The following is a 54,084-nucleotide window of genomic DNA, read 5'->3' as shown; positions in this document are numbered from 1 at the left end:
TCTGTGCCCCACTCTTTTCTCTCCCTCTTGTATTATTTTGAAGCAAATCCCAGATGTCAGGTAAGCTAAGGTGTGAACATTTGAGGCTGAGTTTCTGCCATGGTCCCTGTCAGTGCCTGGTCCATATCACTTCTGTCTCTTCACTTCCATGTGCCTGAGCTGACTCTAGCTCTCACATCTATCTGCATCTCTTTGCTTAAGTGCTTTCCTCAAAAGTGTGGAAAGGGCTCAGCCAGTGTGGCTCAGTGGTTGAGCGTTGACCTAGGAACTAGGAAGTCACGATTCCATTCTGATAGTCAGGGCACATGCCCGGGTTGTGGGCTCAATCCCCTGTGGGGGGCATGCAGGAGGCAGCCAATCAATGATTCTCTTATCACTGATGTTTCTCTCTCTCTCCCTCTCCCTTCCTCTGTGAAATCAGTAAGAATATATATATATTTTTAAAAGTTGGGAAAGTTTCTCTGCCCTGCTCATAGGCTGGAACTGCCAGTGTAGCGGGTGCCCTCCGGGGAAGAGCCCTCACAGAAGGACTTACAGGTGTGAATATATAAACACTGTACCTCAGCTCCCTCATGCCTCGTGGGAGATAGCTATGGGGCATGTGCTTCTCACCTTTCCTCTCAGTTTCTCTGTGGGACTAGTTCCCTTTGTCCACAGTGGTAGCTGCCTTGGCAATGCCCCATTATTGTCTGCATCCCCTTCCTGTCACATGCGTCACATCAGTGTGCTGGGGCTATCATTACAAAGTACCGCAGACCAGGTGACTTAACCCACAGAAATGGATTCTGTCACAGTTTGGGAGGGTAGTAGCCCGAGATCAGAGTGTCAAAGGTCCAGGTGTTGGCACGGTTGGTTTCTCCTGAGGCTTCTCTCCTTGGGTGCGTAGACAGCGTCTTCTCACTGTGTCTCATAGGGTCATCCCTCCGCATGTGTCTGTCCTAATCGCTTCTTATTGGCGTAGGGCCCACTTATATGATTTCATTTTTACTATATCTCCTTAAAGGCCCTTTCTCCACATACACTCACAATCTAAGATCCTGGGTGTTAGGACTTGAACATATGAATTTGGTGGACACAATTCATCCCATGCATTTCCCTACTGGTGTTTACTGCACCTCCCACTCAAGTCCTTATCTCAGGGTCTGCTCCTGTGGGAACTCAAACAAAACAAAGAGCTCTTTTTTGTTTGTTTTTGTTAATCCTCACCCAAGCATATTTTGTCCATTGATTTTTAGAGACAATAGAAGGGAGGAAAGGAGGGGAAGAGAGAGAGAGAGAGAGAGAGAGAGAGAGAAACATCAATGTGAGAGAGACACAATGACTGGTTACCTCCTGTATGAGTCCCAACCAAGGCTGGGATCAAACCTGCAATCCAGGTATCTGCCCTTGACCAGTAATTGAACCTGAGACCCCTAGGTGCATGGGCCAATACTCTAACCACTGAGCACACCAGCCAGGATTCAAATGAAGAATTCTTGACCAAAATAACCACATTAACCCTAACACACGCTTGATACCCACATTCAGAGCTTTAGCCATTCTGCCTTGCATTATTGACTCTGTAGGTGTATATCGACTTGTAGTGATAGCACAACCCATGTGTTATTGATCTTATCTCTCCCTGTCCAGGCAGTGCCTTGGATGTAGGAGATACCAAATACTGCTTCACTGGTTAAGTTAATGGTATTAGTTTTAATCTGCCTTGGAAACTACATGATAATAGAATAGAAAAAAAAATCTAAATTGCAAATGAAAGTAATTGCTCTTTAAATAGGTAACATCCCTGCTAAGTCTATTATGGGCAATCTGCACAAATATGCAATACCCAGCACTGAGTGAGGCACACATGCTTGTGGACTGCATTAAGGCTTCAATTATTTAAATTAGAGGCAAATAAGGTACAGCATCACCAATTGAAGTTAGGAGCTGTAAACTCTGGGTTAAAAAGACATTTGGGGTAAACACTATTATATAAAATATATTCAGTCTGCTAGTGTCACCTGCTGGTGAAGATTGGCTAGTGTTCTTCAAACAATTCTGTTTCTTAGTGTTCTTGAATTTGACAATTGCATGAGTCTTAGTAAACAATGAAAATTTGACACACTCAACAATATATGTTATATAATTAAAGTTTCTTGTGAAAAGCAACTATCAGAACTTCAATTTTCACATTTATATATAAATGAGCCTCAATTCAAAACTAAAATCTGCCCTGGCTATGTGGCTCAGTTGGTTGGAGTGTTGCCCCACACACCAAAAGGTTGCAGATTTGATTCCCGGTCAGGGTACATCCCTACATTGTGGATTTGATCCCCAGTCAGGGCACGTATGGAAGGCAAGCGATCACATGTTTGTCTGTCTGTCTGTATCTCTTTCACAGATATCTTTGGGTGAGAATTAAAAAGAAACACACCTATAATCACTTTAACCCCCCTATTGATATCAATAGATAGATCTTCCAAACACAAAATCAATAAAGGAAAGAGTGGCCTTAAATCACTCACTAGATCGGATGGATTTAATTGATATCTTCAGAGCATTTCACCCCAAAGCAGAAGAATATACATTCTTTCCAAGAGCACATGGCACATTTCTAGGACAGACCACATATTAGGACACAAAACAAGTCTCAATAAATTTAAGAAGACTGTTATCATATCTAGCATCTTCTCCAATCATAATGATATGAAACTAGAAATCAATTACAAAAAAAAAATACTGAAAAACACATAAAGACCTGGAGGCTAAATAACATGTTACTAAACAATGAATGGGTTAACAATGAGACCAAGGAAGAAATCAAAAGATACCTTAAAATGAATGAAAATGAGAATACAACAACCCCAAATCTATGGGACACAGCAAAAGCAGTCCTAAGAGGGAAATTCCTAGCATTATAGGCCTACCTCAAGAAAAATCTCAAATAAACCTTTTACTGGAACGTCAAGAAAAAAAGAGAGATAACTTAAATAAATAAAATCAGAAATGAAAGAAAAGTAACAACAGGCATCAAAGAAATACAAAGGAGCCTGGCCAGCATGGCTCAGTGATGACCTTGCTAAGATCATCGATTACCTCTCATCTCTTTTCTGGGCATGGATTCCCTGGTTTACCTTTCATTTAGATAAGTGCACACCTAAGTGTACAGATTGGTTCACTAAACTACTGTGACCAGCACTCAGATCAAGAAAAAAATACACATTGCTGGCCCCTGGAGAATCTTTCTCATCGCCCTTCAGTCAGTAACACCGCCCCATCCAGGGCATTTGAAAGATCTGAATTACAGAACCCCAAAGGCCCCAGCAGTACTCATTGGCAAGTACAGAGCAGGCCAATATGAAAACAATAGTTGAAACTGGGAGAGGCCCTGCAGAATCCAACTCACGGGATGCAATTCTGGCTTCTAACATCATAGATTGGTTTTGCCTGTTTTTGAACTTTTTGTAAGTAAAAGGATCCATAACCATATCATATATATCCTTTGGTGTCTGGCTTCTTCAGCCCAATGTGTTTTGTGAGATTCAATCATGTGATTGTGTAAAGTTGTTACTCATTCATTCTCATCGTTGTATTCAGTTGGATGAATAATTTATCTATTCTATTGCTGATTGACATTTAGGTTGTTGGCAGTTTGGGGCTAATACAAATAATACTATTAGCAACATTTTGGTACATGGCTTATAGATGAATTTTTAAAAACTCTCAGAGCTTATTTGCTTTCATAGTGTGTCTTAAGGGTATTATGTCATTGTCTTCTGGTACAAAGCATTATTATCAAAAATTTTTTATCACAATCTGATTTTTTTCTTATAAAAACTATTTTTTTGACCTGAATGCACAAAGGATTTTTCTTTCAAAAAGTCTCATAGTTGCCGAAACTGGTTTGGCTCAGTGGATAGAGCGTTGGCTTGAGGACTGAAAGGTCCCAGGTTCGATACCGGTCAAGGGCATGTACCTGGGTTGCGGGCACATCCCCAGTGGGAGATGTGCAGGAGGCAGCTGATCGATGTTTCTCTCTCATCGATGTTTCTAACTCTCTATCTCTCTCCCTTCCTCTCTGTAAAAAATCAATAAAATATATTTTTTAAAAAGTCTCATAGTTTCCACTTGAATATGTTTTATTTTGTTGGTCATTTACGGTCAATTTCCACTCCCTCTCCATATACCTTTCATTATGTAGATCATTTTTTATTTCAAGAAAGTTTTCTTGAATTATACTTTTTAGTATTTGTTCTGTTGCATTGCTTAATTCAAGGTCTTCTATTTTATGAATGTTGGCTTTGTTTTATCTATCTTCTACATCTGAAATGTCTTCATGAATTCTTTTTTTTTAAATATATTTTATTGATTTTTTACAGAGAGGAAGGGAGAGAGAGAGTTAGAAACATCGATGAGAGAGAAACATCCATCAGCTGCCTCCTGCACATCTCCTACAGGGGATGTGCCCGCAACCCAGGTACATGCCCTTGACCGGAATCGAACCTGGGACCCTTCAGTCTGCAGGCCAACACTCCATCCACTGAGCCAAACCAGTTTCGGCATGAATTCTTATATCACCATTTATTTTCAATATTAATATTTATCTTTTACCTTCTATTTTTAATTTTTCTTCTATCCACCTTTGTGTTCTTCTAGTTTAGTCTTTACTTCTGAAATATTTTTTTACTCCTAATTTTTTTCTGAATTTGATCACCTCTCCCCCTGCATTGGAAAACTTGTATCCTATCATTTTGCTAATTTCTTTTAACTCACTCTGAGATAGTAGGTTGCAATTTCAGCTCTTTTGTGGGCACCTTTCTGGCATGCTTTCATTCTCTGAAGGAATGCATTGTGCTCCATATTCTCTTTTATCTTGTAATAACTGTACACACACACACACACACATATATATCACTTCACTATTGCTTATCTTATGTGAAATTAATTTTCCTGAACTTTTAGGAAGTACCGAACTGAATATAATTTCTAGCTTCACGCTCTACAGCTCCCTCTTGTTTTCATGAACTACTAAATGGCCCTGAACTTGCTCAGATCTCCTGGCTCTGTTCACCTCACCCACTTTTATCTGGACCTTCTCTTTCTTTTTCCCATATTATCCCTGTTCCTGCTGAATTTGAATTCTGCTTTCAACTGTTTGTCTTCTTTGTGGAGCATTGTTTGGGATGAAAGCAACCGTTTGTTAGATTCAATATATAAGACCCAGAGTCCTGCAGGACCTTGCAAACCTTTGCCCTCACTTGCAAATCAGATTCGAGGGAGCTCCCTGTCTGCTCTGGCTCTGTTCTTGGATTGGCAGTGAGTACCTGCTGGGGATTTGGGATTTTCCTGTCTCAGGTCCGTCTGATATCCCATGGTTCCCCTTGCTTTCTCCCGTCCAGATGGTGATAGCACCTACGTGTATTTGGAGTTTTATGGGGACACTTTGTCCTGATTGTGTTGTGCATATTGACTGTGTGTTTTGGGTTATACTTCCTTATGGGGAAATCCAGGTAGACTAATAACTGTACCATCTCCACTTCCACCATCTTTCCAGAATGGTGACTGGGTATTGTGTGTAGCTCCTCAGTGACTTTCCAGCACAGACAGGGTTGAGTCCCAGTTGCTCTGATGACCCTTTCATGATCCTTAATTCCTCAGGATTCTGCCTCCACTGCTCCTTTCCTCCCACTGTTCTGGTCTACCTGGGCAGTCTCAACCCTCTTCAAATTCTATCCGCATGAAGATGATCACAGAATCCCAAATGCTTTTCCTGACATCAGACTCATATCCACTATATGGACATCCCGGGGGAGCTTGTATCTAACTTGTTGACATTCTCTCCTCCTTTGGGTGTTCCACAGTTCACTTGTTCCAGCCAGAAACCTTGGTAGCAGGCTCAACCCCCCTCCTTCCTAAGCCCCAATATCTAATCAATCACCAGGCTAATCCATCCTCATGGCTACTTCTGAGGATACTGTGACTTATTAACAGGTCATAAATTTTTTTTTACAGTATTCTTAACTAGTCCTTCCATTGCACACCTTAACACAGTTTTCATATGACAACAAAAATGGCGTTTCTGGACACATCCTCTTCCTTGCTTAACAACCATGACTGCCTGTCTGATGTTCTTAGACCAAAGCACTATCTTCCTGACGTGGCTTAGGAGGACCTGTATATAGTGGGGCCTTGACTCACGCGTGTCCCGACTAACGAGTTTTTCCGAGATACCAGCCGTCTCTAGGCGGACTCTTTGCTTTGAGTTGACAGAGTAATTTGAGTTAACGAGCTCCTTAACGAGCTCCGTCACAGAACGAATTAAACTCGTAAGTCAAGGCCCCACTGTATTCTGATTGTTTAAATATTGTCTTTCCCATGTCCATCTCACACCAAAATCTAATCATCTAGAAAGTCTTTCAATTCCCCCACGGTCTTGGCACATCTTCAAACCTATCCCTGGCTTCCCACAGCTAACTCACCTTTAACTTCTGTAGGTTCCTAATGTCACTTCATGTTCTCTCTTTTCACATCAACTACCCTCTAAACCTGACACCATTATTCCCACCCACATAGAAAGGATCGCACTGCTTGCTGGGAAAGGAGGATGCATGTGCAATCTCAAGTACAGACTAGAACCTCAATAATTATGAGCTAAAAGTAGTTGGGGTGACCGATAAGGCAGCTGGGAGCTCTTAACTATCAATTGATCCTAGGTTACCTTAATGACTATGTTAATCCAGAGTTGTATTCTCCCTCTTGACGTATCTACATTCAATAATAATTTTTTAAAAATATACTTTTATTGATTTCAGAGAGAAAGGGAGGATAGACAGAAACCTCTATGATGAGAATCATTGATTGGCTGCCTCCTGCACACCCTCTACTGGGGATCAAGCCCACAAACAGAGCATGTGCCCTTGATTGGAACCCAACCTTGACCTACTGGTTCATAGGTCGATGTTCAACCACTGAGCCACACCAGCCTGACCAATAAGAATTGTTTAAAAGTAGTTCTCTTTGACGGCAAGACAGCCAAAATGCTGGGCAAAGTACCCAAGCCCAGCATCTTCATATGTTCTGAAAATTAAGTATTCTGTACACAGCACAATGCCTTGGGTTCAACCGACCCTGACCTCAACATACTTTTTATGAATTTACAGACCATGTTTCCCCCTAAGCTGAGAGGGTCAGGGTTGGGGCACGTGCAGAGGACTCTGGAAACTGAGACATCCAGAGCAGACCTTGAACTTGGGACTCCACCCCATACACCCCACTGGGAATCTTACCACAGCAAGACCAAGCCTCGGATCTGAGTGTTCCGCCTCCGGCCCCGCCCCCGTGGGGCTTCTCGCCCCGCCCCCCCTGCTTCCCACGCTCCTGCCCTCCCAGCCCCGCCTCCCGGCCCCGCCCCAACCTGGCCCTGCCCCCACGCTGCCTCTTCCCCGCCTGCGCCGCTTCCCAGGCTCCGGCTCCTCCTCCGGTCCCGCTCCCCGGTCGGAGCAACGTCGCCTCCGGGCGGAGCGGCCGCCCCGCGGGCGTCCCGGACCCAGGTGGCTTCCGCGTCAAGATGGCTGCCGCGCGCCGCCCGCCGGCCGGGCCTCTCCTGCTGCTGCGCGCCGCGCTCTGCCTGCTGTGCTGGGCCCCCGCGGCCGTGAGCGCCGTCCCTGAGCCCGGGCGCTGGACAGCGACTGTCAGCGAAGTAAGTGGCGCCTCTTAGCCTGGCATCCCCAGCAGCCGGTCGGGGAGTGGGGGCGACGGGTCCGCCCGCGCGGGGTCAGCTGCCCTGGGGCCCCGACAGGCCTGGTTCGCGGACCGCGCCCGGCCGCGGCGCTCAGCGGCGACCCCACGGTCTCCGGGCTGCACCGCGGAGAACCCCGGCTCAGTTCCGGCAGAAGGGGAACGTGCGCCACTTCCGCTTTCTCTGTAAATGGGAGGGGGCCGCGCAGGGGCCGCCCACCTTCCTTCCTCCTCGGCCCCCGACTCGCGCAGCCCTGGCAGCCTTAGGTGGGGAGATGGAGTCTTTGTGCTGCTAGTCTGCGGGCCACAGTCCGGCCGTCTGAGCGCTTGCGACCCGCAGATCGAGGGCGTGATGTGGTGGGATGGGCACGGGGAGGTGCCGGGTAGCATTTTGGGAAATAGGGCCCGGGGAAGGGAGGAGAGGCGTTACCTCCAGGTGAGATGACTCGTCCAGTGCAGATGGACTTGAGTACTTTCACACCCATGGGATGGGGTCCAGGTTCTAAAGGCAAAGCTGCTGTTTTGATGTTCTCAACCAGAAAAAGAAGGTAGTACCAGAGGCTGTGCTGCCTGTAACATAAAAGCTGCACCGAGGCACGGAAGGCGCTATTTTTCTGGACCTTGACGACCCAGGGCAACCGTTTCTTCCTGGACCCTTGTGGTTGGTGTCCCCGTATGTGCGGCACATCTCTTGTATTGACTTTCTCGGATCAGTAAGAAGCAAAACTCAGAGGGCCACCCTCGGGGCTTCTGTAGCGAAAGGGCAGCGTCACAAACTAAGTAAACCAGTGGTTCTCAACCTTCCTAAGGCCGCGACCTTTTAATACAGTTCCTCGTGTTGTGGTGACCCCCAACCATAAAATTATTTTCGTTGCTACTTCATAACTGTAATTTTGCTCCTGTTATGAATCATAATGTAAAATACCTGATATGCAGGATGTATTTTCATTGTTACAAATTGAACATAATTAAAGCATAGTGATTAATCACAAAAACAATATGTAATTATATATTTTTTCCAATCGTCTTCGGCGAACCCTGTGAAAGGGTCGTTCGACCTCCAAAGGGGTTGCGACCCACAGGTCGAGAACCGCTGCAAGTAAACGATATTGGAAGTGAATCAGCTGCATAAAGGTTGTTACATGACCTGACCATATCTCTAAAGATCTTTGCCATGTGTACTGTGGATGTGGAGACTCCAAAGGCTTTTTCCCTTTGTTGTCCTCGGTGACACAGGCCAGGAGAAGTCCAGAAAGCCCTTCTTTGCAAAGAATGGGCTGATTTTCTCCCCCATTTCAAGTTGTCAGGATTTGTCCTTCAGATCAGGAGAGTGGGCTTTCTTTCATTTGTACTACAAACCCATCAAGAGACGGTAGCTTTGATTGTGAAGGTCAGCAAATAGTTTGAGCACCTACTGTGTGCCACGCACTGCACTGGCCATTGCTGTTGCAAAGGTGAATTTCAGACAACAGCCCCTTCTCTCAAGAAGCGTAGGCAGTAAGGACAGCAATTACCTACGTGGCAGCATTCTTGGGATATTACTGGGGCTCTGAGGAGGCCCCCAACCCCACTTTCTGGAGTCCGTGGCTGGCTGGGTCTTAAAAGATGAGTGGTTGTTACCTTGGTGAAGAAGGAGGGAGTAGAGCAGCAGCAGAGAAGGAAATCTATAGTGTTTCTGCTGAGTGGTTCTGTCAGGAGTGTTACAGGGGACTCAGGCCACCATAAGCCTTCTGTGTCTGAGCTTGGCCTTGGGCCTGATGCCAGGTCTAAACTCAGGACCTGTGGGGTCTGGGGCAAGTCACATCAGTGAGTGAAGTGAGCTGGGTTCCGGACTGGAGGGGGTGGTGGAGGGTGCAGTGGACTACCGGTTACGTGTCCTTTGTGAAGAGGGTAGTTGCCATTCGGCTCTGCTGGTGGATAGTCTAGGCACAGAATTGCCAGGTCTGCTTTCTTAAAAGTCAGAACCCATAATTTTATTATGTCATTTGGTTTAAAAACTTGTGGGCTAAACAAACCTCATTTAGAATTTGGATTATGCCCCCAGGCCACTAGTAGCAACTTTTGGGTGTGAATAAGAGAGAGAGCCATTGAAGGATTTTAGACATAAATGCTAATCACTGTGGCTGGTATCTAAGGATGAATCCTAGGCTCAGATCTGGAGGCAGAGGTACCATTAAGTTATTGCAGAAATGTGGGCAGAAAACGTTGAAGGCCTGAATTAGAGCAGTAGTAGGAGGAATGGAGAGCAAGAGCTAAGTTTGGGGAGTGTTTATGAGATAAAGTAGGCATGTTTTGGGGGGTAGGTGGTGGAGGGGAGGGGAGGTGACTGGAAGGAGCCATGGCTTGGGTGACTGGATGGCATCACCTACAACCAAGGTGGACAGTGCAGGAAGAATTGGTGAGGAGCAGAGAGGAATGTGTCTGATTTAGGGAATGTTGGTGTGGAATGTGCATGGGACATCCCAGTAGACAGTTGGGTATGTGGATCTAGCACTCAGAGGAGGGATCTGGGCTGTGGGTTTTATTGATCCGGCCTGGGGTTTCTATTATTTATAGTTATTTTTGTTGACACTATGTTGGGGAGGGGAGAAGGGTTTTCAGATTGAGCTGCCTGCCCTGCTTTCCTTTCATTCCTAACTACTTGTTCTTTAACACAGTCCCTTCACACAGCATTTTTATTCTTCGTTCATGGTAAACATATAATAACTAATTAATACATTATTTTGTTTTAATTGTGGGAAAGGTTGTGAAGAAGAATGGGTTCCAGAGACCCCATAAGGGAGGGTCTGGCCTGGTTTGGGATATGGTGGAAAACTTCCCGAGGAAGGGACTTTTGAACTTGGCTTTAAAGGGTAAGAAGGAATCGATGAGGTGAAGACAAAGTGACAGGGATAAAGGCTTCTAAGTAAGTTTTCGGGTGGCAGGAGTATCATGAGGGCAAGAAGGAGTACCATGCTGTGGCAGAGCTGAAAAAAAAGGTTCTAGAGAAGTAGGTGGCCTTGAGGATGGAGGGTCCTGTGAGCTGCAGTGAGAACTGGTCTGCTGTATGCACACAGTGGTGAACCATCACAATGTAGAGAGAGGGCTGGTTGTTTTATCAGAAGCACATTCACAGAGTACAACTGCAGATGTGCAGGCAGGTCCTGTTCAGGGCAGCATATGGTGCAGTGCAGCAGCCCTCACCTCCTAGGTATTGCTGGCCCCTCGCTGGGATGCTGGTGGCAGGGACAGTCTGGAGCCTCATATCAACTACAGGGAGGAGATACATGGGAAAGGGTTTAAGCAAATGAGTGATGTAATTAGAGTTATGGTTTTAAAAGATAATTGCCGAAACCGGTTTGGCTCAGTGGATAGAGCGTCGGCCTGCAGACTGAGGGGTCCCGGGTTCGATTCCGGTCAAGGGCATGTACCTGGGTTGCGGGCACATCCTCAGTAGGGAATGTGCAGGAGGCGGCTGATCGATGTTCCTCTCTCATCGATGTTTCTAACTCTCTATCTCTCTCCCTTCCTCTCTGTAAAAAATCAATAAAATATATTTTTTTTAAAAAATAAAATAAATAAATAAAAGATAATCACTCTGGTCAGAGGGAGGACAGCAAGGATTAGAGCTGTATGTTTTACAGGGTAAAGCTATACTCTTAAATAGTAGAGTATAATTTAACATGGTTTTTCTATATTTTTCATTTTAGAAATCAGGACCTTTGATATTTAGGAAAATTATGTTTAATTCCACTGACATCAAGTTTTCTGGTAAGTCTTATAAACTAATGTAATACTACCATAACAACATATCATAAACGAGTAACATGTTATAAACTAATACATTAATTGAATGTAAACTAATGTAACATGGTATTATATTTTATAAAACAGGAAAATGATTTTCAGTGGTTCTAACATATTAAGGGTTTCTTTTGTTTCTGTCAAGTTTTGCTTATTTTCAAGAATGGCTTTTTCTGTTTCAGAAAATGTAATATGATCATTCTTTAAAAACTATAATTAAAGTCTAATAAATTAGGCTTTAGCAAAAGGTATTTGACTTCTGTAAAATTTGACTCTAGCTCTTAAAACTAGATAAATTTCTTTTATGAATATATGAAATGTCATGATTGTGATAAAACTTTTATGTCCCTCAATTTTCTAAGTATACATATGATCATAGTATAAATAAAAATTACAAGACACTAACATTTTAACTAATATTTTAAGGCTTGTGAAAGTGAAAATATCTGTTAGGGACTATGTTGTCCAGGTAAATACTGCTGTGCAAGGATGACCAAGTCATAGATCTTGAGGTTTTCAGTATCTTCAATGGGTTTACATTGGATCATATTTACTGTGGTCCAACTCCTGTTGGTGTTTCCAGTAACTTGACTGGGTAAGTTTTTTGCCAGGGTTAAAGTTTTGAGATAGGGAGTATTTTTTTGTTGGGTAACACAGATTGGCTTTCTGAGGATCCAAAGCCAGGACCCTTTTCTCTGTCACCCCATGCTCTGATCATTTGTTGGGTGAGGGCCATATGTGGGTCTTTCCTGAGGGAACTGGGCCAGCCATCAGCTATAAAGCAGAGGTGGTTCAAAGCAGCCTGGTGATATCAGATCATCAGTGGTGATAAGAGCTTGTAAGAGGAAATTGAAGTGCAAGGTGGGTGAGGAAAAAATTTTGGCATCTGATTGCTTTAATGAATTCATGTCTCATTGTCTAGACAAATAAGAAATTATGTGGGGGGAAAAGTTACATGGGTCAATGAAACACAGAATTTTATTTATAAAAAAGACAATATGTAATGTCAGAGATTAGCCTAAGAGTAGACAGACAGCAGTCAAGACATCTAAAGAAGGAATGAGCAGCAGAAGAAGTTAGGAGCAAAAGCATAAGAAAATGAGGGTTTAGTCAGGCAAAACACCTGACAGTGTCCAATGGTATCAATGGAGAGAGGTCTTGGTGAACTCTGACTACAGCTGTGACATGTGGCTGGCAGGTGTGGATGTAGCATCCACTTGAGCCTCCTGTTCTGGTGCCATGCTCATCAGGACGCTTTCTCATCACCATTGGGCATCCAGGAAGGCATGCTGAAGGGAGATAATTAGTTGGTTATTACCCATCCATTTTCAGTTACTATTCGTTTTAAGTGAGTTACTGAACATTCTAGTTCAGCGGTTGCCAACCTTTCAGACCTCACAGACCACCAGTGGTCTGTGGACCACTGATTGGCGACCGCTGTTCTAGTTCATACATCTACATTGATGGTGTGGTGAAGGCGTGAGATGAGACTGAGTCCGTGTTCTCACAGAGCCAGATTTTAGTGCCTGCAAACTAAGAATTGGTACCTTTAATATGTGGCCATGCAGTTTGGTGGATCAGATGTCTGACTTCCCTTAGGTGACCACTTGTGCTGCTTTATTCAAGATGTAGTCATGAAGTCACTGTTGAAAATCTCTCAATGTTATTCACCAAAATAACAAAATGAAAGAAATACACCAGTGGTTCCAAAACTTATTTGGCCAGTGCCCCCTTTCCAGAAAAAAATATTACTCAGTCCCTGGAAATTAATTTTTTAAAAAATTTTAATAGCAGTTACTCATCGCCCCCAAATGCACCTGTGGCCATCACTGCTCCCCTGGATCGCTACAGCGCCCATGGAGGGGGGAGGGGGGACGGTAGCGCCCACTTTGGGAATCACTGAAATACACCATATAATTATCTCAATATATTCAGAAAGAGCATTAGAAAAAACTCAGTACCCATTCATGATAAAAACTCTCAGAAAACTAGAAAAACTTCCTCAATCTGATAAAAGACATTTATGAAAAATCTATACCTAACATATTGTCAGTTCTTCCCAGATTGATCTATAAATTCAATTAATTCTAATCAGAATCAAAGTTGACTTTTATGTAGAAATCGACTGTTTCTAAAATTTATATGTAAATACAAAGGGCCTAGAATAGCTAAAACAATTTTGAAAAAGAGCGAAGTTGAAGGGATTTTACTATTCGATTTCAAAACTTACATAAAGCTACAGTGATCATAACAGTGTGGTACTGGCATAAGGATAGAACAAGGAATCAGACTAGAGGCCCAAAAATAAACCCACATGCATAAAGTCCATGCATTTTCAACAAAAGTGTAAAGATAATTCATTAGAAAAAGGATAGTCTTTTCAACAAAGGATGCTGGAACAGCTGGGTATCCACACTGAAACACGGACCTTCGATTGTGGACTTAGAAGCTCTATCCCCATCTCTGTCCTCCCCTCCTGGTCCCATTTACAAATGTTAGACTTTGATACTGTCCCACAGGTCACTGAGGCCCTGCTACATTTTTTTCTTTCTATACTTCATTTTGGATATTTCTGTTGTTTTGTCTTCAATTTCAGTGATCTTTTTCTTCTGCAGTACCTAATCTGCCGTTAATCTCATACAATGAACTTTTTATTTTGGATATTGAATTTTTCAATCTCTAGAAGTTTGGTTCTTTTTAAAAATACCTTATTTCTCTTATCAGTATTTTCATGTTTTTCTTTATATATTTGAGCATGTGGAACATATTTATAATAGCTGTTTTTACATTTTTATCTGCTAATTCTGTCATTTTTGTCATTTACATCATCTTTGTCATATGGACTGATTCATACCATGGATATGAGTCGAATTGTCCTGCTTTTTATATCTAGTGGTTTTGTTTGGATGCTGGATGTTGTAAATTTTGCATTCTTGAGTGCTGTGATGTATTTCTTGAACAACTTTGTTCTGGCAGAGAGTTAAGTTTCTTTTGGGTCAGTTCTATCCTTTCCAATTTTATTTTTAATTCTTTCAGGATGGGTCTGGAGTAGCCTTTACTCCAGGGCTGACTTAGCACCACTTCTCAGGTGTGACCCTTCTATGTCTCTCCCTGGTGCTTGGCGTATTGAAGGAGGCCTATGAACTCTGGCTCATGGAAACTCAAATAATGCAAGCCCTAGGTAAACTCAGAACTGTGGGACTTCTCCCTGTGCATGGGCAACTACTATGCGGCTAGAGCCTCAAGGGGATATTTGTACAGAGTTCTTTTCTCCTTCTCTGAGTAGCTCCCAACTCTTGGGTGCTCTGCCCCAGAAATTCTACCAGTCTGAGCCTCTGGAAGTCAGTTTCTGTATCAGTTTGGGTTTCCCTTGGTTGCCTTCACGAGGCTCACAATGGTACCTGCCTCCTGGTATTCATGACCTGTGTAATCCCTGCATTATATCAATGTTGATCTGACCAGTAGAATATGGCAGAAGTAATGGCATGTCATTTATGATGCTAGGTCATAAAAGACACTGTGGCTTCTTTGCCCTCTCTCTGGTGATATGCTGCCATGTTGTGACAAAAAAGAGCTTTGTCTTATTCTAGACTTAATTCTCTTCCGTCTGTGTAATATTGTTATCTTCCTTCTGGAAATGCCTATATATATAAAAGGATAATATGCTAAGTGTCCAATTGTCTGACCGGTTGCTATGACATGCACTGACTACCAGGGGGCAGACGCTCAACTCAGGAGCTGCCGTGATGTGCACAGAGAAACGACACCGTGGACCTAGTGCCCACAAAGCAACACTCGGCTTCCCCCAAGTTGAACACAGGCCCCGCCACCACCCCAGAGCGACAGCCCACCAAATCGCAGCCGATGCTGCCGATACCCCATGGTGCAAAATGCAGTCCACAGCACAGCCCAGAAACGGTGGTGTGGGCACCAGGTAATGACATCATGTGGCAACACCCAGCTTCCTCTTCCTAGTGACAAGTCATTTAACAACAAATGGAACTACGGACCTGGCACCCACAAAGCAATACTCAGCGTCTCCCAAGTGGGACACAGGCCCTGTCACCACCCCAGAGCAACACTCTACCAAATCACAGCCAACACTGCCGAGACCCCATGGCACAAAATGTGACCCAGTGGCTGTGGGTACCGGGGATGATGTCACGTTTTTGTTGACATTCTGAAGCCGAAATCGTCAATAGTATATGCCTGAAGACCAACTATTGCCACTATGTATCTCTGAAGCCAAAAGAAGCCTGCGTCATCAGCAGAATGTATCTGAAGAACAACTATTGGCACAACGTGTCTCTGAAGCTGAAAGAAAGCTACCTTTGGAAATAGTATATCTGTAGCTAATATTTACCGTTTGAGTCCCAAGCAGCGCGATTGCGCTGCTGAGATTTTATGTCGAGAAAACATACGATTCGTTTGAGTCCCAGGGGGTATTGAAAAAACACTGTCGAAGAATCCCAAACAGTGCAACCATGCTTTCTCTAAATGAGTACGAAAAGACCCAAACAGCGTGATAGCGCTTGTTTTATTTTATGTCGAGAAATACCAAGCCGCGCGATTGCGCTGCTTGGGACTCAAACGGTTAAAACTAGAGGCCTGGTGCATGAAATTCGTGTACTCGAAGGGGGTTCCTAAGCCCGGCCTGCGCCTCTTGCAGTCTGGAAGCCCTTGGGGGATGTCCAACTGATGACTTAGGCCTGCTCCCCCAGACATCCTTAGCGCTGCCGTGGAGGCGAAAGAGGCTCCTGCCACCGCCACTGCGCTTGCCAGCCATGAGCCCGGCTTCTGGTGCACTGACCACCAGGGGGCAGCTTCTGTGTTGAGCGTCTGCCCCCTGGTGGTCAGTGCACGTCATAGCGACCGGTCATTGTGCCATTCGGTCGATTTGCATATTAGCCTTTTATTATATAGGATATATCTAAACGTGCGATTCTTTGTCCTAAAAATGAGCATGTTCATAAATTAACTGAAGAAATTTAGGATATACTCAGTGGAGATTTTCACACCTATTTGAGTGGTGATTCCATCAATTCAACAAATGCTAAAAAGGAAATTTTCCCATCAAATTTCTTAATAGTATTACTCCTTTGGGAATGCTGTGTCATAAATTAAAGTTGAAATAAGGTGCAATCATCATGCTACTGAGAAATCTTAATAGTAAATGGGATCTTCGTAATGGTACCAGACTTATGATCACAGGATTGTGACATAATTGAGGCTGAAATATTCACAGGATCTGCAGAAGGAGAGGTTGTTCTGATTCCAAGAATTGATTTCTCCCCATATGACACTGGCCTCCCATTTAAATTAATTTGAAGACAGTTTCCCGTGATGCCAGCATTTGCAATGACTATTAACCCCTAGGGTGCTGGGTAGCGCAATTGCGCTCTTCCTGTCTTTCCCCAAAAGTGCTGGGAGCACTATCAAAGCTTCGAAATGGCGTCCAGTCCTAAGTCTGCTTTTATTAGTGATGATGATATTGCTAAATATGTCAGTGTAATAAAGGTTTCCTTGAGTTTTTGAATATGTAACTTCATTTACTTGCGATTCATAATTTTTTTCCTAAACTGCTGTAAAATCAGCAAAAATGCCTTGGCAATTTTAGCATAGTTCCTAGGATATTGGTTGGCACTCAAAGGGTTATTAAATCACAAGGACAAACTCTAGACAGAGTTAGGAATATTCCTACTTGAACCCTTTTTTTGGACATGGTCAGTTATATGTTGCTTTGTCTCAAGTTCGAAGAGCGCGTGACATTAAAGTTGTAAATACTTCATCACAAGGGAAATTAGTCAAGCACTTTGAAATTGTTTTTACTCTTAATGTGGTATACAGGGAGATATTAGAATAAGTTTAATCAATTTAGCAGTCATTGTATCAATGTTTTTATATTTTTGTTGTTTTTGTATCATCTTTTTGTTGTTTTTATATCATGCTTTTGTTGTATTTATGTCATGTCTGTTATAGCATGTTGTTATTTATTTCATAATCAATTTATATATTATTTTCATGTACATTTTATTAATTTTCACCTCTGACACTTCTATTATAGAGAAAGGGCGAATAGCGATATTAAAATATTTCTTTTAATTAATTTCCTTTCAATGTGCATGAATTTTTACACCAGGCCACTAGCTTAAAAATAAAGGAAAACTCCCTAGCAGAACATAAGAGCCCTTACGAATTTTCTCCAGTTTCCCCAATCTGCACTCTAAGCATAACACACTGTTTTTAGATAGGCCTGCTTATGCCATTCACTCACTTTTCCTGAGCATTTGCCTGTACTCTCTCATCCTCCTCCTCACCTGGCTAACTCTGGCTACCCCTTCACATTACAGGCCTTCTCCTCCAGCAAGCCTGCCAGCACCCCATTCTTCATACTCTCCTGGGGCCTGTTTAATTGTTAATCTGCTGTTTCCCCAATCCTCTATGTAAAGGAGAGGAACTGTTCTAGATTTCCCATTATGTCCCTTCTTGGCACACAAGGGGTGCTTGATCAGTATTTTTTGAATGACTCAGTGAAGAGAACACCTAAAGTGAAGTAAGCAATGTCAACATGTCTGGCCACTCGGTTGATTTTAACACCGGACTTAACATATAGATGAAATGAACAGTAGTATAGCAACTTTTGACTAACCGTGATAATTTAATTTAATGAATTTACTGTTTCATTTTGCAGTGACTTTTGGAGAAATTAAGTAATGTTTTACTCATTGTTTCATTGAAGTAGCCCATTTTAAATTATATTCTTAAAAGCTCAAGTTTACATTGGTGTATGTATATTATTATTGAAAAATGAGACTTTCTTTTTTTTCAACAGTTAAATCATTCAAATGTCATGAGCCTATGAAGTTTACCATAGAGTGGTATTTGAAGCATTATACCTGTCAAAATGAATATGCTAAGCTGGATGTAAGTAAAACACAATTTTAAAAAAATTATATTTATTGAGGTAATATTATTGACATTATATACCTTTTAGGTATGCAACATTATAATTCGATATCTGTGTACTCTATTGCATGTTACCACCAAAGTCTGGTCTCCTTGCATTACTATATATTTGACCCCCTTTACCCAATTTGCTCCTCCCACCCTCTTTCCCCTGTGGTAACCACCATACTGTTGTTTGTCTATGAGTTTCTTTTTGATTATTTTGTTAGTTTATTTGTTACTTTTGGGGGTTTATCCCATATATGAGTGAAAACATACGGTTTTTTGTCTGACTTACTTCACTTAGCATAATACTGTCAAGATCCATCCATGTTGTCACACATGGCTATATTTCACTCTTTTTTATGGCTGAGTGGTGTTTCGTTATATATACATACCACATCTTCTTTCATCAAATCATTCATTGAAGGACACTAGATTGTTTCCATATCTTGGTTATTGTGAATAATGGTGCGATGAACACAAGGATATCTTTATGAATTAGTGTTTTCATATTTTTGTCAAATTATCCAGAAGAGGAATTGCTGGGTCATATTGTAGCTTTATCCTTAATTTTTTGAGGAACCTCCATACTGTTTTCCATAGTGGCTGTACCAGTTTAAAATCCCACCAGCAGTGCTTGGGCATTTCCTTTTCTCCATATCCTTGCCAACACTTGTGGCTTGTCTTTTTTATAATAGCCATTTTAATAGGTGTTATGTGATATCTCATTAACACACATTTTTGATGTATGTAAAGCTATGAAGGAAAATTATGAGTATAAAGATTTATTAGCTCATCAGGTGAAGAGGCTAGAAATATAGAGTATAGTCTTCGAAGTGCCACAGATTAAATTTGGGCCTTAGGTAATACATGCTTTAATTCTATCAAAGCATATGCTTTCTGAGTATACAGATCTTTTCATTTACTTGTATCTTATGAAAACGTTAGTAAATTTTAAATCAAACATGTAGGGTCACATGTAAACAAAAATAAATTTAGGAAAGTAATGTAAAAGTTTCACTTCATTAAAAAATTAGTAATGGGGCACCTAGAACTTATGTGAGTTACAGGTAGATTTAATTTGAGTGGATCTCAGAAAGAAGTGAGGAAGGGAAGGAACCATCAGGAAAAGGTGGGGGAAAGTCGGGGGTGGAAGGAGGTGGTGGAGCTGTGAGAGAGGAAGAGAGGCCAGGCGGGATTTGTCCTGCCCTGGCCCTGCAGCCTGAGCCCCTGAGTCCTCATCCAGGTATTTCTTTCAATGATGCCCTCCATGGTTTCTTTACAGATCTATGTGCTGTTGGCTCCTAGTTTTTTTGTTTTGTTTTGTGGGTTTTTCTGTTAATCTTCACTGAGGATATTTTTTCCATTGATTTTTAGAGAGAGTGTCCCAGTAACATCCTTTTTAGCAGGCTTTTTTGTTTGTTTGTTTGTTTGTTTGTTTGTGGTACAGGAGCCAATCTAGGATTGCACTGCATTTCTGTAGCTGTGGTGTGGTTTTTTTGTTTTGTTTTTTAAAAATATTTGCATTTATTTCAGAGAGGAAGGGGGGGAGAGAGAGATAGAAACATCAATGATGAGAGAATCATTGATCAGCTGCCTCCTGCATGCTCCACCCTGAGGATGGAGCCTGCAACCTAGCATGTGCCCATGAGGGGAATCAAACCCAGGACCCTTGAGTCGTGAGGCCAATGCTCTATCCTCTTGGCCACACCAGCCAGGGCTAGCTGTGTGTGGGTTTTTTTTTTTTTTTGGTCTTTCAATGATGTGACATCGATATATTTGAAGTGTACAAGCCATTTATTTTTACCAAATGTCCCTCAATTTGACTATTACTAATGTTTCTTCATGATTAAATTCGGGTTATTTTTTGGGCAGGCATACCAGAAAATCCTGGTCTGTCCCATTTTTTATTATGGAGTTTCCGCCAGGTTTCTCCACTGTTATATTTTTACTTTTCCTTTTGTTATTAACAGTAATTTGTGAAAAATACTTTTATTTTTATAATATGTTTATTTATATAAATACTAGAAGTTTATATAAATACGAGATTTATTTATATAAATATGAGATTCGTGCACTGGGGGCGGGGGGGGGGGGGGGGGCGGTCCCTCAGCCGGGCCTGCGCCCTCTCGCAGTCCAGGAACCTTTGGGTGATGTCCGCCTGCCAGCTTAGACCCGATTCCCCAAGGGATCAGGCCTAAGCCGGCAGTCAGACATCCCTTTCACAGTCTGGGGCTTTCATAGTCCAGGACCCCTCGCTCCTTACCGCCTGCCTGCAGCGGAGGTGGGAGAGGCTCCCGCTACCACCACTGCACTCGTCAGATGTGAGCCTGGCTTTTGGCTGAGCGGTGCTCCCCCTGTGGGAGCACACTGACCAGTAGAGGGCAACTTCTGCATTGAGCGTCTGCCCTCTGGTGGTCAGTGCGCATCACCTTTGCTCTGTATTGCTAAGTGTCTGGTTTGTCTTAACTCCTGATTAAATGCTACTTTCTCTCTCTGAGATCTTTAACACTTGGGATAAGATGGAAGTAGCCCCAGGACAAAGTAATGTTGTGTATTTTAAAACACCTTAATCATTTTCATCCTGTAAGATTATGGTTGTATTCTGTATTAGTATCTCTGAGCAAGCACATTGGAATGGCTAAGATATTATGATTCATCAATTTTACTTAAAATTATATTCTGTATTTTGTTCTGCATATTTTCAAGTGTTCTAAACTGAATATATTTTAGTATTATTTAAATATTTACACTAATAAAAGAGAAAGATACAAATTGACAGTATCTTTACGGCGCCAGCCAGCCAATCAGGGTGAGTATGCAAATTAACCCAACAAAGATGGCGGGTTAATTTGCATACACAGGCGCCAAGCAGCGGGGGTGGGGGGGATGCTTGCATCATTGCCATGACAACAACACAGGCATTCCACACCACCCCAGCCGCTCCGGGCCTCTGGGCAGCGTGGAAAGGCAGAAAGGCAGTTCAGGGCCTGAGCAAAGGCAAAAAGGCGGCTCAGACCGGAGCTAAGGCGGTGCCAGCAGCCAGGGGAAGGAAGGCCCATTCTTGCATGAATCTTCGTGCATCGGGCCTCTAGTTAAATTTTATTTGTCTTCTTGGTTAAGAAGTGTGGAAATAAATTATAACAAAATTTTACCTTGGGTAGGAGCAGTCACAAAAGCCTGAAAGTATTGACGAAGACTTTTGTGGTAATTATTTCAAGAACATTGAATGTTGGACAACAAAAAATGAAAACATAGATTGCAACAGTGACTTACAGGTGTTTCCCTCATTATATGTGAGTATCTTGTCTTGCCCTGTTAACACAGAATTTATTTTACTCCCAGTGCATACAAGTATCAGCCTAAATTCTGTTTGACCAAAATTTTTATTAAGGTGCTTAATTTGTTAAATTTTAGGCTTGGCTCTTTGTGAATGTGGTAGCACTTAGTAAGATGTTGGCCCCATTTTCTGTTTCTTTGTTCCCCCTTACAACAATGTCATTTCATGATCTGCTGTCAGTTCATCTCTTTTCTCTCCACTCCATTGTCCCACCAAAACCCCACCAGTCAAGGTTACCAGTGACCACGTTGTTCAATCCAGTGGTCTGCTCCTCTTACCACAGTCTGTCAGCATTTAACACAAGTGAATACTCTCTCCTTCTCTATGCACTTGCTCCCTCCCAGTGTGGAAGATCAGATTCGAAAATGTCACCCTCAATCATCTCTGGGAGACATTGAGGCTATGGGTCATTTTAACTTTTTTTTTTTTTTTTTTTTAAATATATTTTATTGATTTTTTACAGAGAGGAAGGGAGAGGGCTAGAGAGTTAGAAACATCGATGAGAGAGAAACATCGATCAGCTGCCTCCTGCACATCTCCCACTGGGGATGTGCCCGCAACCAAGGTACATGCCCTTGACCGGAATCGAACCTGGACCTTTCAGTCCGCAGGCCGACGCTCTATCCACTGAGCCAAACCGGTTAGGGCTTAACTTATTTTTTGCTCTGTGAATTCTGAAATGAAAACATGTCTAGTAAAAATTTTAGAGGGATTACTTAAAAATTTTATGAAGTGTAATAAACATATAATAAAGTGTGCTTCTCAGAAGTATATGGCTTGACAAATATATTAGCACCTGGAGCTTCCTTTTAAGTTCCTAGTTCTGTCCCCCTACCATGGCCACTATCCTGAGTAAGAGAGTAATTTTTCCAAAGCTGGATTTTGTCACTCATGTTTGGGCTACAGTGAAATTTGTTTTTTGATGTTCTGCTTTCAAATTTTTACTTTTTTTATAACACTTTTTTTTTATTAACTGTTAAAATTATTTATCCCCATAGAAATGCAGTAATATAAAATGGAATTATTTATTCTCTTTTCCAGAATAAAGAACTAATTTCAAATATCGGAAATGTTTCAAACCAGGAGGAACAAATGGTAGGTTATTTTATTTGTCTTTAAATCAAATTATATACATAAGCTATATAGTAAGACTGGAAGAATCTGCTGATGGATGGAGCACTTGGAGAGTGATATAAAATAGGGTTATTAGAATTGGGGAAGGAAAAAGAACCTTTATTTAAAACAGTATATTTCCTTACGTAGGTCTATATGAATTTTATACAGACTTGCTTCTGTGTTTGTTAAAAATCTCTTTAAAGTTATAATTTAAGCTTAACTTCTATGTAGCCTTTCTTTTTCTTTAAAAAATAAAATTTGCTTTCAAATGCCCAAGACAGCATAGTAATGGGCCGGTATGTATCGTCATTAACCGTTTGAGTCCCAAGCAGCGCAATCGCGCTGCTTGGTATTTCTCAACATAAAATAAAACAAGCACTATCACGCTGTTTGGGTCTTTTCGTACTCACTTAGAGAAAGCGCGGTTGCGCTGTTTGGGATTCTTCGACAGTGTTTTTTCAATAGCCCCTGGGACTCAAACGAATCGTATGTTTTCTCGACATAAAATCTCAGCAGCGCGATCGTGCTGCTTGGGACTCAAACGGTTAAGGATGCAAAGAAATAGGTAGAAACCATGAGTGTAGCATGGAGGGGAGAGAAAATGTGGTCTTTTGAGAAATTGCTAAAAGTCAGAAGACCAGGAAGCCGAGAGGGTTAGAAGGAGTTGTGTATAGGAACTGAGCAGATTTAGGAGAGCTTACTGTTTGCTTAATGGTTGCTCACATTGCTCACATTTCTCGTTTTCTTGCACCATCTTAAAAAGTAGCCGGATAGCAGAAAGGTATTCACGCTGCAGGGCACACATTTGGCACTAACTGCCTCGGGAGAGGAGGAAGTGAAAGGGAAGGACAGGAAATAGTCAGCAAGGAGGAAGGTGAGAAGTTTGGCCCGGTCATGTGGGGCCTTGAAGGGGTCATAGACACTACAGTAGCAGTCATAGTCTCCAGTGGGACTGCTAGTAACAAACAGTACCTTGAAGAATTTAAATAATTTAGCCTGTATACGGAATCTGAGTCATTTCTCACGATGTTATCTGACTTCTTCCTCCCACAGTTAATTAAAAAACACATTGAAAAACTGAATGGTGACATTTGGATAAAGTAAGGGAAAAGAAACTATTTGGATGGTGATAGTAAATAACCATAGAGTGGTAATATTAAGGGAAACCTGTAGAAATATAAAAAGTAGAAAACATTAAGGAGTGGAAAGGACTCCTTTTTTCCTCTTCCATCCCTTTGGGTCTGGAAGGATGGTGGTAGAAAACGGGGATTGCTCTGGCCAGTGTGGTTCAGTGGGTTGGAGCACCCTCCCATACACTGGAAGGTGGCGGGTTTGATCCCTGGTTGGGGCCCATGCTTGGAGGCAACCAATTGATGTCTGTCTGTGTCTCTCTCTCTCTCTCTCTCTCTCTCTCTCTCTCTCTCTTCCTTTCTCTAAAATCAATTTTTAAAAAGCGGGGAGGGGGGATCCTTCCACTGCCCACTATTCCTTTTCTCTGTGTTATCCATTTATGTTTTTTAAAAATGATCCATTTCGTTTATTAAAAGTTGTTTTAAAATGTGATAAACAGTTGTTTGGCTCTGTCTTATGGTATATAGCAATTTTAAAAAATAACATAAAGGATATTTTTTTCCTGTTTCAGGATGTTGTTGCAAGAACACGTAGAGATGGATTTCACATCCTTATTGTTTCTATTAAAACTGGAAAACCCAATGCAAAATGGAATTTGAATGGTACAGTTAAACTGCATGCATGTTTATTATCTAATTACTGTATTCTGTATTTTTGTCATTGATCCAAATCTACATTCTCTGTTAAAACACATTGAAAAATGAATTTCTGTTAATCTCAAAAGTGAATAATCTGTTTATTTGGGGGACTTAAAACTTTGTACTTATCTTAAAGTTTAAAAAAAAATTAAAACAAATGGGCAGGCAACATCTTCATTGTATTTGAAGTAAAGTATATTCTGTTTGTTGAAAATGGCCATCGTCAAGGTTTGAAAATTATTTTTCTTTGAAAAGTTTTTTTAAAACATTAGTTTATAACTTAGGAGTAGAAGTAGCATATCTGGCAACTGTGGCTGCTGGGGTCTATGAGCTCCCCTTCCCCTCACACGCAAGCCCTTCTGTGGCTCATTAAGCCGCAGTTCTCTGTGCCCAGAGAAAGAGCATCCTCACAGCAAGCAGTTTTCAAGGGAATGAAGGCCTTCACACACCCTGCAATTGCTTTTGCTGTCGTTTTCCAGAGCGGCTGCTGGGCTGACAGGAGCCAACAGCCTGTGAGGGTCCTGAAGGTCATTCTTCTTCACCCACTGGGGACACAGAGGGGAAGCCAGGCACTGTCTCTGAGAGGCGCCCAGTGCAGGGGAGGGGCAGAAAGCAGTGGGGTGAACAGGCATCACTGCAGAGAGGCACAGACTGGTGTCTCGTGGGGGAAGCTAATGACCCCTGAGGAGGGTGGTGGAGGGGCTGATGTGGAGGAATGTGAAGTAGGGCCTCCTCCTGGAGGTGGAGGTGATATGTGGGCCAGGCCAGGCCACATAGAGGGAGCAGGGACCTTGCTGCCATTCTGCTACCTCGCCGGTCCCCCTTCCTCCCAGGTGCTAGAGGCAGGGTTGAGGCCCTGCTCGTTAGAAACTGGAGCAGTTGCTAAGTCCAGTGAGTTCTGCACTGTTCTAGACACTCTGTTTATTCTTAGACACCAACCCAGACTAGGTGCTTGAGGTCAGTCGTTCATCCCAGTGAGTGAAGGGAGACAAAGTCCTCAGGAGGTTGATGACTCAGCAGGGGCCAGACTGTAGCCAGTGCAACTCTGCTGTCTGCATGAAGCGAGATTTGGCCCAGGTTTTACAACCGAGTGTGTACTAGTGAAGGTATTTTGATAAGGTCACATTATGTAACTAACAATCCAATATCTGTGTGTGCTAGGGAAAGATTCAGCATTTGTTAGCTTGCTTTGTATTTTTGGAGTCTTCTGGGGAATGAGCTTACATTTAAAACTTAAGAGAAAACTGTTAATTTAACTGTTTACTTTCTTTATCCCCACCCTCACTTTCACCAGTTTCTCTTTCTATGATGGGGCCGAAAGGATATCTCTCTGCATCAGATTGGCCTCTCATGATTGTGAGTATGTTTTACCATTTTTAAAAAAAAAAGAATTTTGTATCCTAATTTGAAAATTAAAAATTCTAAGAGCTCAGTGATGGTAACCCCTTAGTAGCTAGTGCCCTGACATGCCCTCTTTGTCCAGAGTGACTGGAAAATAAAGGATTGAGAGTTGAATGAGAAATACTGATTTTCAAATGATAATCTTAGGTGATTACAATTGCTTCTCTCCCTACAGTTTTACATGGTGATGTGCATTGTCTACATTTTATGTGGCTTGCTCTGGCTGATGTGGTCTGCTTGTTATTGGAAAGATATATTAAGAATTCAGTTCTGGATTGCAGCTGTCATATTCCTGGGAATGCTTGAAAAAGCAGTGTTTTATGCTGAATACCAAAACATCAACAGCACTGGGCTATCAAGTAAGTTGTGACTTTACCCAAAAACACAGTCGATCTACGGGGCCTTGGGCTCAGATACCGTGGTAGGTGAAGAGAGGGAGGCCGTGGGGAGACCAGGAGTGTGATTCTGATCTGGGCCAGCATGTGTGTCGTCTTCATTCTTGATTTTTCCTCTTGTTGCCTTTCTCTCCCTTTCCTCCTGGGGAGAAGAAAATCTCGTTCCCTTATGGCCAGTCACCTTGACCGGATTAAAAACACAATGTCTGGATGGGGAGCTTTGGGTGCTGCCAGTTTTGTATCATATTTCTCTGTTTCCCTCCCACCCTCTACTTTTTTCCTCCTAAAAAAAAAAGAAAAAGAAAAAGAATATATGCCCTTGGCGAGTAAAATTAGTGGTGCCTACAGCCTTCTTGCATTGTCCTGCCTCCTCTCAGGCAGAGGTCTCCATGTGAAGTTTGTGTGTGCAGCAGCAGGGGCGTGTGCTTGGGCATCCGCAGTGTATGCCCAGACTTCTAGAAGGTAGATAGATGTCAAGAAGCCAGAGAAGTCAAGGAACAGTTCATTCCGTCACTGAGCCTGGGAAGGGAGAGGCCCTGAAGGGCTGACTGAGCTCAGGGACGTGCTGCTGAGGCGTCAGGGGATGAGCTTGGCTCAGATTGTCCAAGGGCGTGCTTCTGTCTGCTGTTCATTTAAAATACTCTAGGGGAGAAAAACAGTTGGAATACAGATAAAACAAATTTGGCATAATGCTGATAATTACTCAAGCTGAGTGATTGTACATGGATTTCATTTACTGTCTCTGTGCTAGGGAATATTTGTCATTTCCCCAAGTAAAAAGTTTAAAAGGACTCGTACAAGAGAATAAAGAAAGGACAGTATCCAGGGAGGCACGTGGGAGGTGCCATTACTCCACAAGGAGTTCAGTGACATTTTTGTGCCTCTTACCTACTGGTAAATAAGGAAGGAAGGAAGGATGGGGCTGCTGCTGATGGCTGGGATTGAAGTGTTCCTGAATGTTGGAAGAGGCAGGTGGTCATCTCTTATCTGTGGAGTGGACTGCGGCAAGGGCAGCCAGAGCCTGCGCCCCATCTGCTGTCCTCAAGCCCTCTGTCTGGGACGACACCAGCAGGGCTTGGGAGACAGACCCCAGACTGCTGTCAGTGTTGAGTCCTGTGGAGAGGAGAGTGCCAGGAGGCTGGGCAGGGGCTGATGTGTGGTTTCCCAGATGGGAATTCTGTTACCGACGCTGTCTTGCTCACGTTGATCTTGGAAGAAGAGACTTTAAAGGGGTGGGAGCAGTGATGGTTAAGACCCAAGGTGGGTTTTAACAGTAAGAATGGGTCATATCAGGTGGACTTCCTTCTGTTGTGCTTCTAGATTGGTTGTGGGAAAACGTATTAAACTGCGTGTATCTGTACCTCTTCAAGGTACTTGACAGGCCTCTTGTGATTTCTTGTGGACAAGGTGGAGAAAGGAGATGAAAGAAGAATAATGAGGTGGTTCACACCTGGTTTCTGAATACTTTCTAATTCTCTCCATCTGCACTGCCAGCACTCTTTCCTGGACTTCGGGAATAGCCCCAAGCATTTCCTCACCTGCAGTCCAATTCCTGTCTAAGCCATTAAGTACAGCACTCCTGTACCTATGAAGAATAAAGCTATCCATTTTATTTCAAGGGTCACCAAACTACTCTGCCGTATAGTAACTATTATAGGCTTTATGGGCCATACAGTCTCTGTTGCAGCTGCTCAACCCTTGTTACATGAAAGCAGCCACAAACAGCATGGCTGTGTTCCAATAAAACTTTATAAAAACAGGCCTAGGAGCAGATCTGGCCCAGGGCTGTAGTGTACTGGTTCCTTTTTTACTCCCTCATTTACTGTCGATTATGAGCTGCCCTTAGCTTCAGGTTGAGACTCAGAGCGTGGCCTACAGCCCTGTGACTGCTTCTTCCTGTCCCGGCCTGTTTCCTCAGCACCCTCCTTACTTATGCTCTGCTGCAGACAGGCTGAATTTCACTTCCCAGAGCACATTTAGCTTTTTTTCTTGTCTCCTCTCTGCCCTTGGATGTGCCATTCTTTTGCTTCTCCTGTCTCTCTCCCAGATAGTTTACTTTGCTGCACCTTCAGATCCTGATTTAGATGTCACTTCCTCTGAGAAACTTACCTGGACTCACATGCACCTCCCCGCGAGTGGATTAGCTTGGGTTTCTTCACAATCCAGGAGAGAGTGTGTTACCGCTGTCACTTACCAGGCTGGGTTTCATCTGTTGACTTGTCCTAACCAGAGTACAGGCTCCTCGAGGCAGGGACCATGGTATCTCTGTTATTGTTGAAGCCACACATGAATAAATGAGGAAGACATCCTGAGAAAAGACTAGGGGACAAGGGGGAAGATTGACCATGGAGGGAAGTGCAGGGACACAGGTTTCATGCTGGTACAAGAAAGCCGTGCCCAGCAGAGCTGGTGGGTAGGAGTGACTCCTCCAGCAGATTGTAAACCCCCTTCACTGAGGTTCCAGCATCAGCTGAGTTAAGTACCTTGGAGATCAAATGTGGCTAATCCACCTGAGGTCAGAGGTTGCTGTATGTGCTACATGTTTAGAATGGGTGGCTGGCCTCCAGATGTACACACAGTGAGCTGATTTCTTCTCCTCAGCCCAAAGTTTGCTGATATTTGCGGAGTTGATATCTGCGATCAAGAGGACACTGGCCCGCCTCCTGGTGATCATCATGAGCTTGGGATACGGCATCGTGAAGTAAGTCCTGCTGTGCTGCAAAGTCATGGCGTCTGTAGTCCTGCGGCCAGCCACCCTCACTGTGACCTGTGAGGCTGGACACCTCTCAGTATCATTACACAAACCCCCTGGGAAGTCTCTGCAAGAACGCGTTCCTCAGGGATGGCCACGCACTAACTATTGGATACGGTCTTAAAATCAAGGCCCCGAGTTGGAATTCCAGTAGCTTTTTTTATAGCTCAGTGAATAATCAACTTTGAGGATATGGAAAAATTCAAATAGTCCTTGAAGTTCAATCCATTTTCTGTTTTCTAAACAGCATAGTTACGCTTTTATGACTATTTGGTCATCTTAAGAGAAGGATCCCCACCAAGTCAGCAAGATTTCTGACTGAAATCCTGTCCTCTCAGCCCCAGCTTCTTCCCAACCCTCTTAAGCAAGTCTTGCCTCTCATCCCTGTGAGTCTAGGGGCCTGAATGTGAAAGAGCTTCTCCTCTTTATCCTCTTCAGACCATTCTTCCCTCTTCCCTAAAACCCCTGACCCCCGGAGTTCGGGCCTTCAGCCTGGACTGCCTGCTCCGTCTTGCTTTGGCCCTTGTCACTGTCCAGGTTTCTCCTTTCATCCCTTACCTCCCTGAGCCCTTGTTCCCTCTCTCTACCAGAATTCCCTGTGTGTTAAGTAACCTGATCTCCTCACCTCATCACCTCTGCTGTCTTGCCCTTCACCTCACCTCTGCTGGGATTCAAGATTTTATGATTCTGTGCACCTGTATCATCATCATCATCATCATCATCATCATCATCATCATCACAGTTTTAAACAATGCATCGTTCAGCTCTCACTGCCTCTCTCCAGTTCACTTTCTCTGATATGTCAGCTCCAGTTACTCTTTGATCCTGGTGCGGCCTCTGGCCTTTGGGCCTCACCTTCCACTAGCCCTCCCCTGTCACGTGTCACCTACCCTTCAGCTGTACATTCCTGACCCTGCAGGGCACTGACATCTTGCAAACCCCTTGGGCCCTTTGCCTGGTCTCCCTGCCTCTGCCATGGTCTCCGGTCAGTCTGTTCAGACAGCTGCAGCTAAGGCAGTCCTTTTAAAATGTAACTCAGGTCTCATTATTTTCTGCTAATTTTTCTCAGTAAAACCCAAATTCCTCCTGTGGCTTTTCTGACGGCTGCCCTCCTCTCCTGCCTCCTCCCTTTTGAACATTGCTCAGTCCTCTCGCTGTCTTGCTGTCGCTGTTCCTTAAACATGACACACTTCCTTGCAGTGGAGGGCCTCTTCCCCAGACCCAGGCATGGTGTGCCCCTCTCTTCCCTCAGTATCTATTCCTCTGTCATCTCCCCAGGAAGACAGCCCTGCCAGGATTCCTAACACGGCACCCACCCTCCGTTAGAGCCCCACCCTCTATATAAGACCACTCGATGCATACGTTAGCATTGTGGTCTCCCCTGACAGGAGAGGAGGAAGAGTTTTGCCTGTTCTGTGTCCTGTGTTCCCTGGGGCCCCAGTGCCAAACCCTGACACAGGTCATGCAGTAAATACTAGCACCAAATGTGCACATGCATGTGTGAGAGCTCAGGATTGGTATACTTAGCGAGATTTTAGCCAGGAGAGCTTCTTTTCATTGGGCTTTTATTGAGATTCCTTCTCAGATGCTTTGCTTTGAGGCTGGGGGCGTGATACAGCATACAGGTACCGGTTGCATCTCAGGTACCTCCTTGTTCTCGTTATGAACATCAGGTGCCTCGGTGTAAGGTGAGTTGCTTCCAGGGAACAGGACGCTGCACTGTGTGTATGGGCATAGCCCTTGGTGAGCGCGTCCCTTCACTGTCAGCCTGTTGTGTCAGCTCTCACAGAGTGAGGCCTAACGCTCTGGCTGTTGGAGGCTTCCAGTTAGCTGGCTATCACGAGTCAGAACTCAGAGGACCTAAGTTAGATAGCTAGTCTTATATATGAGCTGTGGATGCTAGGTTAATTTTTACTTAGATATTGTTTCAAAAGGACAAATTTAAATATTTTTTCAAAACCATTTTTTTCTTCTAACTCTGAGAAGAGGGTGTTTTGAGCTAATAAATTCTGACTTGCAAATGTCATGAAATTTCAGTTCTATTTTCACATTAATTGCAGAAATCACAATCTTTGCATTTTCCTAATTCATTTATATATTGAAAGACTCAGACTGTTACTTTAGTTCTTTTGCATTGAAAGAATAAAAATTAAAGTCTTAGCATTCTGATTTCAGGTATTGAGAGAATTTGGTCTCCGAATACCCTGCTCTTTCTCTGCCCAAGCCATAAATCAGCAGATTATCTCTACCAAAGATATCCCTGAACAGTTTTTAATTAACGTCAGTAAAAGAATTATGATTTCTGCCAGTGACACTCAGGAATTGCCCTTTAGCTTCCCGGGTTTCTTCCATCTGCTCTTCTGCTATGAAATCATACCTGGGCTGGGTGATAATGTGCAGTACACACTGCCTTCTCGGCAGCAGAACCCTCTGTTGCTTCCAGTGCCAGAGAAGGAGGCTTGTTTTCTGAGCCCGTTGCTGCCTTGTTCCCAGGGAATGTGGTGTTTCCTAAAGCAAAGCACCTCGGGTGGGAATAAGACTGACCTGATTGGGCGGTCACTTCTCTGTATTGAAATGGGGCCAGTGACTGTGCTTAGATGCATCCACCTTACCAATGGTTTGTTTGTTTTTCTGCCTTTTCTCCTCCTTGTTCCAGGCCTCGCTTAGGGACAGTCATGCACCGGGTAATTGGACTGGGGCTTCTCTACTTCATCTTTGCAGCAGTCGAAGGCGTGATGAGAGTCGTTGGGGTAAGATTACATAATTCACTACCACCCCTTTTGTTTTTGCTATGATTTCCTATCTCCCCAGATGAATTTTTTTTTTTAAATACACTTTTCATTGATATCAGAGAGGAAGGGAGAGGGAGAGAGAGATAGAAACATTAATGATGAGAGAGAATCCTGCACACCCTCCACTGGGGATCAAGCCTGCAACCTGGGCATGTGTCCTTAACCAGAATCAAACCCGGGACCCTTACGTCCACAGACCAACTGAGCCAAACCATCCAAGGCTGAGTTTTCAAAGATAGGAAATTTATGAAAAAGGCACAATTTAAGCTTTATTTTCTATGGAATATTTTCCTTGTTAATACTTCCTGAAAGTGAAAGGCAAGGCAGAGCACTTCCTAGAATGATGTGGGACTGGCTGCATCTCAAAGATGTTCATAGTTACTCCTTTGAAGATCATTTGTCTCTGTCGTTCAGTCTGTACACATTCATTTCTTACGCCTGGGCTTAACCATGTATCAAGTCAGGAGAAAGTCGGTTGTAGCCCTTACGCACGGAGACTATATATCTCACTGTTAAGTCCCATTTGGTTGTAAGTTTTCTCTGACTCTGTAGATGCGCTATTTTGGGGATTCCGCAGAGCCCACTCTTTGAAGAGACAGGAGCAGATAGTGTTCAAGGGAACGGCTGGTGCTGCGGCAGCAATGCTTTCCTCTCGAGAGAAGTCAGAATAGTTATGTCTGTGATGAACCTTAGATTTTCGCTCTCAGTTTTTCTTACTATAACTGATGACTGAGTGATTAGGAAAGTTATTTTGTACTTGATTTAAAGAGCCTTGTAATTTTTGCCTGCAGTGTGTTGGCTTAGATGTATAAATCAGGTTACTGCACAGAGCGGTTTATCCTTATATTGTCTGTGAGTTCAAGTCACATGTTTGCTCTGATCCTTAAAACAGGACACTTGTCCTATAATGTTAAGTCTCATTCTTCTTCCTGTTGTCTTGATAGTCTGCATTCTGTGTTAGATACCTCTGCTGTTTTTCATCTTTAATTCTTGAAAGGGTATTTATTTTTACCTTTATATAACAAGAACTCTGCATTTATATATCACTTATGGGAAACTAATCTTTATAGGGGGAAAACAAAACAAAAGATATTCCAATGTAGATATAGTATATCCTATTTAATAAAGAGGTAATATGCAAATTAACCCTCAAGCTGTAATGCGGGGCGGGGCTGGCTGCTCCGTGCACCTGCTGCCGCAGTTCCCGTGGCCCTGAGGGGGGAGCAGGAGGCCTGGCCACTGCTCTGTGCACCTGCCGCCCAAGTCCCCTCAGCCCCGCTGGGGAGGGGGGGAGCGGGTCCCCACTGCTGCTCCCCACAGCTCCCCTGGGGAGTCAGATATCCCCCAAGGGGTCCCAGATTGGAGAGGGTGCAGGCTGGGCTGAGGGATGGACACCTCCTCTCCCCCCGCCCCCCAGTGCATGAATTTCGTGCACTGGGCCTATAGTATGTTATATTTCCTTAAAACTTCACATAGTTAACATTGTAGATATGTGATTTGCATACACTTCTCTGTCAGCTCTCGATTAGAGTAAGTGGCTAATCAATGGTTTGTTTTCCCCTTCCACTCAGTTCCTTTTCCTTATTTTACTTTCTCCGAATTCTTTGCATGCCGTAGGAAAGGGGAGGGTCCATTTCCCTAGTAGCTGTGGCTGTAGGTTTGGTATGGAGAGGGGAGGTTAGCAGTTGCCCTGGGGGGCTGGGGTCATGTACCTGCTATTTGCCATTCCATAGTTTAGTTGGACCTTGTCCTCAAACGAGTTGGTGACAAAACATCATCTTCATGTGCTTAAAGACAATTCTGTTGGGAAGTAAAAATCTTTTATGTCGCCTTTATAAAGCGATGCTGTACGTTGTTTTTTTCATCAGATAATTCCTGTAATATAATGAAACTTCTACTTTCAGTTTTTTTCTTCCCATTTTTATCTTCCAGGGTTCTAACCATTTAGCTGTTCTTTCTGGTGACATTATTTTAGCAGTTATCGACTCCATTTTTGTATGGTTCATATCCTTTAATTTACTATGTCCTAAAATAGTTTATTATAGCATTAAAATCATATTACTTTAATTTGTATTATTAATAAGAGAAAGAAATATAGTTTTACATTATTGTTACCTCAACATAGGAATTAAGTTGAAGGTGAAAAAGTAACAACTCCCCAAAAAGGAATATCTTGTTTTTTTCTATTTAGTTAAGCAAACTTATGTACTTACTGTGTGCCCCATACTGAGAAGGCCTGGAAGAAAAGGGTATTGTTTCTGTGCTTCAGAATCCACGGTCTGGTAGAAGAGACAAAAATCACTACGAGGACTATAGCAATAGTCTTGGCCATTTAGGGGAGTGTCATGCAAACAGAAGAATGAGAGAAGGTAATTTTAGCTTGAAATCAGGAAAGACTTTATAGAGATGGTGATGTTTACATTGAAACTGGGAGGACAAATAGGTTTAGAAGGAAGAGAATTAAGAATCAGGGAAGAGGCATTCTGGGAAGAATTGGAGGGAACACATAGTTGGAATGCATGGACAGTGGCAGAGTGTCCCAGAGTAGCTGCCTGTGGGGAACAGGTGTGGGAGCCATGGAAGGTGGGGCAGAGGGAAGGGTAGAATGACCTGCTCAAGCAATGAGAGTTCCTTGTGCAGGTAGAAAGTAGAGGGAATCGAAGCTGCACAGGGGAAAAACATGAAATGTGTGTTAGAAAGAACTCAAGATGACTTGGAAAATAAGACTAGAGACAGGAAGTCTAGTAAGAAGTCTTTTGCAGTGGTCCAAGGAAGAGATGGTGAGGGTTAGAAATAGGGCAGAGGAAATAAAGAAAAACTCCACATGATAGAGTTGCAGAAGAAGAGGAGAAGGCTCCAGAGAAGTCCCACGGGTCTCGTTCGAGTGGCTGGGGCAGCATTGCCATTCTCAAGGTGGTGCCTTGGAGAAGGGACCATATGGATGCGGTTTGAGCTGCCGGGGAATAAGTATGAGAAAGAGAGTTGGAAATCCCAGCCTGGGTTTGCAAGAGGAGTCAGAACTGGTGGGGAAGGTTGGAGATCACCTTTGTTCGAGAGAAGGTTGCAACGTGCAAGTGGCCCAAGGAGAACACACAGAACAGCGAGAGGAGAGGAACCGGGGACCTGGTGGGCGGGTTGTGCGCAGGAGGAGCACCAGGTAAAGGGAGGTGGGAGAACCAGGAGTTGTTAGGGAGTGGAGATTGGGAGAACTTCGGTGAGGGGGGAGGTCTACAGCGGCCAGAGCTGCAGAGAGGGATTCCCAAGGCACAGTGGCTTCCATTGTGCAGAGGTTGCAGTGGGACAGCAGGAGAGCAGGTTTGGTGAAGGTGGCGGGCAGAAGACGTAGCACAGCACAAGTGTGAGGACAGTGTCAGTTGATCCTTGAGGACCCCCTCCCTGATTCAGGACTCATTGGAGTCTGGGTTTCCCCAATGTGTTTTCTGTCTGGTGGGGCTTTGCACATGGACTCACTGAAATGGAGGAATTCTAGAGGAGCTATGGCCTGGTCAGAGCAGAAGGCAGGGTTCTGCAGGAGCAGAACACTATTTTCATTTCTTTCTTCTGCATTTATGTTCTCTCTGAAACTCTTCTATGATAGGTTTTATTTTTACCAAGTTTTTTTGTCCCCATTGTCTTTGATACTTGTTTTTTAGCTTTTAATATGAAAGGTTCTTTGTCTTCCTTGTATTTCTTTTCATTTTCTCATCCTTGTCTCTCAGGGGAAGGTGGAGGGCTTGCCTCTGCCCAGGTCCCTTCTCCAGGGGAGCAGCTGGGCCTGCGCATGTGCACTGAGGCTTTCCCAGCCCCTCATGGGGGTTCTTCTAGGCCAGGTCTGCCTGTTCTTTGTGAATTCTCAGTTTGCTTACAAGTTATAAGAAAACAAAACTTTAACTTTATTAGCCTTATTCTCTGAAGCAGTGGTCCTCAGTCTTGCTTGGGTCCTGGGATCAGATGCCTTTGAAAGTGTAATGAGGCCTGGAGCCTCTCTGCACAGTTATAGGTGTGCTCCCCACCCACACAGGCGGGTGGCCTGCAGTGGGGCATTTACAGTCCTTCCAAGTGATAGTCATGGATCCCCTGGTGTCTAAGGGATGTCCAGTTAAGAAATAATACTTGAGATTTAAAGAATTGTTTCTGACCGAACTTGATTGAAAATCGTATTCTACTTCTGTCTAGAGCTACTAGTTTAGAATCCAAGTTTATTGAATAAAATTCTAGTTAAATAAGTCTGACCTTCTAAGAGAGTGGTGTAAACATCTTACTAGCAATTTTCATATTAAAACACATTTGAAGACATTTGGTTGTTTAAAAGGTAAAGTACATTCCTCAGTCCTGCTTGTGACTCTAGGGCTGCAGGTCCTGTTCTGGCAGGTGCATCGCTGCAGGAAGCTCACCTGCCCTAGGAGAGGGGCATTCGGTGTGGACATTCCTGGAAGGGGGAGAGGCAGGACTCCAGGGGCCATTCACCTGGCCTAGGAAAGGGCGGGCAGCGTGTGCACCCCTGAAGGGGGAGAGGCCAGATTGCAGGGGCTGCTCACCTGGCCTGTAAGAGGGGCGGGCAGCATGAGCAGCCCTGGAACGGGGAGAGGCAGGGCTGCAGCTCTGAATGCTCTAATTCCATCTGGATTTGAATGAGGGTAATTTCTCTCCTTTATGGACAGCATTGGCTTTGGTCTGTTCCATCACAGGAGCCAAATTGGGGTGGGGAAAAAGGAAAACAAGGTGAAAGATTAGTAAGGCATAATGTTAATTATTCATATTTAGAATAAAAGTGAAATGAAAGTCATGAAGAAATCCATGGGGTGTTGATGTTTCATGGTGAGAGAAGGAAATTTACCTAAAAAAAAGGAGCTTTCTTTTAGATTGCTGTTTGGTGATTTTTTTTTTTAATCCTCACCTGAGGATATTATTGCATTGATGTTTAGAGAGAGGGAAAGACAGAGAGAAATATCGATGTGAGAGAAACACATCGATTGGTTGCCTCCTGCACGAGCCCCGACCAGGGCCTGGACCTGGAAGGAGCCTGCCTCCGAGCTATGTGTCCTTGACTGGAATCGAACCCGGGACCCTTCAGTCCGCAGGCCAGTGCTCTGTCCACTGAGCCAAACTGGCTAGGGCTGTTTGGTAATTTTTATTACTGAAAGGCCTGCTTTCTCTGTACAAAAAGAGAGTGGGTTTCCCAAATGATACAAGTGACGAGCAAAGAAGCAGGGCTGCCTAGAGACTTGGGTGCTTGCATAAGGACCCTTGCTTCCTTTGCTTTTGGTGAATTCATTGCCGCTAATCCTGTACAAATCTAACTCTAAAGTAATAGCAGAAATAGCCTAAAAAATTCAAAGCCACAGGCTTTCTCACGAATCCCCCTCCTGTTTTTTCTGCCCGTTTTATTTTCTTTGCTGTTTTGCTGCAGGCCAGTGACTCTGATCTTGTGCTTCTGGCCAGCCTCCCTCTGTCTCTTCTTGACTCCGGCTTGTGCTGGTGGATATCCTTTCCTGCGGCAGTGGGTCCCGTGGATGCTCCTTCGGGATGGTGCACCATCCGCTTTTCTAACACTTGGCTCTAATGTGCGAAATGGTTATGCTTCCCTCCGTTAGTGGTGTTTTGGTAAGTGCAGGCTTAGGCAGTTCTGAATTTGCCTTTGATCTTTTTGTTCCTTGGCTTTTAACCCTTTGAGTGCCAACCAATATCCTAGGAACTATGCTAAAATTGCCAAGGCATTTTTGCTGATTTTACAGCAGTTTAGGAAAAAAATTATGAATCGAAAGTAAATGAAGTTACATATTCAAAAACTTAAGGAAACCTTTACTACATTGACATATTTAGCAATATCATCGTCACTAATAAAAGCAGACTTAGAACTGGACGCCATTTCGAAGCTTTGATAGCGCTCCCAGCACTTTTGGCGAAAGACAGGAGGAGCGCAATCGCGCTCCCCGGCACTCTAGGGGTTAAGAAGCACTTTTGAATTATTAAATAACACCAGATTTTTGACATAGAAAATTGGTTTTAGTCAAGAATTTCTAAAGAGTATTTGTCTTGATAACGTTTAACCATTTGTACGTCATAAGTGTCTATAGACGCAAGCGACGGAACTTTTTAAATTAAATTCAAAATATCGTGGCAGTTAACTGGTTAAGGAATACAGCACATTTGCATGTTTATAAATTCTGAGAGTAGCTTAATTGTTTGGATTGTGTTATTTTAGACATTGACCTTTTGCAACTTTTTGCTCATTTAGAAAAGCAGTTTTGGTAGTTTTAGCCGCTAAAAAGAAGTTTTTGTTTAGTAAGTATTTGGAAAAATAGGCATAAGTGGGACTCTCCCGCTTGCATGCTCTTGCTCAGCGCTGTGATTTCTGGGTGTGGTTCATGGACAGCTGTGCTGTGCTCCCGAGGAGCGGCTCCCACTTACAGACGGACTCTGGCTGCATCTCAGCCTCGCTGCTGAGGAGCCTGTGCAGAGGTTCTTCTCTGCTTCCCACCTGAGAGTGCGAACTTCACAGGAGCCTGAGCTCCTGGTGAACCGCTGTGGTGAGGGAAGCCCCGCCCTTCCACCTTCCGGGAATAGGCTACTACAGAGAACCCCCTTCTCCTGTAGGACTTAGATGAGATTCCCACGCCCCCTGGCTTACCTGTGACAGGGCTATACTCAGACCTATGTACCGGCTGACCCGTGTGGACCACACTAAGCTGTCGCCTTCCCCCAGGTTCCTGAGCTTTTGTCCCCCCAAGGCCTCTGGAAAAGCCCCTCCTGGAAATCTGCAGACCCCAGGAAAGTCGTTCCCTGATGCACTGTCCCATCACGCCACCCACTTCCCCACACCTGAGCGCTCTAGTCCTGTTACCTCCTCCCTGGAGAAGCAGAGCCCTCTCCTGTGCGACCTTTGGGACTTTAAAGATCTTACAGTTGAAACATTCTCTCTTCTGCAATCGTCCTTGGAAGGAAGTCTGTCCTTACCTAAGTCCAGATTTGTTTTATTTGACATATTTCAATTTTTAATTGATAAAATGGAACTGCTAGATGATCCAGTTTCTTAATTACGGTCAGGGAATCGACTAGAGAGAAAGAGAAAAGCACAAGCCAAGGGAGAAATCCCAGGGGGACCTGCACAGCGGCTGGCCTGGGGCCGGCAGGTCGTCTGCTGTTCTGGCCTGTGGGCTGGGACTCAGCAGTGAGGAGGACGTCATGGGGCTTCTTGCTTGTGTGTTTTCCTCCAGGTTCATTCAGAAGTGGATTTTAAAGCAAAATCTGCGGTAGTCAGTATCATGATTATATAGCACCAGTTGAAATTCCATTTGCTGTGTTTCTGTTACCTCTCAGTTAATGGAACTATATTCAGCAGTACCAGTTTTGGACATGTAAACGATTCTTATTTTGATTTTAGTTTATTACTATTTTAAAATGTTTTCCCTTAACTTCCTCACATTTTTGTAAGTGTGGCACAAACTATGAAGACCCTGAGGCTAAGAAAGAACATGGTGAAATTTTCTTTATACAGGCACTTTACCAATACGCTGATCTTTGCTGTGCTGGGTAAGTAATGAACTTTTCTAATTATAGCAGATTATTTCAGGATCACGTTTTCTTCAAAGCTGACTTTTTCGGTGTGTTTCAGCTTCTGTCGTGTTTATGGTGTGGACAATTACAACATTTAGATTTGCAAAATGTCGATCAGTAAGTACAATCTAAATAGATTTTGTTTTTAATTATACTATTTTGTTTCGTGTACTTTTGAAGAATTTAGTCTGTAAATTGAAGTAATTTCAGGGAAGATTTTTCTGTTTATTTGATATAGAATTATAAAAACTTTGGCCTCTTCCAATGAATCTGAAAAAGTTTCTCCTAAATCTGTTTTTCCAGTTATGCCCTTTTCTCAACTTCCTTTCATAGATTTTGAATTATATGTAATTCTCTCATATATAATTTAAGGTAACAGGAAATTCTTTTTTTCCTGCACACCATGAACTTGGGCTGTTTATATCTAATGGGATTGATTGTAAGCCTTAAGTCTGACATGTTTCTAGGGCGGTACACCCATTATGAACACTCTGGAGATGCTTGCCGTGAGTTCTTGAGTTGGAAGATACGTTTCTTAGACTGAAACCCTGAAAGGCCCTCTTTGGGAGTGTCTTGATTAGGACCTCGTCTCTAGTTCTGTATGAACAGTTACAACAGCCCTCTGACAGGCCTGGACTCTGGACTTCCGTTGCCTTAGGGATGAGATAAGAGACTGACTTTCTGGAATTACTTTTTTTCTTTTTTTTAAATATATTTTATTGATTTTTTACAGAGAGGAAGGGAGAAGGATAGAGAGTCAGAAACATCGATGAGAGAGAAACATCGATCAGCCGCCTCCTGCACATCCCCCACTGGGGATGTGCCTGCAACTAAGGCACATGCCCTTGACCGGAATCGAACCTGGGACCCTCCAGTCCACAGGCCGACGCTCTATCCACTGAGCCAAACCGGTCAGGGCTGGAGTTTCTTTTCTCTCCTTCCCTCACCTTTGTTTTCTAAATCTTTCAGTTAACCCTAACATTTTATGGAAGGGAATGTTTATAATGTTCAACAACAGCCCTTCACAAACATTTCAAACAACATGATAAAATCCCCTGTCTCACTAAAAGCAGAACAACCCATTGGGAGAAGTACTGCATTGAGATTTTTGCATCAGAAATTCTGTCAAAAATACAGCAGCCCGCACCCCACCCCCCTTACTTGAGGGGGATATATTCCAAGACCCGAGTGGACTGAAACTATGGATAGTACTAAGCCCTATATGTATAGTGTACTATGTTTTTTATGTTTTTCCCTATACATACATACCTGTGATAAGGTTTATAAATTAGGCACAGTAAGAGATTAACAAAAACAGAACAATTATAACAGTATACGGTAATAAAAGTTATATGAACATGGTCTCTCTCTAAATTTCTTTTGAATTGTTTATTTCTGGGCTTTGCCATTTAATATTTTAGGACTGCAGTTGACCATGGGTAATGAAACCATGGACAGTAAAACCGTGGATAAGAGGGGACTACTGTACCCATTGTCAACTTGATTCTAATTCTGCAATTAACCTGCCTCATGTCTGTTCTCTTAAAGAAAATACATTAAATGATCTCTGAAGTGTCTTTAAACTAATTCTTTTTCTGACATGATACAATATAATTTATGTTAGGGTTTTATTCATCTGATTGGCTATAAGGCTAAAGTAAGCATTAATGTTGATTTTATAAAGATAGCATTTCATAGTTTTATGTTTTCTTAAAAAATGTGTACTTATTATTTGGAAGACTTAACTGGTTGGAGAGATTTCATTAGGACTTGTCATTGCACACTATTTGAATCGAAAATCTGTATGTTTAAGTTTAATAGAAAATTAACTTTTCATGTTTGAATTGTTCTTACTGTAGGATTGGATGGAAAGCTGGGTTGATGAAGCGTTTTGGAGCTTCCTTTTTTCACTTATCCTTATGGTAATAATGTTTTTGTGGAGACCATCAGCCAATAATCAAAGGTACCTAACGGGAAAATCCAGGTTTGGCAAGCATTTGTTGATAACCTGTTACCGTGTTAACATGTCTGTAGAGACTATGGGAGAGTAGTCCATGCTTATCAGGAGTATACGGTCAGGTGGAGAGACACCCATCACAGATGCAAGACAGTAAAGTCAGGCATGTCAAGTGAGTCCAGGGGCAGATGGAGGCAGGTGAGGAAGACTCCAAAAGGCAGGATTCGTGTCTCATCCTAAGGAAAGGAGCAGGGCAGTGAAGGCCTGAGCTGGGAAGGAGTATACATTTCTGGGTAGTGGGGAAACCAGGTATGCTTTGGAGGTCATCAAGGCATGGAGTTTGGTTCATGCTACATACACTGGAGGAAGGTAAAGACTTGAATGCTAAGTTTAGAAGGTTGTGCTTTCGACAGTATGTGATGGGGAGCCCCACCTCCTCCACCTCATTCCTCTTCCCCAAGAAAAGTGCTGTGAGGAAAAGTGTGTAAGTAGGTACCAGTGTGCAATGGGGAGGGAGGCTGTCTCTCTTTTTAAAATTACACAGTAACAGTAATACATATTTACATGTATACACTATTCTGCACCTTCTTGTTAAAACGTATCCACATTAAAACAGTATGGAGTTTCCTCAGAAAGTTAAAAATGGAACTCCCATTTGACCCAGTAATCCCACTTCTAGAAATATATCCCAGGAAATCAGAAACACCATTCAGAAAGGACATATACACCCCTATGTTCATAGCAGCACAATTCACCATAGCTAAGATTTGGAAACAGCCTAGTGCCCAGCAACAGATGAGTGGATTAGAAAACTGTGGTACATCTACACAATGGAATACTACGCTGCTGTAAAAAGGAAGGAACTTTTTTTTTAGTATATATTTTATTGATTTTTTACAGAGAAGAAGGGAGAGAGATAGAGAGTTAGAAACATCGATGAGAGAGATCGATCAGTCGCCTCTTGCACGCCTCCCAGTGGGAATGTGCCCGCAACCAAGATACATGCCCTTGACCGGAATTGAACCCGGGACCCTTCAGTCCACAGTCCGACGCTCTATCCACTGAGCCAAACCGGTTCGGCCTGCCATGTTACTTTTAATGGCTATATGGCCTTCCATGTTATGAATGTAGCATAATTTATGGAAGCAGTCCCAGAATATTAAACATTTTGTTTCTAGGGTTTTTGCCATTATTAACAGCAGTGTTTTCTGAATGCTGTTGTACCTAGTAAATGTGGCTCACTCGTGTGTTTTATTTTCACCAATCATATTTAATAATTATTTATGTATTATCTATAATTAGCAGTTTCTCTTTTGTTAGGGCAGGAATTAAACAGTGTGAGCAGGGAGGGAGACCTGGCATGAACAAGAGTCCCTCCCTGAACATGACACGTTGTCAGACTGCTCTCCAGACAGATCTCACTCATTTCTGCTCTCACCAGCGGTCTGGGGGGCTCAGGTCCACGATTTCTTCACAATAAAAACCTTCCTAATTTAAGAGTAAAAGTAATTAAATTTTTATCTTACGTGAAACTTTAAAAAGTGTATATGTTTTTATGTGTAATGACGCTTTTAACTAAAAGCTGAAAATTGAACAGGCTTAAACACACTAGTAAAACTTGTTGTTTTGACACAGGTATGCCTTCATGCCCTTAATAGATGATTCTGATGATGAAGTTGAAGAATTCATGGTAACATCTGAAAATTTAAGTGAGTGATATGTTTTCTTATGGAGTGATAATTGTATATATTTTAACAAAGAAGTATTGTATCTTTACCTGTGATGTAAGTTCAGATACATTTTTTTTCTTATAAAATATTTTAAAAATTATATCTGTAGAAACCTCTATTATAATAGATACTCATAAAAGAGGAATCAGTAATGAAATTTTCAAGAGTATTAATGTAGTTTGAGCTTTGTTACTGATTTGCTCTAAATCAGTGGTTCTCAACCTTCCTAATGTTGCGACCCTTTAATACAGTTCCTCATGTTGTGGTGACCCCTAATTTCATTGTTACAAATTGAACATAATTAAAGCATAGTGATTAATCACAAAAACAATATGTAATTATATATGTGTTTTCCGATGGTCTTAGGCGACCACAGGTTGAGAACCGATGCTCTAAGTAGTGAGGTAGGTATACTGCTTTTCACAAAAATGATTTGGTATATATTCATCTTCCTGGTGATTACTCAATAGAGTCACCTCTTCTTACTCTTTAAAATTAGGCACATCTGTAATTTCCCAGTCATGCCCAAAGCATTTTAGTGCTAATTTCTATTAGTTTCTACATAGCATTTTATTAATTTTACCATAATACTCTAATCAATAATTTGAATAGAATACAACGGAACTCTTCCCAGAGGAAGATGAGAAAACCCAGAGTCTGTATGATACATTGTCAGTGTCGAGTATGCAGTGATAAATTACTAGATGTGGGATGAAACTGGAAATGGTGACCCATAGTTAACGGAACAGTCAATAGAGATCAGGAGTGGCAGAGATATTATACTTAGCAAGAAAGGTTTTAAAAGTAATTATTGCAAATATATTAAAGAATCTACAGGAATAGATTGGTGAAGACAAGGTAAATTTCAGAAGAGATGAAAACTTAGAAAAAGGATGAGAAGGAGAGAGAGGAGGAGGGAAGGAAGCACAATTAAGTAGATAATACTATTACTTCTTCTTTTAAAAACAGTATTATTTCTCGTTGAGTTATTAAATATGAGGCTATGAAGGAAAATATTATATAACTTTATGTACTTGTCTCTGTAACATTTCTCATTATAGCTGAAGGAATAAAATTAAGGACCTCAAAAACGGTTTCCAATGGAACAGCTAAACCACCTACTTCTGATAATTTTGTGAGTAACATACATGTCTAATAGTTCAGTCTTGAATACTTAAGAAATTGTCACTTTTATTGACCACCAGAAGAACATTTCTTTTTTAAATACTCACCTAAGGTTATTTTTCCATTGATTTTTTTAGAGAGTAGGAGGGAAGGTTTAGGGGAGAGAGTGAGAGAGAGAAACATTGATGTGTGAGAGACACATTAACCGGCTGCCTCCCAATCAGGCCAGGAAGTGAATCCTCAACCCAGATACATATCCTTGACCAGGAATTGAACCTGTGACCCTTTAGTCCACAGGCCAGTGCTCTAACCACTGAGCACACCGTCCAGGAGAAGGAAACATTTTTTACTAATGTTTTTTGTATGAAAATAAATGTTAGCAAGCAATATTGGTTAAGTCTATAACCATAACTGCTGTAGATCCTGCTTCTCATGTGCTGTTCTCCGACCAACAATAGCAGGAGCATCACCCAGGAACTTGTTAGCAATGTAGACTCAGATACCCCAGAGCGGCTGAGTCAGAATCTGCTCTCTAGCTGGGGTCCATAAATGATTACCCTGCCCATAAAGGTGGAAAAGCTTGTGTTAATTTTTCAGCATTTGAAAGTGATTTTGAAGACATTTTGGTAATATCTGTTATCTGTTGGGAAGGGACTTTTGCTATATTTATTACCTATGCAGTTAAAAAAATTATCATTTTTTTAAAAAAAACAACGATGGAAGCTTGAATAAAATGGCAAAATATAGGGCAGAGATGAGCTTTAAAGTATTTTATGTATATGATTTATGCAGAAAAGTGATAATTATGAAAGTAATTAAGCAAAATTGAAATGCCTATCATACCGTTTTTGTTTTTTATTCTCACCTAAGGATATGTTTTTATTGATTTTATTTATTTGTTTTATTTTCATGGGTGTATAAGAGTCTTTATTGTAGCCCAAGTAGCCATTGCTACTAATGAGCCATTAGACAAAAGCAGTCCAGTAAAGTAGTCCTTGCTAATGCAGTAGCAGACACAGGAGCCATCCTGGCAAAAATAGCACGGTTGGTCAGTAATACATCTTCTCCCCAAGACAGCCTCCAACATAGGAGCTATACAAGAGCTAGCAACAGGCCAATGAGTGGCAACTTAAGTTCAAACCAGCTCAAACAAAAGAGGCTTTCTGCCAAATAGTGTTTTTATTGATTTTAGAGAGGAAGTGGGGGAGAGAAAGAGAAATATTGATGTGAGAAACATTGGTCAGTTGCCTCCTGTACATGCCCCTCCTGGGAATCGAACCTGCAATCTAGGATGTGCCCTGACTGGAAATCCAACCCACAGACTTCTGGTGCATGGGACAATGCTCCAACCACCGAGCCACCTGGGCAGGTCTATTATACAGTTTATATCCTTTCTTACAATTAAAAATGTTAGATTAATACGGTGTAAAAATTCATGTATGCACATAACTTCTGACAGGATCGATGACCTGTGAGAACAATTTTATTTGCTGAATTTAGTAAATTCTCTAAGTTTCATTTTTGATAATTAGTAATTATAATGTATTCTTTGAGTAGTTTTATGGTAATTCAAATAAATTTAAAGAAATTGTAACAGTTTTAATTATCTAGTGTTACAGCTTTTAAACTTTCAATATGTTTAAGGTATTGTCCTCTTGTTTTAGGAATATATCTCAGTTTGTTTTAAAGCTCAGTGTTTGCAAACACATCAGTAGAAAGCCTTTTCATTTCTCTAAATTAAATGTATTTAGTTCTTGATCAGAAGCCAGGGCCTGGTCTCTCATTGACTTATTTCTCTTTGAGACTCAGAGAATTGGGGTTTCTATTAATACTGGCTCAGTTGCTTTGTCTCTCTCTAGGTAAGCAAGTTATTATTAATATTAGGACCAGAATATTTCATGTAAGAAATACTAGAACCAGAATATGTCATGTATCCAGGTGGATCACAAAGAAACATTTTGATTTATTTTACATTATAAACCAAAATATTCATTATACCTTTTCTTTTTCTTTCTCTCAGTGAGGTAACTATAAGCAAGTTTCTATTTTTTTTTTAAAAAAAATAGTCTAAATGACCTGCTTTCCTTTTCTTATCTATGGAGGAGAGCATAAATATAAGTGATAGACTTTTGTAAAGTTAGAATATTTGTACCTTCCTCTTTTTCTTTTGAAAAAATAAAAACTCATAAAACTTGAACAAATTAGGAAGCATAATAAATGCCGGGGGGGGGGGGGGCGGGGGGGATCAATACAAATCAATATTTTTATTATTTTCTATTGTATAAATCCATTCTTTGTATTTTTATGTGTGTTTTTTTTCTTCAGGACAAAAATAACTGCACAGCCAACTAAAACCAAGAATATAAAAATTAAAAATCCAGATTTTTGTTTGCCTGTTTAAGAAAATACATACTGGCATAATTTTTGTGGCATTAGTGCCAATATCTTAGGATATGTAAAAATTAAAAGAATGTCATGCATTTTAATTAAATGCTTAAATTTTATACACATTCTGTTTAAAAATTCTGCTTTCAAGTAATATTAAGCATGTATGAATATGTAAATGTTTATTTCTCCAGGATGAAGATTTGAAGTGGGTGGAAGAAAATATTCCCTCTTCATTCACAGACGTGTAAGTATCCTGTTGGAGCTTGAATCTACATTTTGGCCCGAGTGTGAAGGGATGAGTTCATACTTTGTCATGTGCTTTTCAGCCTCCCACCTCCATGTTTTTATAGCCCCCTTCACCGGTCAATTACTCGTTTACTTCACATGGAATCGCAAAGAAAACGCAGCCTTGCCTTACTCTCTTTCTCCTTCCTTTTTCACTGTACAACAACTATTTTAGTACTTGTCCCTTATTACCGATTCCAGATCAGAATCATTTGGTTTTAACTTTTTATTATGGAGAAGTTCAAACACATGTAAACCACATATAACCACATGACCTTGTATGGTGAGGAAGCTCTTGGAGGAAAAACAGGGTGCAGAGGAAGCCCCTCGGGGAACTCTGAGCTGTTCCTGGTCTTCTTTATCGTATTCTGTTTGACACTAGAATTCCAGACCATTTCCGCAGTGTGAGCCCAGGTGTTCATCTCTGTGGCTCTGTCCATCCAGGAGAAAAATTGGTGGAGCGTAGTGTGCTCATCTTCAGCTTTCGTAGACACTGGCCTTCTAATAACATTTTCCCTTTTTTTTCCAGAGCTCTTCCGGTATTGGTAGATTCAGATGAGGTAAAGTATTTTCACTGACATCCTTGGGCTATTATTTTCACAAAGTAGAAATGTATTTCAGTTGAAAGTTACTTTTTAAAACAATTGCAGAGTGAGCAAGCTGAAAGGTAATGCATTGACTTGTGGGTAAAGTTTAAAGGAACTGGATCCTCATTGAAAGCAGGAGCAAGATAAATGCTTGTTGGAGTAAAAGAAGGGAAGAATTCTTTTATGGGATTTTAAGTCTTTGATTTTCTACATCTTGTGTATAGGTAGAGTTTAAAAGATGGCAGTTTGTCTAAATTAATCTCATACTTGAAGATACTGTGTTGGGGTGTTAAATAAAGTTTCTGACTGATTTTTATTTACTAAGGAAATTTGAATAAAGGATGCGGATTTAGGAAGGTGTTTTGTTTTTTGCAGGGCGGCGGGGGGGTGGGGGGGGGATTAGTTATGGATTATCTGGACCTTGGAAGGTGGCCCAAGACAGGCAGCAGTGTGAAGTGTAAGAGTGAGAGGAGGGATGGGGGACGTGAGCTTATGTGAAGAGTTGAAGGCGGTCAGTGGTGCTGAGGAGTAACTTGCATGGTGGCTGAAGAACGAGGGACCCTGCAGTTTGTTCTGTTCACTGAGAGGCAGGGCCGGTACTTTGCCATCAACCTGTTAATTCTCTGTCGTCGGATGGGGAGTTTAGAAAGGCTGCAGTGTACTTGTACCCAGATGCAAACCAGTCAAACTTCAGGGTTTATAACTCTACCGTGGAATTATTCTTAAAAGAGCATTTATAGTATTCGTTTGGTAAATCATGATTTCTAATTCAAAAGTATGTTAATTGGTAAAGAGAGGTGAATTGTCCCTGCCTCTCCCTGGTGACTCTGAGCTCAGAATGTATTCTAGCTGGTGGAATGTTGACGTTCCCTGTACTTCTCAGTGGGTAACTGACTAGACGTACCAGGAAGTATGGGTTATGTGGTTTTATTTTCTATACCTAATATTTCTTTGTATAACGTGGAATATAATCAGTTCTCCACAAAAGCCATGACTGTTGAAAGATTAGAGAATTTTGTTAGGTTCTGGAAGAAGTATCAACATTTTGATGAAAATCTTTCTTTTTCCTTTTTAGGAAATTATGACCAGATCTGAAATGGCAGAAAAAATGTTCTCTTCAGAAAAGATAATGTGAAACCTATTTAACGACTCCCAGGACTAAAAGAGGTCACACAACACAAGTTTATGGCCTCATCTTGGAAATCTATGTGTTCAAATTAAGAATTCAGTGGATGAGTTCTGTACCCTTTTTAAGCTGGCTCTTGAATGTCAGTTTAATGCCCATTAAATTGCCCTACTTGGAAATAATCTTTAAAAAGTATTTTGATAAAACATATGCCCTGCCGAAACCAGTTTGGCTCAGTGGATAGAGCGTCGGCCTGCGGACTGAAAGGTCCCAGGTTCGATTCCGGTCAAGGGCGTGTACCTGGGTTGCGGGCACATCCCCAGTGGGAGATGTGCAGGAGGCAGCTGATCGATGTTTCTCTCTCATCGATGTTTCTGACTCTCTATCTCTCTCCCTTCCTCTCTGTAAAAAATCAATAAAATATATTTTAAAAAAACCAAAAAAAAAAACGTATGCCCAAAAGCCCTAAGCTGATGGGTGGCAGATGTGTGGATTGGGTTGTCTCTTTTTTCTGGAAAATATGGCAGTTCCAGATTAAGCATTATTTTTACATAAACACTCCTACTATTCTCCCACTGACCTTTGCGGCAAATAAAGCAGGTCAAACACTGCCTCCATCTCTGGGGTTTATAGTCACTAGATGCCATAGTAATTTCCTTTGACTTTTATACTGAAGTAACTTGATAATAAGAAAATGGTTAACGTTGGGATATCGGATATCTCTGTGGCTGGGAGCTGTGTGTGTGAGGGTGCGCACGTTTGCACAAGCCCTGTTTGTCATTATCACTGTGCACATCACATCCTGGACGTCTTCACTCTCTGAGCTCAGTGGACACAATACATGGAGAGAGTGGCCCTGAGGGTCACTTCCAAAGATTGGCTCTGCCACTGTCCCCGCACTCGGGCTGTACGTGCATGTGCTGCTGCTGAACCTGCTGGGGCAGGAGGTGGACACCTGGCTACGCGGCTCCCCCAGAGCACGTCCTCCCTTCCAGCTGGGTGTCCCTGGAGGAAACTAGAACCTTATCTTGTATGTGATCTTGCACAGTACTTCACGGTACAGTACATCACGGTTAGTCTTGTAATTAATGTCTTAACCTTCAACCATGTTTTATTCATTATTTTATTATGTATAACTTGAAAATTTTTGTTCTCATTTTTCTAATGCAGAACATTCTAAATCTGAAAGGCAATTGGAAGTTGTCTGATGGAAGTGTGGATATTTGCTGCTTTCCTGATCAAAGCTGCAGGGCTAGTAGACATTTAGAGTAGGACTTAAAGCTAAAATCAGGCATGTCTTTCTTGTGAGTGAAGAATGATCCCAGAGATTTTGATTGAGAAGCTTTACAGCACAAACACTTATTTAATCTTTCTTTTTAATTTCATTGTAAAGCCACAAAACAAACTTTTTTCTTTGGAATTTACTTCTCATTTACCCATTTCACAGGGGCTAGTAAAAGAGATTCATTTCCACTAGTAATGTCTCCTGAAAGATACTTTCAACTTCGTGTTCAGTAGTGAATATCACACAGTGTTGTGCCGAGCAGGATGTGGTCAAGGTGCCCTCCCTTTGGGACGTCCTTCCTAGGAGAGTGCCCGGCTTCAGCGTGGGTTCCATTCCTCTCTCAGTGTCTGCCACAGTCGTGGGCGCCCACCTGCACATTTTGCAGCATTCGTGTCCTTCCCGGGGGTGTATTTCACCCTTACCCCAAGTTGTTTGAGACCCAGAGGTGACCACTGTCCTCTTGTCCCTAAAATTTTGCCTAATGCCACTGCCCAGATTTCGAGTCAGGTTCATTCCCAACTCATACGGTTGTAGCTGAATTCTGAATGCAGAATCCTGGGCGGCCAGCCAGTAGGAGCTGCCAGCTAGCGGGGTGGGAGTGGGAACAATGGCCAGTTTGAGACAGGAAACTGCCTCTGACATAACCTCAATAGTGTTTATAAAAACCCTGTGCTCTGTAGCTGGAAAAATAAATGTTGGACCATGGATGGCTTAGCCTGAGGCTGAAATGCAGGCTCTCCTCGTTACCCAGAGGAAGTAGGTTCCCTCCTGATGGCCTGTCAGAAATACTGTTTTCAAAGGCATCCATTGTGCCTGTCGCTGTCAGTGATCATTGTGTCCTCGGTTGATACCTTGTGTCCTGAATAGAGGATTCCTGTGGAGCGCCTCATGAACCCCCTCATGTGAGCAGGTGGGGGCGCCCTAAGGCCGAGTACATACCGAGGACCTGGGGAGAAGTGACACCCATGGCCACCATGCAGCTGTCATCCTGCTTCTTGCATGAAGGTTCCAGAAACTCGCCATCCCAGTCAGACTAATTTCTTAGGATGCCGTCAAGATGGGTCTTCCTATTAATGAAGGGATCTGAGGGCCAGAGTCCACTTTTATGTTTTTCTAGGCAAGATGCTTAGAAAAGCATTTGCGATCCATGTTAGATGTATCTGCTGTGTGAAATTACTTAAAAGGGAATTTTTGTGATTGAGTTCATTGGTAGCTGCTTTAAAAGATAAGTTAATGTATTTCAAAAATAAGAAAAAATAGATGAGTATGTGAATTTTTAAGGCTGAGAGGTAATGTTTCCATACTTTTCCTGTGAAGAAAATAATTTTTTAAATCTTTCATGTCCTGTAGAGAATATCGACTTGCCCCCTGTAATATGGCAAATTATGTTTGCACTACTAGAATATCGAGATGGAAGTGTAAAAAAATGTACATACAAGGTGATTTTTATATCCTTTTCTAAAAAGAGGTTTGCATCTACTGTGCTAGGCTGCACATGACTGTTCTAAAGTTGAGATGTGCTAGTTTATAAGTCACTGGTTTTGGTACTTGGGTCTTTGCATGATCAACAGCATGCAATAAACAGTACGAAACACCAGGCCTTATACTGATAATTAAACTCCTCAGCACATCAAATGTATATAAGTGACAAATGAGATTTTTAAGGAAGTGTACATATAACACAGGAGCTCACTGTACACTAAGAAGCTTCCTTAGAACTAGGAAAACATGTATTTGGGGAGAAAGGTTAGGGGCTTAAGAAGTTATATTTTTCTATTTTAAATGGTTAAATTATTGTATAATTTGGAAAAAGTTGCTTTGAATGTAGGACAAAACTATTTCAAAGATTTTTGTTTAAAAAAAAAGGATATATTTTGTGCCTTAACATTTGTTGTGACTTTTAATAAATTGCTTTCTGAAGTTTTGGGTGATTGCTTCTTGATAATATCTATTAGTGCTAGATTGTATAAATCTACAGACTCCAATTGATGGCAGGACATGAAATTTTTAAAAGAGGAGGTACAACTGCCAATGAAAGAAACGTCCAAACCTGTAAGGATTTGTATGAGTTTATTTGAGCCAAACCGATGACAGTTGCTGGGAAGCAAAATCTCAACGGATTGAGAAAATGCTCTGGAAAATGGCAGTTTACTACCTATTTTATACATTATAATCAAAGGAGGAGGCATAAGGGTATTACATGAAATCCACTGGTGATAGATTAGGGAGGCGGGAGGAAGCAAAGCAGGGAAATCTCTGAGGTTGAATAAAAAGTAAAATGGTAGACACATCTTTTACATCGGTGGGTATAGGATAGTTAACAATTACCATGATAATACAGTGAGGGGATTTGTGGTCTCTGCTCTGGTGTGGTTGTGCTTCCAGAAAAAAATAAATTACTTGGAAATTCCGAAGGTATATTACCAGGTATGTTTATCATAGATTCAGGAAAAGAAAAAGAAAACAGACAGGCTCAGTTAAGGTAAACATTGACCTTTGTCATGACTCCCTGCCATGAGCAGCTTTTACTTAGAAAGTTTTCATGTCTGCCCATCCTCTGTGGTTACTTTAGGTCTCTGTGTTTGTAAGGCTGCCACGCAGGCCTCCCCTGAGCTTGTCAGATTTAGTATGTGGCCCCTCTATCATCCACACAGCTAGTCAGCAAACAGGGAAAGGTGTTCAACCTCAGTAGTGATCAAAGAAATGCAAAATAAAAGATGGGGAAATTTTTAAGAATCGACCTAAGTGTATACCATTATTTTATTGATTTCAGAGAGGAAGGGAAAGGGAGAGAGAGAGACATCAGTGATGAGAGACAACCATTGATTGGCTGCCTCTTGCATATCCTCCATTGGGGATCGAGCCCGAGACCCAGGCGTGTGCCTTTGACTGGAATCGAACCTGGGACACTTCAGTCCATGGACCAACTGAGCCAAACCAGCTAGGGTGATGATGTTTTTAAAAACGATTCAAATATAGAATAAGGCTTCTGCACATTATAGCATTATTTAGAGAGTGTAAAGTGACTTACAATTTATGGAATAATGCTACTTTATGGAATAGCCTGCAGCCATTAAATTATTATGAAGAATGTAAAATATACAGAAAAGTACTTATTGTAGAAATACATTACAAAGTCACATATGTGACTGTTGTCCGTATGAACAGGAAGGACTGAGTGGAAAGGCCTCATGGCACCATGGTTAATGTTTAGCTTCAGCTTGGCTGTGGTCACAGCCTGATCACAACATTTCTGTAGTTAAGGCAGAAAAGTGTTTCTTGACTATATAGCAGTTCCAGGGTGGGTAGAGAGGTGTGCAGGGCATTCCTCTCCCTCAGCCCCCCAACCAAAGTGCCTCGGGGACCCAAGGTTTATTTCCGTCTGTGGGCCACCATCTCCAGGGCCTGTCATCTGCATCCATCCTGCAGGAGAGGACAGTTCATGCAGCCTGGGAAGTTTTGTAGGGCTCAACCTGTACGTGGTGCACATCACTTCTCAGCATATTCCATTGGCAAAAACTTAGTCACATGGCCACACCAGACTGCCAGTGAGACTGGGAATGTCAACAGCTGTGTGCCTGTCTGCTATTCTCGCTCCATGAAAGGAAAGGATGGATGATGGATTTGGGGGACAACCAGTGGCTTCCACCACAGATGATTTTTGGGTCAGTGGACAAGGGGGCACTTAAAAGCCTATGTCTTCCCCATTTTCTCAGAAATAATTATGTAAAAAGTGATAGTGCCATAACGAGGCACTATCTGATGTCAGAAATTCTAGAAATAAGTGTGATCTCAGATCACAGCTTAATCCATTAATAAATAAAATCTATCTTGTCCTAAGTAGATGGAGCAAAGAGTTTTCTTCCTGGAAATTCTGCCAGTCTTAGTATTCCCAGAGGAAAAGCAGGGTGTGTGGGAATAATAGTGATGGTAACTTAGGGGTGCTTAGTGCCAGGCTTTGTTAACCATTGTGGTCTCCTAGTACCAATGTAACAGGTCAGCCAGCTAGTTTATAGAGGAGAAGACAGACAG

General features: G+C 42.3%; 1 protein-coding gene across 2 annotated transcripts; it reads left to right on the top strand.

Moving 5' to 3' along the window:
• Positions 1–7,448: 7,448 nt before the first annotated feature.
• Positions 7,449–51,972, top strand: TMEM87B (transmembrane protein 87B). 2 transcript variants are annotated; one of them, XM_070429753.1, is made up of 19 exons: positions 7,449–7,678; positions 11,406–11,466; positions 18,332–18,423; positions 21,612–21,743; positions 22,829–22,882; positions 24,546–24,636; positions 25,967–26,028; positions 26,249–26,432; positions 29,070–29,169; positions 31,877–31,970; positions 37,423–37,496; positions 39,439–39,545; positions 39,628–39,686; positions 41,429–41,532; positions 43,162–43,235; positions 44,318–44,391; positions 46,961–47,013; positions 47,584–47,614; positions 48,717–51,972. In XM_070429753.1, exons 1-19 carry the CDS (start codon positions 7,547–7,549, stop codon positions 48,774–48,776), a joined length of 1,638 nt encoding a protein of 545 aa, XP_070285854.1. In that variant the 5' UTR covers positions 7,449–7,546; the 3' UTR covers positions 48,777–51,972. The 2 variants fall into 2 exon arrangements, with proteins under 2 accessions (XP_070285854.1, XP_070285853.1); XM_070429752.1 differs by lacking the exon at positions 37,423–37,496 and adding an exon at positions 33,945–34,018 and having other exon boundaries at positions 7,450–7,678.
• Positions 51,973–54,084: the final 2,112 nt, after the last annotated feature.

The sequence above is a fragment of the Myotis yumanensis genome, unplaced genomic scaffold (genome assembly GCF_028538775.1).
Source record: "Myotis yumanensis isolate MYYU_CA2020_CCGP unplaced genomic scaffold, mMyoYum1.0.hap1 SCAF_11, whole genome shotgun sequence".
Lineage (NCBI taxonomy): Eukaryota > Metazoa > Chordata > Mammalia > Chiroptera > Vespertilionidae > Myotis > Myotis yumanensis.
The sequence above is the reverse complement of the archived record's forward strand: the minus strand, read 5'-3'. Positions and strand labels throughout refer to the sequence as shown.

Bases quoted from the DNA above. Each gene is read 5' to 3' on its own strand.
- TMEM87B (XM_070429753.1), top strand. From the start codon at position 7,547: ATGGCTGCCGCGCGCCGCCCGCCGGCCGGGCCTCTCCTGCTGCTGCGC. The intron at 18,424-21,611 runs GTAAGTAAAACA...TACCTTGGGTAG, and splicing joins ATGAATATGCTAAGCTGGAT to GAGCAGTCACAAAAGCCTGA. The intron at 21,744-22,828 runs GTGAGTATCTTG...TCTCTTTTCCAG, and splicing joins AGGTGTTTCCCTCATTATAT to AATAAAGAACTAATTTCAAA.